The sequence below is a fragment of the Dermochelys coriacea genome, chromosome 7 (assembly GCF_009764565.3).
Source record: "Dermochelys coriacea isolate rDerCor1 chromosome 7, rDerCor1.pri.v4, whole genome shotgun sequence".
Taxonomy (NCBI): Eukaryota; Metazoa; Chordata; order Testudines; family Dermochelyidae; genus Dermochelys; species Dermochelys coriacea.
The window spans coordinates 11,353,105-11,404,211 of NC_050074.1; the positions used below are offsets into that span (position 1 = coordinate 11,353,105).

Below are 51,107 nucleotides of genomic sequence, written 5' to 3' on the forward strand. Positions count from 1 at the left end.
GAAGTATGCACAGATTTTACCACCACGCTTGCAGAGTTGTGGTGTTTGTCCTCTGTGGGTTTTTGTGGAGGGAGATTTATGGACCATTTCAAGAATATATATTGAAAAGACATTTCTAAAACTGCTTTTAGAAGTCCATCACACTTCTTCAGTATCTGTATTCACTGCATGGGTCTGTTTTCTCCCTCAGCAGAGGCTCTCATTTCAGTTAAATTTCCCAGCAGAAGTCCCATTTGATGATATTCAATCTAATGCCCTCATCCTACAAATTCCTACATATGTGCTTAATTTTAGGCATGTGAGTAGTCCCATTGACATTGATGGGAACCACCCATGCTCAAAATTAAGCACATTGCTGTTTGCCAAATCAGAGTTTCAGACTGAAAGGATCAGCTTTTCCATTACAAGTTATGGAAAGCATTGAACATCTGAGTTTCTGTAATTTTTAAAAATATTTGTTTGCATAGTTTTGTTCAAAAACTGTTTAACTAACATTTCTTATTTATAAACTCTTGAACATAAATTTTCAAAAGCTAAGTCAGATCAAATGCGAGTGACCACCTACAGCTGTTAAAATACGAGTCAATGTATGTGTGCATATATGTAATTTAGAGATAGCATCCTACATTTCATTTATGGTGCAAAGGTACACACTGTGGAAAATCATACATTTGTACAATTGTGTATATTTTTTTCATGATCACTGCTGGAAGTGTGTCCTTTAATGACTGGATATGGGATTCAAGATGTTAGATCTCAAATAAGGAATATCCCTTCAAGTTTGGTTGGGCAGTCATCCTACTACACCCACATCTTAATTCTATTAGATTTTAATATAAGAAATAATTATTTAGTTTTAACACAGATGGTCAGTTTCACAAATACCTGAAAGCTATAGAAAATATTAATTCATACGATGGTACACAATGGTATTATAGTACAACGCATCTTTCACATGGCATCTTTCATATACAAAGTATTGCAAAAATACTTTGCAAAGTTAAATAATATTGTAATAGGCAAATAGCAAAGAGAGATAAGGGATAATTAAGTGGCACAAGCAAAGGAGAACAGGTATGTATTCACCACTTCAGTTGTAATGCAGGTGAGTTTGGAAGAAGTGGGGGGGAGGAAATGCGGGGTTGAGTAGCCCCCAATCTGAGTGTGGAAGGTGTGTGTGTTGGGGGGGTTGGGTAGCCCCACAGTCAGAGTATGGAAGGTGTGTGGGGGGGTGAGTAGCCCCCTAGTGTAAGTGTGGAAGGTCGGGTGAAGCCCCACATTCAGTGTAGAAGGAGGGGAGGGGGAGGGTTCCCAGTGTGAGTGTGGAAGAGTGGGGGCGGGGGAAGCCCCACACTCAGTGTGGAAAGTGGGGGCGGGGGAAGCCCCACACTCAGTGTAGAAGGAGGGGAGGGAGAAGGTGGGGGCGGGGGAAGCCCCACACTCAGTGTGGAAGGGGGGGCGGGGGAAGCCCCACACTCAGTGTGGAAAGTGGGGGCGGGGGAAGCCCCCCACTCAGTGTGGAAGGGGGGAGGGGGAAAGGGAAGCCCCACACTGAGTGTGGAAGGGGGGAGGGGGAAAGGGAAGCCCCGCCCTTGCTAAGGATGACCGGGGGGGCGTGTGAGGGGTCCGTAGTCCCAGGCCTGGCCACGGGCGCCGGCCCGCGCCCTCGCCTCCCGCCTCCCCGTCCCGCCAGGTTGTCTCTCCGAGGGGCCGGGCGGGAGCAGCCTGGGCCCCGCCCCCCGCGCGGCCCCGCTGCCGGTGGGAGGGGGCGGGCCGTCGGGGGCGCGCACGGTGACGGCCTGGGCGCCATGTTGGAGGCTTGCTGAGCCCGCCGCGCCGTGTGTTTGTGCCGCTGCCGGTGCCTGTTTCCTGTACGGGGCGGGGGGCAGGAGGCGGGAGCGGCGCAGAGAGGGGGCAGCGGCGGACCATGGACGTCGAGAGGCTGCAGGAAGCGCTGAAAGGTGGTGGCCGGGCTGCGGGGGGGGATCCCCTCGCGGGGGGGGGGCAGGGAGCGAGCGAGCTCTCCTCACCGGGGGCGGCAGGACCCCCTGCGGGCGGGGTCCCTGCGCTGAGGGAGGCCATGCCCCCCCCCTCCCGGGGCAAGCGAGGAGGCAGCGCCCTAGGCTGGGAGGGGAAGGTGGTGGAGAGGAAAGCCCCCCCCCCCGCCCCTCTGGGGAGGCAGAGCTCTCTGGGACATGAGGGGAGAGCGGGGGGGATGCCCTTCCCCTCCCCCCCGAGGGGCCCTGGGCTTCAGGGGATAGGGCCCCCCAGTGTCTTTCCTCCCTTTGCCGTGCCGGCCCCCCTCTCACCCCTGCCCTTTCTCTCCCCAGCCCCGTTCGTGCTAGCCTCAGCCTGCCTCCCTGGACGCAGCCGGAGTCCATCAGCCTCTCTCTCGCGGCTGTAGCCGCTCCAGAGAAGTTGCAAATCAACTTCGAGTGACTTACTGCCATTCAGATGTAGACGGTTCCCTCCTCAGAAGCAGTAAGAGGCTCGCAGGGCCCTAAGGCTGCGGCTCGAGTGGGGTGGAAGGGGGTGGCTCTGCTTTCCAGCACACCGGGCCTTGGAAAAGCTTCACGTGGGAGCTGCATTTAGAGACCAAGTCCATTAATGTCGATTGGGATTTTCTCCTCCTCCTCCCCCCCCCCCACCCCCTCTTACCTGCAGATTTTGAGAAGAGGGGGAAGAAGGAAGTGTGTCCAGTACTGGATCAGTTTCTTTGTCATGTTGCCAAGACTGGAGAGACAATGTAAGTCTGATCCCTTCCCCGCTCCCCCCTCATCTTCCCCCGTTAAGACGTGTAAGAACTCTCTCAATTTTAGGCCCAGAGATAGGTTGAGCAATGCCCAAGTTTTGTTTGCATGCAGGTTGATTTGGTGAGCTGAATATATTCTCCTTCGTTCTGGTTGCAGTTTTTGGTGGCTGAAGACCTCTTGAGTTTTGTTCAGTTTATTTCCTTTCACACTTAGAGTTGGTACACATTAGTCTGATGTGATTGAGAAGTTTCTCCTTGTGTTCAGGGTCATCTGTCAGGTTTCGTTGATCCTATTAAAACCAATAAGCCTGTTGCTTTTTCTGCATTTTATATAATACTCGTATAAATTTTCATAGTTTGAAAGAGGAAAAGTTTAATGTGTATTGTGATCTCTTTCTTGAGGTGGTGATATCTGATAGCATGGTTCACAGATGTGAATTACATGATTTAGATTAATTTTTGCAGGCTTTGTGTTGTGTACTCACAGCCTGTGTTGCATACTTACAGGCTGTCTTGCATTTAATTGCTGCTTTTTTATGTGGAAGGGGGGAAATAATTTAGGTGCTCTCCGCACAACAGGCGTATGGGAGCTAACTTGTACTCTACATTTCATTAGGTTCTCATTTCCCAGTCTGCACACAACTGCTCCCATTTCACTTCCCCCAGACTTTTTCATAGATCAACATTAACTGGGGCAGGGGCCATTTGGTTTTTTCTTGGAAGGGGCATTGTAGTTATAAAGGAGCTAGAATCTCTCTCTCCTTGTCAGGGATAATCTCTGGTGCAGTATTGGGTTACTTCCTTGTTGTCTCACTATTTGGCAGGAAGGAGAAAGGCTTCCCTGGGTGGATTGCTGGTGAATTGCTCGCTTTCTGGCTCTCAGGCTGCCTCCTTGTTTTTGAGGCCTAGTACAGCCAGAGTACAGGCTTCAGAAAAGAATATATGTCTGTCTATACTAGTGTTTTATTAGGAACCACTGATTCACAGCGGCTTTGTTCTAATTTATACTGTGTCTAAGTTGCAAGAGATCTGTTTTTAATGTAGTGTGCTATTCCTGCTTGAATTTGTGGCCTTGAAGGGAAAACTGAAGTTCTGAAATGTACTTTGCTCCTTGAATCAAAGGCTTCAATTTAGCAGAAAAAGGCACAACTGTAATACAGATATTTTTGCTTAATGAATCTTTATGCTGTCTTATTTTAGAAGAAATTATAGTTTTATAAAGTGTAAAATTACTCTTTAGGTATGCTAATTGCTTACATTTGTCTGAAATTTTCTTAGACAGGAAAACAAAAGCCTCTATCTACTTTCTGTTTTGGAAACTATAACATATTTCTAAAATTGATTGCAGGGGAAATATTTAAGAAATCACTAGTGATAGGGAATTTAGAGCCAGGCTCATTTCAGTTACAATGTAACTGTCTCTGTACTGTTAACTTTTGCTTGCTTTCTGTTTGGGAAATATGTGGATTAACTTTGTGCTCAGTTACACAAACAAAGGCCTTGATCCTGCAATGGGCTTTGTGTTATTTGAGACGCACATTTTTCACACGTTATATAAATGATGGCCCTATACATTCTCAGTAGTTTCTTTCTCTGTTGTTATCCCTCTGTATTTTTCTAAAGACTCAGATATTTCAGTAGGTCTAGGCTGTTTAATAGTTTCACATTTGTTGTTTGTAACAGTTCAGCAAGTCTCCAGTGTTCTCCTTTGTACACAAACAAGGCAATATTTGGAACTATGTGTACACAGGCTTCACCACACATTTAATTCTGCTCACATTAGACTTCAAGATCTACATAATTTCTTTGTGTAATATTTTGCAAAATTTATTTACCCATTGCATATTGAAATATTCAGAGGCAATGTTTGTCAAAACTGAAACCTAGTTCCAAGGGTTGCTAAACCTCAGTATCGGGTACACAATTATTTAAATAATTAGGTCTGTCTTTTTAGGGAAGGTCCTCTGTTGGAGATTCTGCACATTGGCAACATTTCTTTTACCAGTGGTATGTGGAGTTGTACATATTCCTGCTGCCTATAAGCTAGTGAACAAAAAGGATTTGTATTAGTGGGGAAGGAGGTAAATGAGATAATATAACATGAGGCAATTTTGCTTTCTGTCTTGCCTCAGTTTATTGTTATGCCTCTGGTTTTCAGGTAGAGCCGTTGTGGCTTTCATAATATTTCTTTTCAAACTTTATATATACTTTATAAAATAAGGTTTAAAGAATAGGTGTTTTCCTTCTGTGGCAACTGTACTTTCTGGTAGGTAAACAGTTACTAAATTTAATTAGTATGGCTTTGAAAATTAAAATGAAATATATCTAAGAAAAAATGGTCGAGGTTCTCATAGGAGCATGGATGTGCTATATATTGCACATTTAATAGCCTACGTCTTAATCCTGAAAACACTAATTTATGAGAGTTGTTCCATCTGACTCAGTGGGACTTATTCACCTGAGTAAAATTACTTGGTGTGTGTAGGATTGGACTAGTAATTAAAAATTTTATAGGTACATTGTGAAGCCTGGGTATAAATGTGAAAATGCTAAACTTGTTTGCAAGGATTTGCAGCATCTTGCAGTAAAAGCCTGATCCTGCACCGGCTCAAGCACATGCATAACTTTACTTATTGGAGTTTATGGGGCTATTATTATGAGAAAAGTTAAGCATATACTTAAGTGTTGGAAAGATTGTGGCCTGAATTTTTAACCAAGCACTATGGAGCTATGCAAAATAATGTTGTTTTCTTGTAATTTGAGATATATACTGAACAAGAATTATGCCCAACCCACACTGTCTGAGAACTGGTGGCTGCAGGTTGTTTCCTAGTACCATCTTATTTGTAATGTGCATGTGAAACACCTTTCACCTAACAGTTTTCAGCAGAAAGCAACTCTGCTGCCTAAAAGCCCTACCTGGAGAGCTGTGAAGTTGCACAATTGTTTTCTTCCACTCTGTAGGCCTTAAACTACATCACTCAGTTATAAAGAAAAATAATCCAATTGTATCCCTCCTGCAGCTGCACAAACCCTAATATAATGTAGAAAAACAGTGTTTTTCTGGAAGTCTCTCTAGGTGACTGGAAAGCTAGTATTTATGACATTTCCAGTATCGGGGAAGTAAAATCTGATAAATTGAGCAATTTTTGTTGAAGACTTCTTAACACTAGCTGTGTGTGGGGAGGGGGTGGTTTAGTATTGTCACTTAATTCAAATGCCTAACAGTTGAAAGAAGGGTCTCTAAATTAAGGATTCAATTCTCTGCCCCTTCAATTAATGGCAGAAGAGCTTGATATCCATTTCTTTGGGTCCTTTGAGGAAACGTAGTAAAAACAGGGAAACAAGGTTGGACATTCCTGGTAATTCTAAGATAGAAAAACAAGCAGAGTTTTAAAGAAGTTTTGGGATGTCTTTATACACCCCAAAAAGCATAGATTATCTTATCCCCTCCCTTCTTCCTTAGGCCTCCCCTCTCTGCTCCCAATTCAGGTAACATTTAAATTTGCAGTCTTAACAATAGTTTTTCGTATTGCAAAAGATACAATATAGATGTTTTATTAGTTACCTATTTGTTTCTAGCATCCTTAAGATCTTACCAAAACCTGGAGAAATCTTGGCTCAGGTCAGAAGTGATTAATTGTAAAATAGTTTTAAGCCTTTTCTGTGCTTGGGAACAGTTCTTATTCATGACCTGTGACCAGGAATTCGTGGGGTTGCACTAGTGCTTACTCTAAGTGCCTCTGAGTACATTACTCAGTTTACCTAGTTTTGGTTTTTAACTTTTTTACTTTAGGCTGTGGACTGCATACTTTGTTCTCTTCTGTAGTCAAGTTTTCCCTCTCAGATGCTCTTGTCTTCTAAGTTTTCCCAACTTCTGTCTAACTGAATACATAGGAAGCTACCAAGAGACAACCTTTCGGTTTCTCACATTGGCCTGAATTTGAAAAATATCTTCAAGTGAATTTAGCATGTAGTGATCTCTAAATGTCCAGCATATGTTCTGTGAATCTGTATTCTCCCTAAAGTAATACAGAAAGGGGCACATTTTTAATCTCATTAGTATTTTGGTCTGTTTTAATATCTTTATTTACTTTTGCTGGTGGAAAGTGTTTAGTTTTTAATTGACTTTTTTTAAACTTCCTTCATGAACTTCAGTTCTGTTTTTTTTAAGTTGAACCAGAGTGAAAAAGGGGTTGTCGGTTGTAAAACTGGTCTAATGATGAAAATAACTATAAATATGGACATAAATTCCTCAATTTTCGTTCTGGCATTTCAGCTATATATTTCGGCATTTTGTATGCTAAGTTACTTTCTTGTGTTTCAGTGTATGTAAATTTTTGTAGCAACATATGCTCTAATTTCAAAGGTTCCCCTGCTATAATTTAAACCTTATTTTTATGAACAATGTTCTTTGTTTTTATTTTACTTTCAAATTTGCTTTGCTTTATACATGGGTATGTTAGTGTAGAGCTTTCAGTAGTAAATATAGATAAAATCACAACTATTTATCATCTGACTTTCACTTGTAACTTTTTGAAAAACTCCTTTTTATATTGAAATTAGAAGTTTGGTCTCAGAATAAAGTTGGATTTCTTTTGGTAGAAAAAATAAGAAGCAAATTCATTCAACTGTTCGAGTTACTGGAGAGAGATGCGTTGTTGTTTGTTTTTTTTTTTTTTTTTTTTACTTCAGCCGACTAGGAAGGCAAACTTTAAACTTCAGCCAGAGGACATAGGTAGTTCTCAATGAAGAGTGCATGTTTTTGTTTAGTCAAGTTTCTAATTAACTACCACTTAATAATGCTGTGACAAGTGCAATATAACACTTTCAAATAAATGCAGTGCATGTGACTGTTAATGCGTACACTTTACAAATGAAGTTAAAGTGGTCGTTCGGTCGGTCTTGATTTTCTTCAGGGATCATCCATCCTTGATCCCATACCAAAATGGGCTTATTTTTGAATGTTTGACCATTCAATAAGAACATAAAAATGGCCTTACTGGGTCAAACCAAAGGTCCATCTAGCCCAGTATCCTGTCTTCCGACCGACAGTGGCCAATGCCAGGTGCCTCAGAGGGAATGAGCAGAACAGTTAATCATCAAGTGATCCGTGCCCTGTTGCTCATTTCCCAACTTCTGGCAAACAGAGGGTAGGAACACCATTCGTGCCCATCCTGGCTAATAGCCGTTGATGGACCTATCCTTCATTAATTTATCTAGTTCTTTTTTGAACCCTATTATGGTCTCCTTCACAACATCCTCTGGCAAAGAGTTCCACAGGTTGACTGTGCATTGTCTGAAGAAATACTTCCTTTTATTTGTTTTAAACCTTCTGCTTATTAATTTCATTTGGTGACCCCTAGTTCTTGTGTTATGGGAAGTAGTAAACAACACTTTCTCTATATCAGTCATGATTTTATAGACCTCAATCATATCTCTCCTTAACGGTCTCTTTTCCAAGCTGAAAACCCCCAGTCTTATCAATCTCTCCTCATACAGAGGTCATTCCATACCCTTAATCATTTTTGTTGCCCTTTTCTGAACCTTTTCCAATTCATATATATATATAATATAATTTTGAGATGGGGCGACCACATCTGCATACAGTTTTCAAGATATGGGCATACTATGGATTTATATAGACGCAGCATGATATTTTCTGTCCTATTATCTATCCCTTTTTAATTATTCCCAGCATTCTGCTAGCTTTTATTACTGCTGCCGCACATAGAGCGGACGTTTTCAGAGAACTATCCACAATGACTCCAAGATCTCTTTCTTGAGTGGTAACAGCTAATTCAGACCCCATCATTTTATATGTATAGTTGGAATTATGCTTTCCAATGTGCATTACTTTGCATTTATCAACATTAAATTTCATCTGCCATTTTATTGCCCAGTCACCCAGCTTTGAAAGATCCCTTTGTAGCTCTTCACAGTCTGCCTGGGTCTTAACTATCTTTAGTAATTTTGTATCATCTGCATATTTTGCCACCTCACTGTTTACCCCCTTTTCCAGATAATTTATGAATAGGACTGGTCCCAGAACAGACTCCTGGGGGACAGGACTATTTACCTCTTTCCATTCTGAAAACCGACCATTTATACTGACTCTTTGTTTCTTATCTTTTAAGCAACTACCAATCCATGAGAGCACCTTCCCTCTTATCCTGTGGCAGCTTACTTTGCGTAGGAGCGTTTGGTGAGGGACCTTGTCAAAGGCTTTCTGAAAATCTAAATACACTATGTCCACTGGATCCCCTTGGTCCACATGCTTGTTCACCTCCTCAAAGAATTCTACTAGATTGTTGAGGCATGATTTCCCTTTACTAAAACCGTGTTTACTCTTCCTCAACAAATTACGTTCATCTATATGTCTGACAATATTGTTCTCTGTTATAGTTTCAACCAGTTTGCCTGGTACTGAAGTCAGGCTTACAGGCCCGTAATTGCTGGAATCTGGAGCCCTTTTTAAAAATTTGCCTCACATTAGTCATCCTTCACTCAATTCAGTTTGTGAAGTTCTGGGATTAGTACCCCAAAGTACGCTCTGGTCTACAGAGCACAGGAGGTTTGACTGAAGGAACTCTCCCATTCGTCTCTTCCCAGATGGTAAATTGGCTCCCTCACTGCTATGGAGGTATTGATGCAATGCTTATGCTTCAAGGATTATCTGTGTAGTAATGGTGCAGTTTCAGTGCTGTACCTTCGGAGGCAGCATTGCAGTGTACACAAACTGTACTGGTGTTTCCCAGAAATGTGAACTAGTGTGGGTCTTGTCTTTTGTGTTGTGATTTTTGGGAGTGAAGGGAAAGGGACATCCAGTAGCTCACATTGTGGAATTTGGGTGCTAAGTGCTTCTGAATCTGTCCCACAGAAATTAAATGTCAAAGCTACATTAATGCAGAATTAACAGTTTGAGTAAAGAAATGCAAAATCCTCATAGTAATGCTAACAAGCCACATTGAATGTATGGTGTGTCAGCCTTGCCAAGAAAATTTTCCAGCCTACGCAATAATGTATTAGCGCACAGTAACAGTAACATCAACATGTGTGCGAGCATTTACTGTCACATACAACTCCCTCCGATGCCACTGTATGTACTCTCTATTACGTGTATACCAGGCCTCATAAGCTCACTTCACACCATTGCTGCTGTTCTTACAAACATCAAGTTGTTCCCCTCTCAAGCTTTGCCTACACGAGCACTTTCGTTGGTAAAATGTTTGTCAATCAGGGATGCGGAAAAAACAAACAAACCTTTGACCATCATAAGTTTCACTGACAAAACTGCTGGTGTTGACAGCACTATGTCGACAGGAGATGCTGTCCCGCCGACATAGCTACCATCGCTTGTTGGGGATAGTTTAATTATGCTGGCAGGACAGCTCTCTCCTACTGGCATAGAGCAACTATGCAGGAGATCTTACACCTGCGCAGCTGTAGCGGTACAGTTGCCAAGTCTGCAATGTAGACAGTCTCACACCGAGAACCCCCCGACCTTACCATTGATTCATTCTATACCCAGCTAATTTATTCACACCCTGACCCAGGCCTACTCAGTTTCCCCTTCTACTCATTCATTAACCTTGCTTCATCAATTCTGTTACCTTCGCGAATTAGGTTTCTTTTTCTCCTCAGCATCTTCATTGGTTCTTTTCTTATACTCTGGACTTACCTACATTTGAAATATTACAGGGGCACTGCCGCTGTAAGCACTTCAGGTAGACACTACCTATGCTGATGGAAGTAAGCCACCTCCCTGAGAGGAAGTAGTGCTAGGACAGAAGAACCGTCAATTTAGCTATCTATACTAGGTGTTACGTTGGCTTAACTTCGTTGCTCAGGACTGTGGATTTTTCGTACTCCTGAGTGATGTAGCTGGGTTGATCTAACTTTTTAGTATGGACCTGGCCTCTCTCTCTCAATAGTGGCTCTTCAAAGATGCAGCAGCTGCTTTAGTACCTCCTTTGTCCTCCCCTGCTGGGACTTAAATTTAACTTCCCATAGGGGTTTCACTTTTGACTACTTCATTTGAAGTGCTACTCTCCCAGACCCTTTGTTCAGACTGGGAGTTCTGTCCTATCCTAAATCCTGCTTACAGAGAGCACAGCTGTTGTTTATCTTGCTCCTACTTGAAGACTGATAAACCAGCTGTCTTCTCTTCTCCTCTGTAGACCTTGGGAAGCGATTGCTGGACAAGGCAAGCCTGGAGAGAAGACTGGTAGTGCAGGACTGTTCTGGTCTTGACCTCAGATAGTAAATGTTAGGGAAGGAAACAGACCTTGCCCATGTAATTGAGTCTGGAACAAAGAGGATTCAGCAGAGGCTATTGCAGCCTCTCCTCAGCTTGGCCTTCTGCTGAACTGAAGGAGCATGAGTGGCATTCCCACCACAGACATGCCATTGTAACAATGGTAGCTACAGCACTGGAAAAATGATTAAAACAAAAAAGTATCTTACAGCCTGTCTAAGTTGATTGGTCATGCTTGCTTGGTTGGAACAACTTACTGTTTGCATTTCATGAACAGGTAAACAGGATTTTGCCATTGTGTACGAATCAGTGTATTCAATTTAGCAATCTAATAACCAAAAATGTTAAATTTCTGTAATCTGTCAGCCTTTATTAGCATTTTAAAGGGAGAAAAATAAAGGGTAGCTGTATGCATCCTACATAGTAAAATTACCTAAAGATATCAGCTTGTTTGAAAATGTCTGAACCTTAATTCAGATCTTGTTCACCTCCAGTGTGCACTACTGTTCGTCACTGAAATAAGTGGAATTACACAGTAATGTGAGATCAAAATTTGACTTTTGATATTCAAATGCATTTTCTTAATACTGTTATCAATTGTCAGCTTCCTGAACAACTAGGCCTTGCCTTTCCTAGCAAACATGGAACCTGTAATTCACGACCAGTGGAGCAGCACTGATGATCACCAGTTTTGCCAGTGTAGATGCAGTCAGAGTGTATTCCTTAGGCTTAGATCTAACATGTCATTTGCACAAAAAGAAAGCAAGAATTTATTTACACAATTAGTCAACAGACCAAAACAACATCTTCTGAATTGTTGAGAAATTCCATGTTTTTTCTCCTTTAGACTGTCTTCACTAGAGGAAAAAAGTGTGTGTTAATTTATTAGTTAACATGAGGTGAAATCATAGTGAAGACTCAACTTGTGTTAATACTACATACTGCTAGCAGGTCCAGGTAAACCCTAGTTAAAGCCCATAGTTTACATATTTCGTCCTCCTAACTTGTGTTAAAACTGCAAACTGTCTTGTCTTCGCTAAGCTTTTACCTTGTGTGTCAGCTCATGTTAGCTAACATAGTAAATACTTTTTTATGACTCAAGTAGAACACCCCAATAAATGCTACATAATCACGAGTGTTGCATTCAGTGCTACAGCTGTAGGAGCATAAAGAAATCTATCCCTAGCTCACAACTTTTGTTGTTAAACCTGTAGAACTTAAGGGTTTGTTTGCATGCTGAAAGCATTTAAGAATCTAATTTTCATTGATGTATAGGGGATCTTCATACGTAAATCCTATTATCGTTGTTGGGAATTTCCCATGTTAATTCCCAGTGCATTGATGATGCTATTTTCACTGTCTCCAAACCAGAAGCATTGAAATGCTTTGGTATATCAAAATAGCAAGTGTGCAGGAGAAACCATGGAGACTAAATAATTCTTAAAGTTGAGAAATTTTAAAATATTTGAATCTAAGTTTTAAAACAATGCAAGTTCTATTGTAGACTGATAGTGACATTTTCTCTTCTCACCCTAAATTACTAACTAGTTATCTCTACCTAGTGCAGCAATACACTAGCTTTCATGTAGTAATTTTCTCTCCTGGTTCCTTAGCTCATTCCCTAGCTTTGATGCAGCATAGGGATAATATATAAATATCAGGGGTGAAATTCTGGCTCCACTGAAGATAATAGGAGTTTTGCCATTGACTATAATGGCACCAGGATTTCATCCCAGATATTTTCAGAGGCAATTGAAAAAATGTCTTCCACTTACTCCCCTATCACCAAACGCTTCTGATTGTGTGTCTAGTGATCTTTTCTTTCCTTTTCCTTTTCCTTTTCTTTTTTTGGGGGGGTAGGAGGTGTGGAGTAAAAGATGTTTAAGAAAAACATGGGCGTTAACGGCATATCCAAAAATAATCAGTGGTCATTACCTGTCTGGATACTGTTTGCATCAAGGTTGGGAAGAATACTGCAAAATATGGGTCCTAAACCTGGTGTTTAAATTGGGTGCAAGTTTGCAGGAGTGTCTTATTTCTTTGCTTCACCCTGAATTTTTAGATAATCCTAGTGATTAAATCTATTTCAGCTGTGCTCTTCCAACATTTGCTAACACTAGGAGAATGAAATTGACTGTTTCATGCTGCTACTGCCAGTACCTCTGGGGAAGTACTGAGTTTAGGAGCGTATCTTTCTCCACTATGGGTGTTATGCAAAGGGGTAGGAGGATGACAAACAGTGAAAGGAAGAGCTAAAAACTTTACTAGATTATTTTGCTTTATTTGTTATTGTATTAAAAGGCCATAGTCTGCACTGAGCAAACCCACACACAGAAATAAAAGAAAATGGAAGATAAAATGCTCAGCATTCAGTTTGTTTCAAAGTCAACAATAATAGTAACTTTGGGGAAAGCTATTAACATAACAAACTCCCCCTCCCCCCTCCGCCCCCAATCACAGAGTATATGAAATGAAGCCTTCACCTCTCTGCCTTAGTTTTCAGCTTTCCTCTGGTTTTGAATTTTCATTTTTTATGAACCTCTCTCAGAAAATACATCTTCTTTTTCTTTAGGTGAGCTGGAAATGGAATGCTTGATTGTATTTTCTGAGTAAAGCTGTGTTTCAAATTTTAGTTTTTTTTCACTTTTCACTGGGCTAATGTTAGACGAAAAATAAAAATCCTCCTTTCCTATATCTGAAACAAAATTTTGTTTTATTCTGTGGTCTCAAGTTCACAAAATACAGTAGTAGGTGTCCATTGTTTCCCTTTTCGTTTTGCTTTTTCTGTTGTTATGACAGTATTTTCAGGAGATGGAGTCCTTTTAACATTTCAACCAAGTAACTTGGTAATGAACTCCTTAAATTCAGAAAAATCTAAAGATTGCTATCCACTAGGACTCCCCCGACTCTAATGTTACAAGATCATGGCTAGTTCTCCAGAAGTTCAACATCTCCCCAAGATAATGTGATGTTTAATTAGATCTTTAATCTGTGACACAATTCCAGAAAGATTGAGATAATTGCAGTATCTTCACTTCAGATTATTTGCTCTGATCTAAACCTCAGTCTCCCCCCCACCCCCGTTCAGATTCCTTTAGACATGATTCTGACTTTCCCTTCCACAAATATTACTGAAGTTTACAGTTTTGTTCTGCTATGTTAAATGTCCCATCTACTGTGTAAAAACTGTGTTGGTGAGCTGTTTACTCTACGGTAGTCTTTTACATGGTTAAAGCAATGTGTTAATATCATAGTGTGGGCAGATCTGAAATTTGCTTTAACTATATTTGCTGCAGTTCTGTTAAGACAAGTGCTGTAGCACAGTTAAAACATGCTGCTATACCTCAAGACCAAACCTTATAGTAGTGTCAGATACTACAGTGTACCAGGTCTTCCAGTGTGTGTGTGTGTGTGTGTGTGTGTGTTAAATTAGAGTACATTGGACTGTAGGGTGTTCAAATATGTCTTGGATAGTTATCTTCAGGAACATGCCAACAGGCAGACGTGTTTTTTGTTGAGGACAGCTGCAGTTAGGGTGTCCTCTATTTTATGTATGTATGTATGTATATATTTTGGCACAACTATCTCTGGTCTGCCAGAGATCCAGCATTAGGGTATCCTTCTGAAATCCTTTGGATTCTAGGATTTTCTGCATTTCTAGTTTTTATGCTGCCTTTTTAGAGCCCGTTTGGATGCTTCATTTTGTGCCAAGTTCTTTCTTTAAACACAGTGTAGGAGGTTTTTTGACACTTTGTTTTTTATTAGTTTATTTTGTTTTTCCTTGTCAAAAATGTGAAATCTGATCATTCCAGGAAGGATAATCCAAAGGCTAGTGAGATAATTATAAATCTTACAGCTGGTGACTAGGAAATGGCCTGATACTGAATGGGAACAGATGAAAGAAGCTCCCTCCTTTCCCAGTAGTCGGGGGAAGGGCTCCCATGACAGATAAGGAGAAGGCTAGGAAGAGGGGGAGAGATGCTTTTCCCACTTCCACAAGTGTAAGGCCTCCAAGTACGTGGGTGGTGGAGCAAAAAGGGGAGTTTTTCACTTCATTGCTCTCCCTTCCAAACTCCCAAAGAGATAGGAGTAACGGTATGATTGGGCTCCTGTATGCAGTGAAACTTTGGATTTTCTGTTTAATTGGCTAGGATAAGCTTTTCTATCAGTATGATCTTGCTCAACTTGGTAATACACTCACTTTTTAATGCATTTGTAAAGAACTTAATGTGCTTATAGTTCTTGCATTAAATCAAAACATAACACTAGATGCCTGAATGAACTACTGTTTTCTTTACATTCTTTGAAAGGCTTGTTAATAATGCATTGCTGTAATGAAGCCATGGTAACGAGGAATGAAAACTTTAGCAGACAATGTCAAGCTATGGGGGAAGGCAAGCAGTGTTCCTTAGGTTGGGAAAGTATTCCTCAAACAGAACTGGTATAACTTAAAGGAACTTTGACAAGGAAACTATGTTGGCTAATTTGTGCAACTTCTAAGAAGCAGTTCACCAACTCATTTTCATGCAGTGTAATTGCAACTTAGCTACCTTTGACTTCTCCCTTTCTTTCTTTCCTTTTTCATCCAGGTTCTCAGCAAATCCTGTTGCTTTTCTATCTATTTCCAGTTCCATGCTATTGTGGTCTTTCCTATGAAGTAGTAGTATAATCTCCTCTCTGACCTCACTAACTCTCTTCTTCTCTCTCTCAAGTCCATTCAACTTTCAGCAACGAAAATACCTCTTCCTGTTCTACTTTGACCATGTTATAGTTTCCAGCTCCTTATGTCTTTCCCCATAAGGGTCAAACTCTTTGCCTTCGTTGTACAGTTCTGCTCTCATATAATCCTTTTGTTTCCCATCTCGCGTCTTCATCTCTGTCCACTCTTCTTCTTGTTCCTTTTGTCCATTCCTCACTCTCTGTCCTTTGTCCCTTTTTATTCTGTGCCTATAATGGATTCCCTATCTGTGTGTGCAAGTCTCCTCCTCTTCTTCTCAAATCTTACCTTTTACTTTGATTCTCATTAGTGACTTTCCACTCTAGTGCTGCCCATTTCCTTATTTATGTAGTTCAGTCTCTAGTTAAAAATTTCAACCTGTGATCTACATTCTAGCCACTACAACTGTTGTTTTTAAATCTTTTTCCTACCCCTTCATTTCTGTTTCCTTTGTGGTCTGTGTCTGGTTGTTAGAGTGTAAGGTCAGAGACTGTTTTTTTTTTTTTTATTACTGCATGATACTTTTCAGAATCTTAGTGCAATATACATGTTTGGTTACTGTTGCTATGTAGCAGTAGTGATTGACAGTTTTTAAAACTAGAACATTGTGTCTTGTTTGATTTGCAGAGTGCAACATGAAATGGAAAGTCTTGGTTTAAGAAACCAAACTGCACTATAACATTAAAGTATAGTTTCCATGTTTATATTACTGTACCATTTTAATACTTTGGTGTTTCAATCCTTGGGTTGCATTAGCCATTATTATTGACAGAAATGCCGATTGTTACATACTTGCATCACATCTGGGGATTAACTTTTTTTTCTTGCTATGCTGTCATTGGCATTAGATGTACTGGTAGAGGATGACCAAGCTATTTGAGCGGTTTAGAAATGCGTAGAATTTGGGTAGTTTTAAGTCCTCATTCAGCCTATCAAAACTAGAACATTCTGGACAACAACAAATATTTTTAAGGCCAGTTGATTTTTTTTCACCTTGAATACTGGTTCTGAAAGTATTTGTACAGTATTTGTGGAATACTCATGTTTTAAAACATGATATACTTACACATGTAAATAAACTGCCATCCAGGGTTCTTTATATACTATATAAACTGCCATCCAGGGTTCTTAGTATAAATTCTCAGTGTCAGGATAAAACTTGTGGTACCTTATTTACTGAGCTTGCAGATGGGAAGAACTACTTTCTTACAGTGTGTAGATCCTGAGCTGACTCATATGTCAGTGGCAAGTTCTTGTAAGCAAATTCAGTGGGTGAATTGTCCTGAGAGTACTCTCCTCTCCACGCAGATTCCTCAGTTGGATTAATTCACAGAGCTTGATGTGTAGGGTTTCTTTCTAAATTATTCTTTATGTAAGAACTTCATACATACAAGCATTTTCTGGTTTTATTTCCATTCAGCTGCTGGTGGGTGGAAGCTTTATGTAATTCAAACTCTGCTGTTCCTCAAGGGAAAAAAAAATGTTGATTCACAAACCCCTATCGTAGTAAACAGTTATATTTAGAGGTCTTGTATTTTACCTTGCGAATGCCCTCTTCAAACTATTTTTGACACACTATACAATGTTGCTTTACTACATGAAACTGAAATCACCTCATCCCCATTTTTTTTCCTTTCTGAACTATGCTGACTTCTTACAGGAATGCTTCAGGTGCTGAACTATTGCCATGCATTGATCTTTTCTAAATACGACAAATGAAGTGTTTGAGCTTTTGAAAAATAATAAGCTTCATAGACCTATCAAACAGCCTACCTTCTTTGATAGTCTCTTGTAAATAGATGGATTTTAAGGGTATAACTTTCAAACTTTAGGTATGCAAATTGTATGTCTAATTTGTGCACGTAAGTTCCACAATTGAATTAATTTGATCTACAAATCAATTGTGTGTGTGTGTGTGTATGTATGCAAATGACTCAGCTGGTTGATTGCATGTGAAAATTCTTGTATATTCAGTGTTGGTATCTAGGAAAACCAAATTCGCACCCTCAAACTCTTAAGTTAGACCATGAAAGTGAAGTTTAATAGCTTTGTCTTTAGCTGCACCTGCTGATAAACAAGTTAGGCTTGAGTGAGGTGATAAAATGTTTTTTAAAAAGATTCAGCGAAGTTGTGTGTTCAGCAGTTCTAAACAAGGAACTTATTTTGTTTGTAGCATTGCTATCTAGATCGGGGTGGGCAAACTTTTTGGCTCGTGGGCCACATCTGGGTGGGGAAATTGCATACAGGGCCATGAATGTAGGGCTGGGGCAGGGGGTTGGGGTGCGGGAGGGAGGGAGTGGGAGGGGGTGTGGGGTGTATGAGGGTGCTCAGGGCAGGGGTGCGGCAGGGGGTTGGGGTGCAGGCTCCAGCCTGGCACCGCTTACCTGGAGTGGCTCAGGTGGCAACGGCGTGCAGAGGGGCTAAGGCAGGCTCCCTTCCTGCCCTGGCTCCGCACTGCTCCTAGAAGTGGCCGGCACCACATCCCTGCAGCCCCTGGGTAAGGGGGGGCAGAGGGCTCCACACACTGCTTTCGCCTGCGGGTACTTTCCCCGAAGCTCCCATTGGCTGCGGTTCCCCATTCCCGGCCAATGGGAGCTGCAGGGGCGATGCCTGCTGGTGAGGGCAGTGCACGGAGCTCTCTGCTCCCCGCCCCCCGGGGATGTGGTGCCGGCCGCTTCTGGGAATGGTGCGGGGCTCATGGTGCCACAGGGCTGGCAATCCCCCCGGCAGGATCCAAAGCCCTGATGGGCCAGATGCAGCCTGTGGGCTGTAGTTTGCCCACCCCTGATCTAGATAAATGGCTTCCCTTTCAATGCCCGCATGAAAAACCCCTGTTCCCAACAGTCCGGGAATGAGAGGTTTTCTGCCTCTAATCTTATCCGTTGGTGACTCCTCTTTTTTCATTTTTGTTACAGCTAGTTGTTATCCCCCTCTGCTGTCAAGAATGGGTTACTGCCATCAACGGCAGCCCTGGTCTGCCTCTGCTAGATTTTTTTGGTTGCTTTTCCTCCTCCTCCCTTCAGCCTAACAGTTTTGGTAGGGAGATACTCCTAGGAAGATTTGAGGGAATCTGGGGATATCTTGTCTATGGCTTTTATAGTGATTAATCTTTCTTTACACAGGGCTCCACTTCAAAGGGGCTTCCACTCCTGGCTCAGTTCTGTGAGCCTGCAGCAGCTCAGTGAAAAAGAATCTGTAGCTGCTAGAGGCTGTTTTTCCTGGGCCAGGACTTGGCATTTCTTGGTACATAAAATCCTCTTCTGCAGCTTAATCTGAATTTGGCACCTATGGAGAAAAGAGAGTAGTGAACAGGTTAATCAGAGGGGAAGGAAATGTCTAACATGAGATATTGCTAATGCTGCTTGAGCATCAGGTGATGGTGGCTCCTTTTGATCTAAACGGCCAAGGAATGACCCTGGCTCCAGTGTTCGTTCCCTGTCCTGCTCTGTTTCTCCTCTGCTGCCTCTCCATATCATTCACTTTGGGTTAGTCAGTGGTTCCCAACCTAGCAACAACTCCGACTCCCAGCCAGCTTAGATACCCGTTTCCCTCTTCAAAATCCGTTTCTCAGATGAAGACGTTCTCCCTAGCTTCCCACAGGTCCAAAACTTATGGTTACCGGGCATCCTGAGGCCGTCATCTCTTAAGACAGTCAATCTTCTTTTGACCTTGCTCTTTCTGCAGCCAGGTCTCACGTTAAGGGCTTGTCTGCACTTAAAACAGTACAGTGGCATGGCAGTGCTGCTGCAGCTGAGCTGATATAGTGCTTCAATGTAGATTCTACCTGTGCCGACAGGAAGGGTTCTCCCATTTACCTAAGTAATCCACCTCCTAGAGGAATCTTCCCTTGACCTAATGCTGTTAATATGGAGATAGACCTATCTTATAGAACTGGAAGGGACCTTGAAAGGTCATCGAGTCTAGTCCCCTGCCTTCACAGCAGGACCAAGTACCGTCCCTTATATTTGCCCCAGATCCCTAAATGGCCCCCTCAAGGATTGACCTCTCAACCCTGGGTTTAGCAGGCCTGTGCTCAAACCACTGAGCTATCCCTCCCCCGGGGACTTAAATTGGCTTAACTATGCCACTCAGTTGTGGACCCTGAGCGACGTAGTTATGCTGACCCAATTTTCTAGTATAGACTCAGCCTTTACCTAGAGAAGGAAAATATTAGCCAGCTGCTTCTTGTGAGGGATCAGGTGATTACCATTCTCAAGGGCCATCAGTAAAAAAGGGAGACACTTCCGCTTGCCCTTGAACCAGTGTGTGACAACTAGTCACATTTTCCTTCAGGATGAAATAAGTGAGCTAGTCTGCCTTACTCGTTCCATCTTAAAGACAACAAATCCTTCTATTTAGTTCCCATCCGTCCTCTTAACATGGAATGAGGGAAAAATAGGGAAAGAAACATTCCTGAAGCCAAAAATCTCTGGAAAAGGATAGACTCTGAATATTGCAATCTGGAAGGGAAGAAGTCCAGTTAAATCTGGAAAAGATGATCAAGTTTTCTTTGGTCCAAAAGATCAGCTTCTCTCTCCATCTCAGCCAAGATTGCTAAACAGAAAAAATCTTGATCCCAGTAAATGGAGTGAGAATTCTTGACAATTTTATGGGCCTGAAAATTAGTAGTACCATAAAGAAGACTGAATTTTCCTCCATTACCAAGCAGCTGTGGTCTGTATAATTTCATCTTGAACATGTTTTCCATTCTCTGTTCCTGTTTCATCCAAAATTGTGCAAGATCCTATAGACATAAAATAAGAACGGGGATTCTAAGAGCACAGCATGTGATGTTATCATGTCTCGTTAGCTCTGTGGACTTAACAGAGTTGCTGTTGGTCCATATCAGTCTACTGCAGGAGTACCCTCCAAGTGTACCGCTATCTGGATAAACTGTTCCATAAAGTTCAAAATGGCAGCTCCTCAACAGGATTATCTAAATTCCAGCATTGTCTAGTGTTTAAATCCCAATATTAGCAATCAGGAGATTTAGGTTATATTCCTAGTTGTACCAATGACCTTTGTGCCTCTTGGACCAATTTCTTAGCTTTGCTTGTTCTTCAGTCTGTAAAATGGGAATACTACTTTCTGTTTGACAGGTATTTTGTCAAATGTTTTGAGATCTTGAATGGAAGATGCTGTTAAAAGTGAAATCGGCATTATAGCCTGGAGAGGTGCAATGCATTAAAATAATTTAAAAATAGACTAAAACCAAGTAGATTTCAGATTGAACTTGTAGGGAGAATTTCTGCCTTGTGCTTTGAAAATGTGATTCCCGTATGCCCACGTGGCACCAATCTTTTGTGTGGTTTCAGGAATTTTAAAATGACACAGGGCACTGTTTTCAACCCCAAGTGCATTAGACTTCCACTATTAACCTAGTCCGTACATATTAGCCACATGGATCTGATATCTGTCTACAGATAATTGAGAACCATTGATATTGTGTGAAAGGATAAGTAGTAGTAGTTAGTAATTGAATGAAAATGAGTAAGGGAAAACTAACCTAGGTTGGAAGTAAGGGGAAATGGATCTGTGAAATAATTTTTAGTGCAATATTGGCATCTACTTTCATGGGCTAATATTCTGTAAGGTGTAATCCAGCACTGGCATAGGGGTGATTTAATGGGTCTCTTCTGAGTTTTGAGATTTTTCTCGCTTATTATAAACATTTGCTATTTATTCTAAAATCTTCTGTCTCTTTGAGTCTGTCATGGTTACAGTTTTGCAGAGTCTGGATGCTAGCATCAAGGGTTAAACTTTAAAAAAAAAAAAAAAAAAAAAAAGCTAAATTGAGTACATTGGAAATGATATGCTTTAGTATTATGTAGCTAATTAGAGTGGTAACAAACCGAACAGAATAATAGTTTGTTTGATCTATGCCTTGTGTTACAATGCTGGTTCTGGCTGGACCCAACTGAAAGTGCCAATTCAGGACAAACTGCTTCGAGCAGGGCAGTTACGGCCCAAGGCTGGGTTTTTTCCACCTCTAAGGCAAACCAAACCAGCCAAACAGAGCAGACTTTGGTCTCACCCCACTGGCTAACCACAAGTCACGCAAGCAATTCCCTTAGTCACGAAAGCGTATGCTCAAATAAATTTGTTAGTCTCTAAGGTGCCACAAGTACTCCTTTTCTTAAACACTCCAGTTTCCCAGTATCACCACCAGTGCCATTCGTTATGGGGACAAATGGTTATGAAAACCAATACCCCAGTAAAAGAGAAAAGATTCTCTTGATCCCAGAGGACCAAGCCCCAAACCCAGATTAATATACAGATCAGATCTTACCCACAAATCACGCTGTTGCCAATCCTTTAGAATCTAAAATCTAAAGATTTATTCATAAAAGGAAAAGAGAGATAGATGAGAGCAAGAGTTGGTTAAATGGAATCAATTACATACAGTAATGGCAAAGTTCTTAGTTCAGGCTTTAGCAATGATAGAATAAACTGCAGGTTCAAATCAAGTTTCTGGAGTACATTCACAGCTGGGATGGGTCTTTCAGTCCTTGGTTCAAAGCTTGTGTATCAGAGTCCCTCCAGAGGTAAGAAGCAGGACTGAAGACCAGATGGAGCAGCTGCAGCAGCTTTTTATGTTCTCTTGTAATGTGGTCTGTCTGTCTTTGTTTCAAAGACAAGCTGTCCATCACATGGCATGGAAAAACCTCAGAGTTCTGTCCATAGGCATATCCCTGTATGCCTTGCTGAGTCACAAGGTGTGTCTGCCTTCTCTCAGTGGCTCAGTTGTATATCTGATGGACCTTAATGGGCCATCCAGCAGGCAAGGCAGAGCTGACACTAACTTGTCTGGGGTGTCACCCGAAGCATAGCATAGGTTTGAAATACAGATCGTATAGAGCCAATATTCATAACTTTAACTACAAAAATGATACACACATGTAGACAGCATAATAATAACCAGCAAATCATAACCTTGTCTGAGACACCTTATTTGACCCCCTTTATACAAGATTTGGTGCCACTACAGGAGCTTAGTTGCAACCATGTTCTGTATGGTCCCAATTTAAGTCAATAACATGACACCTTGTCATTTTAGGATTTTTTTTTCTTTCCCTTATTTCTGCCCATTTATCTCTGCCCTTGTGTATTTTGGTATGGGTCTCTCAATCCCACCTTTTTCTAGTTAAGTTTCCATTCTCTCTTTCTTTTTTGGGGGGGTTGGGAGTGAGGGGTAAAGTCCCAGTTTATCCCCTCTATTATATATTAAATAAAAGAACCTCATTTTAAACTTTGAATGTTGTTGCACCTCCATTTTTTTGCCCTTAATCACGTTTTAAAAAAAGACCAATGCTTCATATCTGAATCTCTTTGGGAGGGGAGCTTGAATTATATTCTCCCCTCTTCAAGACTCCGCCATCTTTAGACCTATATTTACTATGTCTTAATTTCCCTCTTGTCCTTGATTATGTGGAACTCCTTTTTCCAGCTGAGAAGGGCTAAATGTGGCTCCCTCAGTTAGCAGGAATCCTATAAACCACACCAGTAGGAGTAGATTGAAATGTATTGAGATAACATTATATTCATCAGTTTCACAATTCTACCTGCACTACTGAGGAAGTGCTGTGTTGTGAAAAGGTCCAAAAATTCTCTTTGCAGTGCAGGTTCTATGTGATGATCAGAGTAGAGAAGCTTATTCAGAACCTGCCCATGATATCAGTAGTAATTTTCTGACCCATCCTTTTCTAGTTTTTTGGCAAGCTCCAATACATGGAAATTATTCTCATTGGCATCAAACTTAGATTGAAGTTGTATGGTAAATTGCACTTTAAAAGATTCTCTATAAAAGTTGTTTAAAAGAATTGTGTAAGTTTGAAAATGACTTTCATAAACATGTTTTATTTCTGAATCTTTAAGCACCGACAAGTCTGGGAGACAGATGAGCTAAGGCAGCAAAAAAACAGTATCTTATTTGTTGTAAAGTTCTCCTTTCACAAATCAATATGGAAGCATGTAACTTGAGCCTATTCTAAAGAGAGACTTAAGACCAGTAACTATGTAAGAGAATGGTTATAGTATGCACATCTTTTAGGTTAGCACAATTCTAGTATTTTAGCCATAGTCCTATCTTACTGGCAATACCTTGGCAGAGTTGATGTTGTAGACTGGAGGAAGGCTGAATAGATAGTATCTTATGAGGCAGAGCTCCAACCTTGTCTCAGTGGGTCCCGTACTTCCTGGGGGATTATACTAGCCTTGGAGGCCAGTATATCTGCCTTCTACTACTCTGCTTGTACCCAACTGGCCTAGGTCTGTCACACTTGTGTTAGGCAAAAAGGTGAATGCAAAAATACTGTTCACACCAAGGTGGTCGTTTGGAACTAAAATATTAATATATCCCAGCTCAACACAGAGAGAGAAACATTTACTCCCTTATTATATAGGGTTATGCTCCATTTTAAATTGAAATCTATAAGACTCATATAAATTTTAAATTTGAATAAAGTAAATTGTGTGCTGTTTCTAGAAGCTAGGTTGTCTTGGTTGGTTTGAATGTATATTAATTCTTTAAACTCTAAATATTCCTCAAGTGGTTTCTTGCACAGGTGCTAGTGATTCTTCTGTTTTAATCTTCCACATGAATTACATTATAATTATTTTAGATAGCTATATGAATTAAATATGGACAAAAATAGTCAGTGTTATGTTCATCAGTGTTAGGTTCCATATAATTTATTTTGTGGTAAGAAGCACCTGGAAGAAAACAGAGCCCTTAATCTCCCCACTCCCTGCAAACCCTCCCAGCTATCTCATTTCTTGATCATGTGGACAACACCACCATTCTGCCTTTCATTCTCACTCTAGGTCCTCACATCCAGGCTATACCTAAAATCTTGCCAATTATGGCTTTTATCTACTCGCACAGCTGAAACTCTCATCTAGGCTCTCATCTCACATCTTGATTACTGTAATGTCCTTCGCTCTGGCCTTGACAAATGCAACATTGCCCTGCTCGTATCTGTTCAGAATGTTACTGCAAAGATCATTTTCCAAGCCTATTGCTTTGATGCTGTTACCCCCCCACACACACCTCCCGAATCTCTCTACTGGCTGCAGTCTCATTTAACATCAAACGTAAGTTGATTGTATTCACTTTCAAGACTCTTCACTGTGAACCTCTGCCCTACCTATCCTCTTTCATTCGCTGTCTGGCTGTTGATGCTCACCTCTGATCAAGCCATGATGCCAGGTTCCACTGTCTACTTGCTAAATTTTCAAACAAGCATATGCATGCTTTCTCCTATGTTTCCGAACGCCCTTGGGAGGTGCTTCCTGTAAACATCTGCAAAGCTATCTTATTATTAAGGTTATGCTTTAGTCACGGGTACTTTTAGTAAAAGTCATGGACAGGTCACAGGCAATTAAAAAAAAATTCATATTTACTATATACCCCTGGCTAAAACATGGTGAGCTCCTTGGGACAGGGACTTTTTTTTTTTTTTTTGTGCTAGATGCAGTACAAACAGAACAATGGAGTTCTGGTCCATGCACAGGGCTCCTAGGCCTACTGTAATATGAATAATAATTGGGATTGCTGCCCCGAAGTGCTAAGTGTTCTACAAATGTAGAATAAAATGATCCATGTAATGAAGAGCTGACAATCTGTCAGTAACTGAGTTGCATAACTGAAGAATAAATTTATGTTCAGCTCTTCTTCAGGACTGCAAAAGAGCTTTTGTAAAATATCATATCTAAATTTATGTATGAAAGTAGTGTTAACAGCCTTCTCGTTGAAGATAAAATGTTTAATTTTGTCCTGTCTACTATCCTTGGAATAGTCTTCAAAAATGTCTCACAGTTGGTAAACTATTTGTTGCATAAAAATATTAAATCTTTGAACTACCTGGTTATAAAAAATCATGCTCTTCTAAGATTTTTTGCTTTGGTCTAAACAAAGTTATAATATGGATATTTTGCATGTGTCTTAAGTCACTTGTGATTTTTTTTTTAACCTTTAATTTAGGATTCAGTGGTCTCAGTTTAAAGGCTATTTTATTTTCAAACTGGAGAAAGTGATGGATGACTTCAGAACCTCTGCACCTGAACCAAGAGGGCCCCCTAATCCCAATGTGGAATATATTCCCTTTGAGGAGATGAAGGAACGAATCCTGAAAATAGTCACTGGATTTAACGGGTATGTAACTTTTAATCAAATCTCATTTTGTTTTTAAACAATTTTTTTCTCAAGGCTAGGCAATGTATCATCTTTCATAGATGACCTTCCAGTCTTACTATGATTTACTTCCACATCTTCATTCTGCTCAACACTTGCCATAGACAACTTCAGCTACAAATAAATCGGTACCTACCAACTTAAACATATTTTATTGTGATAACTTTTAAAAACCAAAGTCCAAAATCTGTCTTTTAATGATTACTTTAGTATCTTGTGACATTTGTTAGCGTCTTCAGTGGTTTTAAAATCTGTGATTAACTTTTTCTTTAATGGACATTGTTCATACAATACAAAAAGTATACATAAAAAGAAGCATGTTGATCGAAATAGATTTCTATCTAAAATCAGATTTATTTTAATCCATTTTTAGGTGCTTAGGTTTTTTTAATGAACTGTAACCATTTGGTGTTTGTCCCCTTAACTTGCATGTGGCAGTTTGGCAGCTCATTTAGAACAATGAATTCTGTGACACAGTGCAACAAAGAGACAGTGTATCTACTATGAATTGTTAAGCTACAGATTCAGATTTGTAGGTCAAAAAAACAACCATGTGTTTACTAGTTGTTAAAATATACTTTTAGTATTTGAAAGATTACTTGTTTGTTTCTCTAGACTACAAAGTGTATTCTTTCTTGTTGCTTATTGCTTTTGTAAAAGGACTTTTCTGAAGTTCACTTTTGTTTCATTTAAATAAAACTCTTGTTTTTCATGGGTGTCTACTCTCTTATTTGCTATTTCTTTGTAATGGCTTGATAGCACTTTCTTGAGCTTAAACTGAGTCACAAATTTTTTTATCCAGTTAATTAGTGTTTTGTTCATTTGCACCAACCACTTACCTGCTGTATTCTCAGCTTATCGGCAAATGGACTTATTGGAGCCTTCCTCCATGTTACCCCTGAGAATGCTAACTTTAAAGGACTGTGATGACCCCTCTTGAGATTCATATGCTGGAGTTATATCAGTGGTTCTTACCATCACAGTTTTATTTAAAACATGGATTGTGCTTCAGAATTGACTCTTGAAATAAATGTGTTTGCATGTTGAAAGTTTCAAGTACTTTCACATTCAAATTTCTGACTTAAATGTGATGCCAAGAATTTCTACCATGAAACCTACAAATGGTTAACATGATGTCTTACATTCTGCTGCTGGTATTAATAGTAGTCTACTTTAAGGAAGTAAAAACTTGTCCTGATGTCTGGGCTTTTTGTTCTATTATTTCAAAGCTGTTTTTTGCTTATGTTACATAGCTTGCCTAAACTCGTAAACCACTCAGAGGAAATGAACAGCTAGGCAACCACCAGATCGTATAGTTCCAAGACACGCTTGACAAAACTTCTGGGTGTCTGAGCCTTTTGCACTGTTAAAATACTATGGCAACAAAGCAAAATTTTTAAGTGTTACTTTAACACTAAGGAAGAACTCCCAACGCTTTCCTCATGTGTTCTTTAAAAGTGGGAACCAGCTAGTGTCACTAGATGGAAAAACCGGAAGACGTATAATTATTGCCTTTAAACAAATGCTAAAATTCAAAACTTTTCACAATCAGGAGTAATATAATCCATGTAGCAATTCATATATAACTTTGTTCTAACGAGGCTATGATTCTGAAACTTCTTAAGTAATCATTGTCCAATGACTTATATGTAAAGCAACATATTACACAAACAGGCTGCAGTTGTACAATATGAGACCTGATTTGCTCTATCGCTATCAGTTAATTAAATTGATTCAGTTTAACAAATTCGATACCAGTTCTGTACTCAGGCCTGTATTACACAGCAATACATACAGTTCAAAGGCTTAAAAATATGGTATATGTATCCTGCTCTATAAAGCCCATGATTCTGATAAATCCCATGACAATGAAGACCTTAGCAATGTACTGTTTCTATTGGCAGAGTAAAAAATAACATTTGTTACTAGAGTTGTTCCATAAAATACATGTGAATTTTTTGTTAATGTGACGTTAGACACTCGAACGTATATAAAACTCAATTCTGTGTCCTCAGGTTCATCAGTCTCTATTGTTGAGCTATCCTTTCCTGCTCCTGACAACCAGGCAGCAGCAGCCAATCAGATGAAGATTTCATATTGCTAGTATGTTCTTGCCTCTGTCTGTCAGGCTCTCCTGTAGACACCACTTCTCTTTTAAGAACGTAGGGTTTTTCCTCCCTCATTGGGATAATGGAGTCTCTATTTTTTCTATACCGTTGCTGTCACTTAATGAACTCCTTGGAAAATCTTGACTCCAGAGAGCACCAGTTGCCCAGAGCAGTTATTTTCAGGCCTTTTACCATTTTCATTCATGGATCTTCTTATTCAGATCATTGCAAGGTAGCCTAACAGAAAATGTGGATGCTTATTGTGACCCTAACCTAACAGGGTTTTTCCTGTCCTTGCTTCTAGGATGCATAAGATAGGAAGAAAAAGGGCATATTTAATCTTTCCTCTTCATCTGTAAAGGAAGACATCATACAAAAGCAGTTACTAAGATGATTGCCTTCTCTGGGTAATCAGTGACTTTGACTTTGACAGACAGAATAAGTATGTTTTTCCTTTCAGGTGGCTGCATAGTGACATGGCAGTGCTTGTTTAAACCCAAAATATCAGTTTGTATCCATCTGACATTGTATGAGTGTAGGGCCAGATTCTCCTGCCACATTTAAGAAACTTATACGTCAAAGAGACTCTTAAGAGTTTCCCATGTCCATTTTCCCCTTTCCTAGTAAATTGTGAATGCTTCCAAAACTAACCACAAGAGGTGTATGGGTCATGGAAAATTCTTTACAACAAGAAGTAAACTCTTCAGTAGTACAAATAGGGTTAATTTTCAGATGTATTCCTTGCACTCTTGCTAGTTTGAGTTAGTTTCTGGCTTTTCAGCGCTCCTTCCAACACACTGGTGGAGGTATGCTGTCTGTCTGTTTTTTAAATAGAGGTAGGCTTCCTTAATCGTTGATATTTTTGGATGAGTACTGGTCCTCAGTTGTGATTATTGGGTTAGGAGGACTTTGTGTTTGGGTACCTTACAGAAATATCCATGTTAGAATATACAAATTTTGTCTTTGCTCACCTTTATAACATAGTCATGTGACCAACTAAAGGAGTTTCCCACATCTTCTCTTCAGTCCCTTTTTGCTTAATACACTACAACATGGCTGTCATGATCAGGCTCTCCTTACAGCACCCTGACCAGTGGCACTGGGAAGTGCAGTTCTGATCATTTTCACTTGATTATGGAATTCCTAATCCCTTTGCTCACTTGAAGAAATTTTATTATGCAGTTTTTGCATGGATTTAACTAAGAGTTTAGAAACCTATTTAGTAAAATAGGTGCAACTTCCTCAGTACACTCACGCTTAAATTCGTTTGAATGTCCATGCACAAAGTTGCACTGATTTTTTTAATTTGGTTTAAAGCCACACCTTTAATTTCTATAATATGTACTTGTATATGACTTTTACATAGTTCACTGTAGCTGAGATGTCGTTGCCTCTGGAAGTCTGCAAATTAAAAAAGTCGTCAAAAAAACAGTAACTCAGTGTCAGTTTATTGTAAAGCACATACTATGATGTGTAGTGCCATCTACTGTGCATTAAACAAAGTTCACTATTTCATAGATGCTTTAAAGGGAACAGTGTTGCTGTTGGCCAGAATACAGATTATAGTGTAGGTTAAAATAAAAATATTAGAATGTACAATTTACTTTGAAGCTGCAAATCTTGCATTTTATGAGGTTTGATATCACCTCAGTAAGCTGAATGCCGCTGAATTTCATAAACTACTTCATGTTAGTCGTTCAAATTGTATTCCAAATATCCAATAAATATTAAAAATAAGTTAACAAGATTCTACAAATTTTCATTTTTTTTAATATGCTACTACTTAAACTATAGGTCTGTGTGTAAATGGATGTTTAATGGATAATTTGAATTTACTGTTTAAAGATTAGCTGTTACAACCTTTGGTAGTCTAGTACTGTTCTGTCCCTCCCACCACCCCAAAAAAGTACCCAACAAATAAGCAGCAGTTATATCTTTATGCAGCTATGCACAGGTTTAGATATGCAGTACATATATGGGTGAGTTCACAAAACAATAAAATCCTCCTGCACGCTTACCAAGATTGGGGAGAGTGAGTGAAACTACCAACAAGGGGAGCAAATTGAAGAATCTGTCCATGGTAGAGGTTTTCTGGTTTAGCATCTCTGTGAGTAAAGTCCTTAAACACCTTGGCCAAAACTTGTTGAAACACCAGGTATAACTTAATCCATAGCAAAGATGTTCTGAGCGGTATTAACAGGAAGTGAACCCTCACAGTCTCAAGAACATTCTCATTGAGTAAATTGAACCGAAAGGAATACATGAGTTCATTTTAGTCAAACTATGTAGGGAACCAAGTTAGAAAAAACAATCTAAATATAATTTAGTCTTGTTCAATTTCTGTTTGTTTATAGGAAAAGCATTGGCCCTTACGGGCTTTCCAATAGAATTAATGCCAGTAACCACTCTCACTGGTTGAACATGGTTCCTCCTGACTAACCTGGCATATTCTTGATGAAAAATCAGATCAGTGTATGTTTGAACATGAGAACTCACAAGACATGATCTGAGAATTACACCCCTACCTCCAAGTGTAGAGGAAGCCAACAATCCTTTTACTACAAGCTCTTTCAGTCAAATTCTATTTCCTCCATTTGGACCTTTTCAGCTTGCAGGGAGAGCAATAATGCAGTTGCTTCCTAGCAGCCTTTTACCCATTTACGTTGTACCATTTACATTGTTCTATATGTATTTCATTGCAGTATCCCCTTTACTATTCAGCGACTTTGTGAGTTGCTGACAGATCCAAGGAGGAACTATACAGGAACAGACAAGTTTCTTAGAGGAGTGGAAAAGGTATGTCTTTCTTTCAGAGGCATTGGAGCTAAATTGTAACTACCCACTATATTATAATTAAATGACTCCCAAAGTTTTATTTGCTTTATGATGGCTATAATAGCAACTCCGATTTGGTTAATTTTTTAAAAAGATAACTGCAAAAAGTTATTCTAAAACATTTTTGACCCAAAAGCAAATAAATTCCAGGATTAAGGCTCTCTGTTAATCAATTTGTAGTGCTCCAATATTGCAGTTTATATAGGATTTAATATCGCTCACTGTTCTGAGCCCTCACCACTAAATAATGGAGCGATATGCAGTGGGTGCAACCATGTAAGTTATCAGGTCTGGGCAGTTCTTCCTTCCTTCCTTGCTTTATGGGTTTGAATCAAACTCAAAAGCTGAAGGAGAGATTTTTGTTTTTCAGATCTCTAATTTTTTAGCACATTAAAACCCTCATTAAGTGCATACAGAACTTGTTTTGTAGTATTTATATAGTGTTTTCCAAAAGCATGCAGTACTACTTCCAAAATTGATGTCAAACTGTGGCTCTCCTAGGAGGGCCCAGTTACATTTAGGGCATGTGTAAATCATCATGAATTGCAAATTAGGGCCCCATACTGCTGCTGATCTATAGTGGATCTGCCACTGATCCTTTTGGCTGGTTTCAGGGTAGATTATAGCCCTCATCTAGTAGCTAAATTTTTATCTAATAAAGCTGATGTAGTGTTCAGCAGTGAGTGGAAAAATTATGCAGTCCATTTCTGTAGTTGCACCACTGTTTCTGCCCTTTGTGCATGCCATTGTGTGTGCAATTGCAGTAATATATTAGCAAATGTGGCTCTTGATCACTGATATCTAAAACGAAAAACCCATTGAAATGAATGAAACAACCCTTAAGGGTGCTCTAGACTAAGACAGTGCTACATTTGTTCATGTTCAGAAAGTACTTGAAATTGTAAGTTACAGACTTAGGCACTCAAGTTTGAAAACTTGGCCTTGATTTTTTTTTTAAGTGTGTATTTTACAGTCTGATTTTTATCATGGAGGAGCAAGAGCAGTCTGACACATATTGAATTCTCTGGTAGTTTGATACCTTTGTTAGAAAACTATTCAGTGCTTTCTACTATCTGTGTTGATGTTCTGTCGAAAGATGTTCATGTTGCTGGACCATTTTTTGTGCTGTAATTAGTAGCAACCAACACACACATTGCAGCACTATAACATTGCATGTTATCTTTAATTGCTAATTCAGAAATCCCTATTGTATGATTCTTATAATGCACACTAAAAGCTGCATTGGAATAGTCCTTGTATATGCATTAGCTGTCTTTCAAACAATAATAGCCATTTTTCTGAAATAAAAAAATGGTCCCATACCTTTTTCACACAAGCTTTTTTCTGAAATTCTCACTATAGCACTAGTGAAGCCCTGCCTGGACTATGATTGGTGGGAGTACTAGTATAAACCAACAGCTGGTGATTACATAACATAGGGTAAAAACTGTTATAGCTTTGCCACCTACCACTGGTGAAGAGCACTGGCAGCAGGTTGGGATTTTCACAGTTCCACGTGGAGTATCCGATTAATGTAATCGAAACATCTAAGTTACAAACCTCACCAAAATGTGGTTTAAATTCCTTTGACCTCTACTGTAGCATATTGGAAACTGCAATGTGGTGAAAGTCTTGTGTGGTTAGTATTCTTCACAATAGCAAAGCACATTTACCACTGAGGATTTTAGGAGGTAAAAATTATTTCCAAGGTTGTTTTTGACTTCAGAATAATCTAATTTAAAGTTCTATAGAGAATATTATTTATCAGCTAGAATTTTTTAAATCCAGCTGTCGTGTCTTAATCGTCAAGTTTACAAGTTCTGTCAGGATCAGAAATGTTTCATTTTTTTGCTTCTAAACTCTCACTACATTTTTTTGTATTACAGAATGTCATGGTTGTCAGCTGTGTGTACCCATCTTCAGAGTAAGCATAAATTTACTTCAACTACTTAAAGATTTGGGATTATATTGGGTTGGGGGGTTGTGTGTGTTCTCCTTGTTGCTGGCAGTAATGGTGTATCCCCTTGCCAACAATAAGACATGTACTACAAAAATTCAACTTCCATGTCAATGGGTTACACAAATGCCCTTCAAAATCTCACAAACTTTGTGTGGCAAAAGAGGTTATGTCCTGCAGACATATACTGCTTGCTGGTCTACCTGTGTAGATATTTGGGATGAAAAACAAGCTTCTGAGCCAAAATTTACAGCACGATTTATTATTAATCCAAAACAATATAGGTGAGTGCATTAAACAATGCCTGTGTTAGAAATGCATCATCCCCACTCTTATACTAATGTTTTGTCAGTCTTTGCAATTCTCTTTTCCTCTTCAGAAATTAATTCCTTCTGCAAAAATACGCTCTGAACAGCAACTTGGCATACAAAGTGATGCTTAGTGGGGGCACAAAGAAGGGGTTAGTTTGGGTCTTTTTAAAAACAAACGTTGAAGCAAAAGTGAAAGATTCAAAGATTAGAATCTCATTTGAACTGAACCAAAGGGAGTATAGATTCCTGCCTTCCACAGCTCGTTTCAAGAGAGGATTCCCACATCATCCATCCCACTACTAGCAGGTTGCCCTACAGTAGGTAGTTTAGTGCTCCTATGACATCTTGTGCTGTTCATTTATTTAGATAAAACTAGGTTAAGTCTAAGTGCCTGGAAGATTGCAAAGTAAAGTACAGGATCTAGAGACAATGAAGGGGCAGAGAAAGGGAGTAATTAAAAATCAAAATCTACAGTTGAATGAAAGAGGAAAAACAGACTTCAGAAAAGTGGCTGTAGGGCCGGTTGAGTTGTCCAGAAGAGGAAGGTCCACATTATCTTCTACTTCAGTCTGTCTTCCTGGGCCTGCAAAAGCTACTTTCCCAACTGTACGAGAAGCCCCCTCTCATCATACTAATTTGAAGAATGTAGGTAAAGCACAGAAACAAGCTCTTCCAATGCTATTATCTTAAGATGAGGCTGTAGAATCATAGAAATGTAGAACTGGAAGGGGCCTTGATAGGTCATGTAGTCCAGTCCCCTGCAGTGAGGCAGGACTAAGTATTAAAATTACAGTACTGTGCCCTGTCATAACAGTTAAGGATGTCACACAGGCATATGAAAACACCATTCATCACAAGTTAGAACCTGAAGGATGTTGAATGGGATCAGCTAGTGTAGGATCAGAAGGCATTCTTGCTGAATCAGCACCTATTCTGTGTGGAGAGTATTGTCCTCCAAAGGGTGTGGTGTAATGGGAGAACTGACCTTTTAATGAAGGCCTATTGTGGTGGTGGTTTAAACTTTTGCATCTATCCCAGTCACGCATGGCATTTTACATAGCCAGTAGACACGATTCCTGCCCGCAGAGTTTAAAATCTAAAGCCCAATCCAGCAAACACTTATGCATACACTTCACTTTAAATGTCACATTGAAGATAAATTATGCCTTTTATTTTATTATTTAAGGGAAATTAGAGGATGTCAAGGAAGATATTTGGGGCATAAGGAGCAAAGGCAAATGACATTTAATCACTTAATGGATGCTGAAGTCAATTTAGTTGTAAACAAAAAAACCCAGTATATAGGAATATATTATTTAAATCTAGTAACTTTGTAATTATTTTTAATCAAAGAGAACTTTTTTAAAATCTCCTTCTGTGAACTCAGGAACCTTAAATTGCTAAGTATAATATTTTTGATTTCTTGTAGGAAAAATAATTCCAATAGTTTAAACAGGATGAATGGTGTTATGTTTCCAGGAAACTCACCAGGTTATTCAGAGAGGTAAGTTGAACAGTTTCAAGAGGCAACATCTACTTGGGAGGGGGTATGATAGGATGAAGAAATCTTTTATGGTTTTTGGAAGCACCTAGCCCAGACATCCTGCCATAATAGTATATTACAGAATGCCACTGATGCTTAAAATCATTTTTTAATCCAGTTCATATACAGGTGGACTTTACTGATTTTGCATGATGGGATTATGTTGGATTTTGGGCTAAATAATTCAGCGTTGAAAATTAAAATACTCTAGCATATTCCTTTTCCAGGATTCTGAATCTGGAGTATATTTTAATTGTTTAATCAAAAAGGATTAAAAAATGAATTGTATTTTTTTAGATCTAATATAAATGGTCCTGGAACTCCTAGACCAGTAAATCGACCGAAGGTTTCCTTGTCAACTCCTATGACAACAAATGGTTTGCCTGACAGCACAGACAATAAAGAATCAAACTTGCAGCAAAAGGAAGAAAAAAACCTCAGGTTTGTGCAGAGTAATTCGTATTGAATTTTTCATTATTCTCATGCTTTACATTTACAATTTTGGAAATATTTTTAAAGTAAAATGTCCCTTTGGTAAGGATCAGTTAATCAATAAGACATTTCAAAAGGATTATGCTCAGCTCTATTAGATATGTACTTGCTACTTTTTGTTTATTGACCTAATATATGCAAAGTGAAGATTTGTATTTGATTGTGACTCTCAATAGACTTGTCTAGTTGAAGATGTTCCTCAGCTTTACTTGCTGAGTTTTTATACATAGTCCTGATTGTGTAGATATATAGTGTGTGTTTTTAAAAAAAAAAAAAAAAAAAAAAAAGTGTGACTGACAAAATGAACAATGTTGAGTTAAGCGGGGATCCTAAGTTTCCATATTAAACTACTGCCAGGATGGTATGCTAAAACCAGTACATTTAAAATCATAACTGCTTGTTACTTATAGATCTGCCTTTCCTCAAATTATAATAAACCATAATCCAGACCCACCATACATCAGCCCAATTATGCAGCTCCTTCCCAAATGCTGAGAAAAAGAGTGGTCTTTACCTCATGCCTGAAAATTTAATAAATCTGGGCTTTAGCCAATAATGAGCAAATTGAGTTCTTCAGCATAGGACCTCTGCTGGAGAATACCTTGCAAATAACGTTCTCCCATATGCTGCTCCGTTGATCTCAGATAAGCAGTATGAGAAATGATGCAAGATGTGGAATGTTTTTTGGTGCTCACACATGGCTTCTTTGGGTCTTACAGTGAATTACCAGCATCTGAATCAGAAGGTACTCAAGGCAGCCCTGTAAAAAATAAGCACCCTGAAGATGATCCTGTGGAAGCAGAAGGACATGAAGTAAAAAGACTTAAATTTGACAAAGAAGGGGAAGCAAGAGAGACATCTAATCAAACTGCCTCCAGTGAAGCCTCTTCAGTCATGGCAGAAGAGACTGAAACATCTTCTACACCTCAGGATAAAGAAAAAGATACTAGCTGTACCAGACAGCATTGTACAGAGGAAGAGGAAGAAGGTATTTCAGATTTATCCATATATGTGTAATGTTTTGCTAGGGACAGGGAATCTTCTAGGTTGTATCTAGATCTACTTTGGGACCTTCCTTCTCTTGAGGATGCCTGATGGGGGGGGGGGTACACTTGACAGTCAGTGTTGTTCCTAAATTACAGCGAAGTGAACGTAAGGTGATTCTTGTCCTTGAAGCTAAGCATCACACAGCAATTTGTAACTCTTTCAAACAGTGCCAGAGTAGCAAGTCAAAAACCTAACAGCCTTGTGAGTTGTAATGCTGAGTACTATCCAGAGGGCCCTGAAGCTGATACTAGTGCAGAGTAAACAAATACATATATCTAGAAGACGCTGGCATGAATTTGTATCAATGTTGTACTGCAGATTCTTCCTCTCCAGTTCTGATTCCCTAATTCAAGGTTCACAATGTAGTTTGTAAAATATCCTGCTGGGTGAAATTTTTGATGTCCACGTTGGGTTCAAAACAGTTTTGTGTTCTCAAAACGAATATCAAGAAGACTGGATACTCTTGGGAAAAGACAGGGGAATGTGGGGAAGTAAGAAAAGCCCATTCATCGTTTAAAAGCTTCTCAGTATAAAGTCATAAGGTTTAATGGTGTCAGACTACATTCATGTTTATATTGTAAATACGGTATATAATATGGTGTTGTGGAAGTTGTTAACTTTAGTATTTTTAAGGCGGTTCAGAGTTTAAAATTTACATCAACTGACTTTCTATAGAGGAAAAATAGATTAATGCATTTTTATATTCTAAATCAGTTTCCTAGTATAAATGTTTGGGTATTCAAACTGACTTAATACTATTGTTGACTTTGTTTAAAAAGAATGTACTGTTAACACTAAGTCATTAATGTAAATGTTTTCAGAGTCCTTCATGTCCCCAAGAGACGTTGCTCCAGAAAGGAAAGATCAAGAAAAAGACACTGAATCCTTAACTGTGAATGAAGAGATCTCTGAGGAGAACAATCAAATGGAGGAATCTGACCAGTCTCAAGTAGAGAAGGTTTATGTTCTGAAGACAGTGAAAATAGTGGATCTGTCATTAGGGGAGCTGACTGCAGTGAAACTGAAGATTTAGGATCATATGCCAGTGAAACTCCTGAAACTTCATCAGAGACCCCTATGGAAAACAGTGATGAAGCCACAGAAGCTGCAGAAGAACCTATGGAGCAAGACTAATAATTTAAATACACTTAGATGCAGTATTTTCCATAAGGCTCTGGTTTTACACTGTATAAATAATTTTATGTAATAAAGTGGACCTTTAGTTTTACAAGAGAAGCAGGTTGTAAAATAAACGTCTCCATGGATCGAACCTGAAAGAGTCGTAATGTTAAGAACTGTGAATACCAGCTCCTTCAGGTCCTGCTTACCGCTGACTTTTTGGTTGGTCAAATCAGTGGTGTTGTGTATAGTTTTTTTTTTTTTATTATTTAGAATAAAAGTTTTTAAACTGGAAGGTAATAATTATAATTTTGACAACTTTTTGGAGATTACCACATTTAGTTATATGTACGCAAGAAAGCTTTTTGTCTTGTCTTTCTCTGACAGCTATAGCAGTTACTTCACATTTTGGTTACAGTTTCAACATTAACATGTGAATTATAGGGTTCCATGCTGGTTTCCAGACTTTTATTTGACTACACACTATGGAACCTTAAATTGTGTTTAAAATGTTACTTTATACACTCTCTCTCTCTCTTCTTAGGGGGAAATGTTATATTTTTCTGTTTCTACAAAAGATGAATGCAATGTACACTTTTTCTATTGGAAAAGACTGAGTTCACCTCTCAAGGCAGTTTTTTGCCTCTGAATAAACCAAATAAAATCTGGCCCATATGGAACACTGGAAATCTTAGCATTGTTGGAAACACCAGGGGAAACACATTCCAAGAAAACTGTTCAGACTACAATACTTTTATATACTTCTGAGGTGCCTGAGTGAAAGGATTTCATTTATTTATGAGAAAATGTGCTTTATGTGGAGAATGGAGTAATCAAAACTTGATCTTAAACTTTTGTAGGTGGAATGTTTGCAAACCTAATAAAATCTCAGAAAAATTGGACAGCTACTTGCCGTTTGAATGCTTCTCAGAGCATTGTGAATATTAGAGAGGAGTTTCTTTCAAAATTCTAATGTAGGCAAATGTCATTGATATGGTACACCACTGTATTGGAAGAATTAATATATTACCTTAGTTATGTACCTGAGCTAAATAACTAAACGTTTTAGGGGTGCATAGAAATCACCATAATTTGTATAACATTTTGGAAGTGAACTAAATATTTTTGAACATGCTACTTTGACAGCCAGTGTTACTTTTTTTTTTTTTTTTTTTAAACCAGCTCAAAGCACAACTACTGCTTTAAACTCACAATGTTTTCAAATTCTCATATTTAAAGACCTGCAACCTCCCAGTCACAATTACTGGCTGCCAAATTTATACCTGTTAATTCAACTGTATCTTTTTGATATTTAGAGTTTTTAAATTTCTGTAAAGTAGACTTTTGTAGATTGTAATGAGTGCTCACTGCCATTGTGAAACGGTATATAATTGTATAATTTCTGTGTGTAAACTGAATGCTTGGGCTTTCAATACAGTATTCATATAAAGCAATAAATATTAATGTTATAAAATATTTGAGTACATTTTTATCACAATATAAAAGGATCCCATTTTTTAGTTGAAGTTCAGATTCCTGAAGTACAAAAATGACCTCCAAAAACGCATGCTGCTAACAGTTTCTTGTTCTATGTGGTATGCTTTATATATACGTTTGGGGAAATACAGGTTTTGAATAATACCAGAATAATTTGGCTCAGTTTGTATCTTTGTAAGGTAATGTACTACTTACTGACTTTGCTTGCCTATCAAGTTCAAAGCAGACAGGATGTATTCAGGGGAGAGGCTTGTTTATAAAATAAAATAAAAAAAATCCTATTGATTAGTGTTCCCTAGACAGAATGGAAATCAAACATTAACAGCTTGTTTTCTTTAATTGTGCTGAAGGGTTGGATATGTATCATAAAAATGAAAGGACTGAACCAAAATGTTGGAATTAGGAAAGTTTTTCAAAAATGACGTAACATAGTGACATCTTACCTTTTTTTTGTTTTTTGGAAACTTTTTTTGGAAATATTTTGCCAATGAACAAAATTTTAAAATTTTTAAGTTTAGATATTTCTGAAATTTTCTTTAGAATGTTTATTTGTGAAAATATTGTCAATAAACCTATTCTTTAAGCATCTATGACCTTTTGATATGTTTATTTTAGCAAATGTTTAGTGTTAAAAACTCGCTGGAATAACTTTGAGATATGTATCCCCTTGTAAATTGGCAAATTTTGCTTTTTTGCCATGAGAATAATTACTAAAGCAGGGGTGGGCAAACTACAGCCCGTGGGCCGGATCTGGCTTGGGGGATTGCCACCCCCGGGGCGCCACTCCCCTGGGAGAGAGGGGGCAAAGAGCTCTGTACTTGCTTGTGGATACCTCCCGCATAGCTCCCATTGGCTGGGAATGGGAAACTGCAGCCAATGGGAGCTTCGGGGAAGGTACCCCCGGGCGTGCGGAGCTCTCTGCCCCCTCTCCCCCAGGGGGCTGCAGGGATGTTGTGCCAGCCGCTTCCTGGAGTGGCGAGGGGCTGGGGCCGGGGTAGGCAGGCAGGAAGCCTGCCTTGGCCCCGGAGCCACTCCAGGTAAGTGGTTCCGGGCTGCAGCACTCACCCCAACCCCCTTCCCTGAGCCCCTCATACACCCTGCTCTCCTCCGCCCCAACCCCTTGTCCTGAGCCCCTTTCTGCACACCGCACCTCCTCCCACACCCCACACTACCTCTCGTGCTCCAACCCCCTGCCCCAGCCCTACATTCATGACTCTGCAAGCAATTTCCCCACCCAGATGTGGTCCTCGAGCAAAAAGGTTTGCCCACTCCTGTGCTATAACATAAACTAACAATAGCATAAATGCCACAGCAGCCAGATCTCAGCTTTAATAGCGTTGCATAGTATCCAGACACTTTAATTTAAAAAGTTCTTTTATTAATGTAGCAATTATAGTTAGTGTGTTATCTTATACAACATATATTCTGCATGTTGACTCTGTGTTTGTGGCCTTAAGTATGAAAGACACTAGCTCAAAACTAGCGTAGGACTTCTCTTAGAATAACTGGTTGCTCCTTGTAAGTGAAAGTGGCCAATAAATAAGATGGCACATAAGCTACATGCTTAATTCATGTATGTAAATACTAAAATAGCTTGTACATGACGTATGCACTTGTGGTATTTGTAGGTATTCATCCTTTTAAAAAAAAAATAGGGAGTACGTGTAATTACATGCATTTATAATGGTAGGAAACACGGGTTGTCTACGCAGTCATAGACGTTAGAGATCTGACTGTGCCTCTGGTTTGGAATCACTGAATACCAATTACTAGCATGTACAGAATGTTATCAACATGTGAACTTACCTGTGCTATTTTGTAATTAACCAGTGTTTAAATGCAGATATATTTAAAAGCAGTCACCACTTACTGGATGATGTGTATTCAAACCTTAGTTTACTTTTAGGCCAGGGGTGGGCAAACTTTTTGGCTTGAGGGCTACATCTGGGGTGCGGGTGGGGAGAATTGCTTGCAGGGCCATGTAGAGCTGGGGCAGCAGGTGGGAATGCAGGGTGTGGTGTGCAGGAAAGGGCTCAGGGCAAGGGGTTGGGGCAGAGGCGGGGTGTACTGGGGAGGGGGTTGAAGTGCAGGAGGGGGTGCACAGTGCAGGAGGGGGCTCAGGGCAGAGGTTCAGGGAGGGATGCACAGTGCAGCAGGGTTTGGGCTCCAGCCCAGTGCCGCTTACCTGACCAGCTCCGGTGTGGCAGTGGGGCCAGGGCAGGCTCCCTGCTGGCCCTGGCCCCACGCCGCTCCGGGAAGCGGCCAGCACAATGTCCCTGCGGCCTCCGAGGGGACTGGGGATGGAGAGCTCTGCGTACCTCCCCCGAAGCTCCCATTAGCTGCAGTTCCCCATTTCTGGCCAATGGGAGCTCTGGGGGTGGTATCCACAGGCAAGTGCAGAGCTCTCTGCCCCCACTCTCCCAGGGGCCTGCAGGGTTGTAGTGCGGGCCCGGGGCTCGCAATCCCGCGGGCCGCGTCCAAAGCCCTGACAGGCCCCGGATCCAGCCCGTGGGCTGTAGTTTGCTCACCCCTGTTATAGCTTCAAATATTCATACTATAATAGGGTAAAGCTGAAGATGGAATAAGGCTCGTTAGTTTCTCTGCACTGGAATTAGAATTTGGAGTTGATATTTTTAAATGTAGCAATTTGAAGCATTTTTAAGGGAAACTGTAGGTGCCCATCACCTCTTAGGATCAGGTTCTTGGACATCAGTCTAAATGAGTGATGGATCTGATGGAGTGTTTTGGCCTGCTCACACCTGCAATATTGTCCATTTATGATTCCAGAACCAGTGGGCCTACATGAACGAATTCCACGTTACAGAACAAAAAGGGATATATAGCTCATTTCACAAATGGAATTCGTGATAAGACCCAAACCCTTCAGTTATTCCCTTCTTTGGATTATCCAATACAATTTTTTTTCTATTTTAGATTGCAAGATCTTCAGCGGGAGGGTCTGTCTTTTGCATATCAGACAAAGCTGAGCACAGGTTGGATTTAAATAATTAATCCCCTTGGATATGCTGCTCATCTAGATGGGCAGGGTAAAAATCCATATCCAAAATTTTTATATCAAATCTATGTCTAAGGTTCCTTAATTCATAGCACAAAAGCCATGTGGTTATTTAAACATTTCAACAGGGAGTACTTAGTAATTTGGAAACTGACTTAGAACTGCATTCAGCTCTCACCTGGTGTAGATGATACATGAAACTAGCTGAAAAGTGTATTTCTTTGTCTTAATCACTGGACACTTTTTGTTGTAAACTTTCAAAGTTCAGGAAATGCACTGACTGCAGGGATCCAAGCAAGTGCAGCACTGTGATTCCAGTTATAGAAAGGCACAAAACATTGTACTCTCCTTTCATGGGTCTGGTACAAAAAAATGAAACAGCATCTCCAAAAGAAACTAAAAACAAGAACTTTCTCATTCGTGGAAGAACTCAGACAAATGTCCAGATCTGGAGGTTGGTCACCAAATGCATCCGATGAAGTGAGCTGTAGCTCACGAAAGCTTATGCTCTAATAAATTTGTTAGTCTCTAAGGTGCCACGGGTACTCCTTTTCTTTTATCCTTATTTCTAGGAGTCAGGCAACTTTAGCTTTATTCACTGGAAATGAATGATTGGCTCATTATCATTATTATCTGTCAATAGAAATCTATTTAATTCTTTAGACACAATGAATGTGTGTCCTGTCTACAATTGAAATACACCATAAAACCATACCTTTTAAAAGACTGGCAGTTTCCTTGCATGTATTATTCTGTGGCCAAACTTAGAATCAGTGGGTCACCTCAGTGCAGGTAAAGGAAATGAAAAATTTTCAGGACCACTGAACATTGAGTTTAAGAGTAGTTCAGCCCAATGTCGTTTGGCATATGTGTCTTCTGTAATTGATACATTAGGATATTCAGAGTTTAATGGGCCATAAGCTCTTACTGTCACCTGTGTGCTGTCTTGGCTTATTGTTAGTAGGTGGAGTTTTAATATATAATAAGCATAAATACTGACTGTAGTCAGTAAAATTAACCTCCCCCTTTTTTTAATCAGCTCTGCATAGAGAAAAAGCTATTGTTACACTCATGCAGTTATTTATTCATATGCTGTAATATTGAGCATGTCTTTCATACTTGATCTTCCACCTGTTCAAGAAAAGTATTCCAGCTTTTTTAAAAAAGCAAAACCAAACTATACATGATCATAGCTCCAGTATCGTAAACAAGGACAATCAATCCTGGTCTTACTTAGACCTGGTATATTTAGCTAGCGCATATTTACTATGTGTGTTGCTATACTTGTGACTGGAGGGAGTGCAATCCTTGTTGGTCAAGAAGTTGTTAGCTGTAAGGTGATAACAACTGCTCCAAATTGCTGAATGTCACTCTTCTTCACTGAATATGGCAAGGAAGAAGTTGTCCTTTGTTGGAGGGGTGTGGGTGGAATGACTGTGTTTGAGAGAAACCATGGAGCTGTTTCTGGGGGAGGGGAAATAGTGACACAGCTTGGTGGGTCAGATTTTGAGGAGTTACTGTTTATAGAGATGGGAGTGCACTTCTGGTAGCCTCTGTTTTTCCCTCTGTTCCACCAGCTATCAGTCTCTGGGTCAGATGGTAGAGTCAGCCACCACTGACCCCATGTGCACTGTGGACTCCTATGTATGGCTCCTATGTATCTCCTTTATCTGGATGTTCTGATTGATGGTTTTAGAACAAAAAGGATGAAATCCGTGGCAGATTCAAAACTACACCAATGGTGGGAGGAAACTTCCAGGTTATGTACAGAAACCATAGAACCAGGTCATTTCAGCCTAAAGCTTTCCCTCTAAAACTAACTGGTTTAAAATAAAATGCAATTGAGAAACAGCTGAGGATGGTTCTTGGTTTATAAATGTGCATGTCCTGGGGGAATTTTAGGTATTTATGCCCTGATTCTTTGAGTGCTTGTCTACATGGTGAATGGAATCAAAATAACTGTTAGTTATCTTTCACACTCTTATTCTGTGTATGGACAGTCTTATTGTGGTCTGAGCACTTACGTCAATTTAATGAACCTGGCAAGGAATTGACTTAAGTTCTATCAAAGTAGGGCACTGTCACAGGCAGACTGGACCTTTAAGGGGAGTTGGGCTCAGCCTTGCCCTGGGGTGTAGCAGTTAACCTCTGGCTGATCCTGATCTGGTGCCTCATTTTAAAATTAGCCATCTCAGCTGTGAAAGGGTCGGGGAGACTACAGAGATGGGGAGACTGCAGTGGGAGGAGCAAGGGGAATTCCCACTCTCTGGGAAGGGCCTGGTGAAGGCAGGCTGGAGAGGACTACAGGGAGCAGATTAGGCTCCTGTGGGAGGCCTTGAGAGAAACTTGTGAGAAGCTCTAAGGAGGGGAGGCAGTGGGAAAACCTGCTAGGACGAAGGGCCTCCAGGGAAAAAGCCCTGGGAGGCAGTGCTCAGTCAAAGGATTAAAGAAAGAAATCTGCAGTCCCCAGGAGAATGGGTGAAGAGCAGGGAATTTTAGAATAGTCCGAGAGGGGCAAAGGATCTTCTGTTTGGAAGGAGACTGTCCTGAAAGGTGACCCAGCTGGAGGACTGGGCCACAGAAGAGGTAGACAGAGACAGCCCATCTCTAGACCAAAGAAGTGGTCAACAGGAGGTGCTAGAGGTGAAGACCTCTGCAGTGTCATGCTGTGAAGATGGAACCACTTATGGGCACTCATACTGAAATGCCCACATATACACTTACATTGAAATAGCCAAAAGTATGAATTAAATCATATATGTATATATTTGGTTCTAGTCACTGTACTGTAACTCCTCACTTAACGTCATCCTGGTTAATGTTTCATTGTTATGCCACTGATCTATTAGAGAACATGCTCATTTAAATGGTGCAATGCTCCCTTACAAGGTTGTTTGGCGGCTGGAAGAGCAGCCCGTTGGAGTGAGCTGGTGGGGGCTTGGAACAGGGTGGGCCGGCAGCCCCACTAAGTTCCTTGTGCCGCCCAGCAGGCTATCAATTGCCAGCAGTTCAGCTGTCCCACCCCACACTGCAGTGGGCTGCTCCTGCCCTCTGCCTTGGAGCTGCTCCTGGGAGACTCCTGCTTGCTGTGTGTGTGTGTGGGGGGGGGGGAAGAGGGATGCTGATGTCAGGTTGTCCCCCTCCCCTGCTCCTGAATCCCATCTCTATAGAGCAGGGGGGGACATGACAGGGCTCAGGATGGAGGGAGCTTGCTGGCAGCAGCTGATGTCTCAACTTGCTGATCTACTTAAAAAGGCAATGTACTTAAGAGTTGGGTCAGCATACTTATGAGGGCAATGTGCATCTCTGTCTCTCACACACACACGCACGCACCACCCGGCGCTTTGGAAAGTGGAGGGAGTGGCGCACTCCAGTGGGATAGTGTGGGTCCATCCAGGGCCTCCCTAGCTATTCTGGGGCCCTACTCAGGCCCCCCCATGGGGAGCGGGGTGTGGGGGCTCAGGTCTCTGTGGGGGGGAGGGCTGGCTTGGGGGGCAGACGGGAACTGCCCTGCAGCATTCACCGGTGGCGTGGCTGGGGCCTGGCCGCTGCACTTCCCGCTGTCCGCTGCCCGGCCCTGCAGCACTACTCGGGGGGGGGGGGGCAGGACTGGAGTGGAGCAGGGGCGGGAAGGGTGGCGTAGAGCAGGGGCAGGGGCTTTGGGGAAGGGGTGGAGTGGGGGCAGAGCAGGGGTGGGAAGCGGCGGAGCAGGGGTTGGAGCAGCACGCAGCTGTGCAGGGCACCAGGAAATTTGGTGCCCTACGCAGCTGCATACTTCGCGAATGGGTAAGGACAGCCCTGGGTCCATCATCACCTTCAGTTTCCACAGGAATGTTTGCAGCCACTGCCATGCATCTATTGTGTCTCCTCCCTCCATTCCTGCTGCCTTATACAGTGTGAGACTACATTAACAGCAATGCGTTAACCCTTGAGGGCTCAGCAGAGTGCTAGTTCATCATTTAGCAGCAAGGTATTCCCTGGGAAATATCCCACCCTCTGACTGCACCACCTCAACCAAGCTTCACAATTATTGCTGTGTACAGTATTTGTTTAAAACTTATACTGTGTGTGTATGTGTGTATATATACATACACACACAGTATGTCTTTTGTCTGGTGAAAAAAAATTCCCTGCAACTAACTCCCCCTATTTACATTAATTCTTAGGGGGAAATTGCATTTGCTTAACATCGTTTCGCTTAAAGTAGTTTTTTTTAGGAACATAACTACAACGTTAAGTGAGGAGTTACTGTACAGACAAGTCTGTAAAGTGTCACAGAGTGTTCTGTCCCCTTAAGTTGCTGCTCCAAGTTCTGGCCCTTTAAGGGTCAGCATTCTGGGAATTGTAGTCCCTAGAGGAATCACATGACTGTAGGCCAGGAGAAAGGCTTGCTGGGAAGAGGGAAGCAGGATAAAAGTCAGGAGAGGGAGCACCCACGGATAGCAACTTGCAGATGGGGCTCTCCAGTGACTGGGGTTTGTGGAAGGAGCAGCAACGGCTCCCTGCAGAGAGGGAGCCAGAAAGAGAGTTTGCTAGGCATTCAACCTGAAGTAGCCCTGAGGAGAGGTAGGAGGAGGCCCTAAGTCATTAAAAATTAATGTTCTTCTGACTTAATTTTCACATTGTTGTGGGATATGGCACATGAGGACACTTCAAACTTGGGTTCCTGGAAGATGTAAGCTATCACAATGCTGGAAGATTGGGCCAAGACTTTCACAAAGGGATGCCTAGACGTTTGGCTCCTAAATCCATTTTTATGCACTGAACTGGGGGGGGGGGCGGCGGTTCTGATTTGCAATGGTGCTGAGCACCACTGAATTCCCATTGGTTTTAGTGAGAGCTGCTAGATGCTCAGCACTTGTGAAAATCCGGCTACTTACTTGGTGTCTAGACAGGAGCCAACCCAGCTGTTCTGAACACCTTGACTTCTATACCAGATCTGTTATAGAAATTAGGGATGATAAACACATTTTGCTCAGCCACTACTGTCTATGTCACAAGCAAAGGGGTTTATCTTAGAGGACAACTGTGTCACTTATTCCGTCTTATACAGCCCTAAACAAATAGATCTTTTCTTTCTTTGGCGTTCACATCCATTCACGTCTCTTAGTCACGGCTCAGCCAAACTGCACATACTTGGCTTGAACACTTCCTCCTAACTGTGTTGATCTTTGCTGAACTCACTACTTTATGTCAATATCTCTCTGGTAATGAGGTCCCCAGACTAAATGCAATGATCCAGATTCAGCCTTAGTGGTGCCCCAGAGAGAGCCATGCATACCCTGAGACACCTGCTCCCTAGGTAACCTCCAGTGTACTCTCTGCTTGTTACTTTTTAAAAATTATTTTGTGCCTTTCTTCTTGAGACTTGAGCTTCTTGTCATTTAGGGTTAGAAATTCTTCTGAAACAATGGTGACCGAGGAAACAAAGTTCAAAACAAAACACCCCTTCCCTCAAATTGTTATATTAAATACTAGAGATTAAGCAACTAACAACATTCCTGTGTTTCGCTTGTAACATGGTACCTACCCTTGAACTCTATATAATCGCCTAAGGAACTGATTCACCACAATGTAGTTGTGTTAAACTGGAGAAGTAAACCCTTGTTGTTAGGAGGAAGCTCCTGCAGAAGACTCTTCCATTCTCTCTCCTCTCCCACTAGCCAAAGTCCCTGGGCAGATTCAGTTCTGTTAAAGCCAGGTTTGCCAGTTAGACTACCCACAATTAGCGATGGGGGCCCAAACCAAACCCTCTCTGAAAGGTTGTAGATCAAGTCTGAATTTTGCCGATTGCAGGACAGCGCTGCATGGGTCTGCGTATATTTAAATTACTGTGCACCTTACATGCCTTGCCGAGTATTGACCCCAAAAGGAGTGACTTATAAAAGTATAGAAATTGGCAACTTGGGCAAAAGTCTATGATCTAAAACTTCTTGTAAAACAACAGCAATAATAAAAAAAAGACTAGATTACAATCTGATGGTGTCTCCTTAAGCAATACATCTTGCAATTGCATGCTTTATGAAAATGATTGCCTTTAATGATCAAATATAAGCCAGCGGGTTAGGAGGGGTTCGTGGACCAATCTTATTTCATGGGGAGTCTATACCTTTTTATGACCAAAAACTGTTCCTCAGCAAGCAATTTGCTAAAGCTTCACATCAAGCAAGCAATTTCCTCATCTTAGTCCATTGATACAAAAGGTTCAGTAATGAGGTACAAGAATGATTGGAGGTCTCGGTCTGTAAAACCTGCCTTACAATGAGAGATTTGAGAAGCTCAATCCATTTAGCTTACCAAAGGAAAGGCAAGAGGTTACCGGATCAGCTAAACGTGCCTTCTGGAGAGAAGATTTCTGTGAGTGGAGGGCTCCTTTATTCTAGCAGACAAAAGCATAAGGAGATCAATGGCTTGAAAATGAAGCCAGATTAATTCAGAGTGAAAATAAAGTGCACTTTTTTTGTGCTGAGGATGACTAACGATTGGAACAACTAACTGAAGGATATGATGGTTTCTCTGTCACTTGGGTTGTCTTTCTAAAAGATGTTTTCACTCTAGCCTTAAAAAAATCTCTGAATCTGAACCATGAAGCAGGGCAGTTTGGAGTGCGAGGCAGACAGCTGCTTTGTGGCGTTGGGTCTTGGGGTGGAGCCTGGAGTAAAGGGAGAACCTGATATTCACTACAGCACCACCTGGAGGTGGTAGTGTGCTATTTAGGTGTGCTAAAGGGGAAGGACCTGAATCAGGGGAGGACTGAAGGACCTTGTTCTGTTGTTGAGACTTGTGCTTTCGTTGGAGGACCAGTGCCTTAAATCATCCTGCCAACCCTACCAGGAAATCCCTTGTGGGGAAACTGAGATGGCCTAGGCACATCCCCTTGCCAGACTTGGTAAGGACAAAATAGTTAGTGGGAAAATTAGTGTATTGATTTGGGCTGATAACTGACCAGCTGGCTGGTAGTTAGGCTCTCGGTTTGTTTTGGAGGTGCCGTACCTTTCTGGCTGAGCTGGCTCAGGTAGTGAGCTGTTGAACTATGTTGAAACCTTGTAATTGGTGACTAAGAGGGTGGTTCCTGGACTACTTAGACTTGCATTCCGAGGTTCCCTGATATGGGTCTGACCCAGAGTAGTGAAGCTAGTGTTTTGCTGAGAGGAGTTTGGTAGCTCCTGTGAAAAGAGCGGGTAGCTCCAGCCACCAATTTTATGGCATGTCTGCATTGCAAAAAAGGCAATTCAGTTTCAAATAGCAGCAAGTGAAGATATGGCAACTCAGGTTAGCAGCTTGAGTTGAACCGCAAGCTCCCTTAGGGTATGTCTACACAGCCTTTGGGAGTGAGCCTCCTGGCTCGAGTGGACGGACTCCCGCTAGTGGTACTCAAAAACAACTACATGGACAGTGCTTTGAAGTTGCGGCTTGGATGGAGCTTGGGCTCGTTAGACTTCAGAGCCTGAGCCCCAGCTGAAGCTGCAAACTTAAAAGGGCTGTCTACTGTCATGGCTCTTTTCATAGCGCTAGTGCAAGCCCCGCTAGCCTGAGTCTGTCGACCAGAGCTGGGAGGCTTGCTCCTGCTTGCTCCAAAGGGCTGTGTAGACAGACCCCTGTAGGCTTGAACTTGAGCTGTTAACCTCTGCTAAAACCTGAGGTGCCATGTCTTCATAGCTATTTTAACCTAGTTGGCTAATGGGGTTTATCTAATCCAAGTTATGAACCCCCCCCCTTTTTTTTTTTTTGCATTGTAGACAGACCCAAAGTCCAGACCACACATTCAAATTGGCACCCTTCTGACAAGAGGCTGAAGAATCAGTGGCCAGGGAGATTATGCTTCTCCTTGAAGACTCCCCTCCAGAGTAGCATACAGCGGAGCAGAGCATGGAAATTAATGCTACTGTTTGCTGATCAGGCTGTGCATCCTAGACACACAAACACATTACTGGAGCTTCCTATCGTTTTAGTCTGTGATTTGTGAGTATCAAACTCGCTAAAAATAAATGGCAACACCAAACAATATCGGATCGCTGGGGAAAAATGAAATCGGGAGCATTTCAACAATGCAGCTTGTGTCAGTTATCCTTGGGGTAAATGTTATCTTTCTCTCGTGAGTCCCACTAGAAATCTGTTAACTTTTCATAACTAGGCTATTTCCATGTGCAGAAGTGGAATACAGCAGTTGCATCAAAAGCACTATCTTTTCCTGCTTGTGCAGCAGCCTTTATACAGCAAGTTCAAGCGGGTTTGTTCTGCCACCTACTGGCGACAAGCGTGGGTTGCAGGTCTGTGGTCTGAATTTTACTGTCTTGATTTTTTTTTTTTCTTTTGTGCTCCATATGTTTTTAGTCAGTAACAGGCTCTGAAATCTGACAGTTCAGTCAAAACAAAGTAATCCAAGGAACTTAAAAGTAACCACAACAGAGGAACTGTGGAAAACAGTCAAGTTTTCAGTGCAAAGCACTCGCAGTTAAAGGAGCCAAGATATTTTGAAGGAATAACAATGAGCGTTAGAACAGAAACTAGGGTTAAGTCAGATGGGGAAACAAAATGGAATGAGATTAAGCACTTCAGTTGTGAAATAAAGCTAAAAGGATGAAAAGAAAAATAACCAAGCAGTAAGGACAGGGGAAGACTGGAACTAGCCATTCTTAATGCTTCTGGGATGCAAAATTGCATGGCTAGACATAGATGAAATAATCTTGTGAGGGCATCAGATCACTTTCATGGTTAATCTTTTTAGTGCCCTATTGACAGACCCAGACATTTTTTTTTTCAAGCAGTCTCTAAGTTTTGCATCAGCAAACGGTGAGGTTTAGCAGTCTAACCAACCAATTGCACTGCCTACTATGAGTACAAAATTAGCAGCTAGACCAGTCAAAAATTGCCCCCACTGTGTCCATTGCTCATTACAATGGGGTAGCCCAGCAGAGGTAACTCATCCCGCTTAAAATCCCTTTGGATTTTGCCACACTGCAGTGGAGGACAGCAGTCCTGGGTGAACTGAATCTGTGACTGGATAAACTACAAAATGTTAGTGTTCAGTCAGGCTTGGCTGATAGGATGATGACCGGGACTTTGTGGAAAGCATAGAGTAGGGCAAAGCATGCTCAGCATCATGTCTGCCAAGGGTTTTGTCCTGATTAGCTCAGCTGATGTGATGCTGATCAAGCTGTTGCAATGTGGTGGGTCTCTGGGGTTCTAGAGCAGAGAGGAGCTAACTTTAAAACTACTGGAAAAGCTGGGCACAGAGGGGAATGCAGTGCATTTCGGAGTACT

The 51,107-nt window shown here is 40.7% G+C and overlaps 1 protein-coding gene across 1 annotated transcript; it reads left to right on the plus strand.

Annotated features, from left to right (window-relative positions):
- The first annotated feature begins 1,784 nt into the window (after positions 1–1,784).
- On the plus strand, positions 1,785–39,413 carry PPP4R2 (protein phosphatase 4 regulatory subunit 2). Its single transcript, XM_038410482.2, is given in 10 exon segments — positions 1,785–1,961; positions 2,665–2,746; positions 25,709–25,879; positions 30,729–30,822; positions 32,748–32,785; positions 34,559–34,633; positions 34,970–35,113; positions 35,884–36,152; positions 37,033–37,167; positions 37,170–39,413. Coding segments are annotated over 10 exon segments (1,218 nt in total). The 5' UTR covers positions 1,785–1,927; the 3' UTR covers positions 37,346–39,413.
- Positions 39,414–51,107: the final 11,694 nt, after the last annotated feature.